This window comes from Cucumis sativus, chromosome 2 (assembly GCF_000004075.3).
Source record: "Cucumis sativus cultivar 9930 chromosome 2, Cucumber_9930_V3, whole genome shotgun sequence".
Classification (NCBI taxonomy): domain Eukaryota; kingdom Viridiplantae; phylum Streptophyta; class Magnoliopsida; order Cucurbitales; family Cucurbitaceae; genus Cucumis; species Cucumis sativus.
In genome coordinates, this window is record NC_026656.2 from 15,388,127 (window position 1) to 15,449,074 (window position 60,948).

Sequence of the window (60,948 nt, forward strand, 5' to 3'; positions counted from 1 at the left end):
ATTAGGGTTTGGGCTTTTAAGGCTTGTGCTTTGGGCTTTTGGGATTTTAGGGTTTAGGGCTTGTGCTTTGCGCTTTTAGGACTTTTAGGGCTTTTACAGCGCTAAGGGCGCTTAGGACTTAGGGCTTAGGGCTTAAGGCTTAGGGCTTTTAGGGCTTAGGGCTCATTGAGGAACTGGATTTATCTAATGAGTATAGGTAAAATGGTTTTTTATATTGGATTTGATCAATGCAATGAATTGTTTTATCATAAGACCGATCCCTAATTAAATTGATGATCCCCATCCTAACGAAATGAATTTGATTCATACATGTACACACACGAACTGAACATATATACATTCACCGAATCATTGATAAAGCAATTCTACTTGGCGAGGAAAAAATTTTCAATAACTTGTTGATCCCTATCCCCAAATTTTAAAATTTATCGCTCTTGAATTTTTTGGCTTAGTGTGAAATCGAAATATACCTAACATAATCTTAACAATGAGTTAATCAATGAGCGCCGAGATCCCCCTGTTTGAGAATTTTCGTGGGGATCCTCTCCGCTTTTCTTGCCTAAGCAAAACCCGACACGCCTAGTAGGTCCATAGAGTTTTTCACCGAGCATGGCAGCCGGTAGAGAGGGAGAGAGAAAAAAAAGAGGGAACCAAGCCAGCCGCTTAGGTCAAGTAAAATGCGCGCCGAGATCCCCCGGTTTCAGAATTTTCGTGGGGATCCTCTCCGCTTTTCTTGTCTAGGCAAAACCCGACCCGCCTAGTAGGTCCTTAGAGTTTTTCACCCAGCATGGCAGCCGGTAGAGAGGGAGAGAGAAAAAAAAAGAGGGAGCCAAGCCAGCCGCTTAGGTTAAGTAAAATGCGCGCCGAGATCCCCCTGTTTCAGAATTTTCGTGGGGATCCTCTCCGCTTTTCTTGCCCAAGCAAAACCCGACCCCGCCTAGTAGGTCCTTAGAGTTCTTCACCCATCATGGCAGCCGGTAGAGAGGGAGAGAAAAAAAATAGAGGGAGCCAAGCCAGCCGCTTAGGTCAAGTAAAATGCGCGCCGAGATCCCCCGGTTTCAGAATTTTCGTGGGGATCCTCTCCGCTTTTCTTGCCGAAGCAAAACCCGACCCGCCTAGTAGGTCCTTAGAGTTTTTCACCCAGCATGGCAGCCGGTAGAGAGGGAGAGAGAAAAAAAAGAGGGAACCAAGCCAGCCGCTTAGGTCAAGTAAAATGCGCGCCGAGATCCCCCGGTTTCAGAATTTTCGTGGGGATCCTCTCCGCTTTTCTTGCCTAAGCAAAACCCGACCCGCCTAGTAGGTCCTTAGAGTTTTTCACCCAGCATGGCAGCCGGTAGAGAGGGAGAGAGAAAAAAAAAGGGAGCCAAGCCAGCCGCTTAGGTCAAGTAAAATGCGCGCCGAGATCCCCCGGTTTCAGAATTTTCGTGGGGATCCTCTCCGCTTTTCTTGCCTAAGCAAAACCCGACCCCCCTAGTAGGTCCTTAGAGTTTTTCACCCAGCATGGCAGCCGGTAGAGAGGGAGAGAGAAAAAAAAGAGAGCCAAGCCAGCCGCTTAGGTCAAGTAAAATGCGCGCCGAGATCCCCCGGTTTCAGAATTTTCGTGGGGATCCTCCGCTTTTCTTGCCTAAGCAAAACCCGACCTGCCTAGTAGGTCCTTAGAGTTTTTCACCCAGCATGGCAGCCGGTAGAGAGGGAGAGAGAAAAAAAAAGGGAACCAAGCCAGCCGCTTAGGTCAAGTAAAATGCGCGCGAGATCCCCGGTTTCAGAATTTTCGTGGGGATCCTCTCCGCTTTTCTTGCCTAAGCAAAACCCGACCCGCCTAGTAGGTCCTTAGAGTTTTTCACCCAGCATGGCAGCCGGTAGAGAGGGAGAGAGAAAAAAAAAGGGAGCCAAGCCAGCCGCTTAGGTCAAGTAAAATGCGCGCCGAGATCCCCGGTTTCAGAATTTTCGTGGGGATCCTCTCCGCTTTTCTTGCCTAAGCAAAACCCGACCCCCCTAGTAGGTCCTTAGAGTTTTTCACCCAGCATGGCAGCCGGTAGAGAGGGAGAGAGAAAAAAAAGAGAACCAAGCCAGCCGCTTAGGTCAAGTAAAATGCGCGCCGAGATCCCCCGGTTTCAGAATTTTCGTGGGGATCCTCTCCGCTTTTCTTGCCTAAGCAAAACCCGACCTGCCTAGTAGGTCCTTAGAGTTTTCACCCAGCATGGCAGCCGGTAGAGAGGGAGAGAGAAAAAAAAGAGGGAGCCAAGCCAGCCGCTTAGGTCAAGTAAAATGCGCGCCGAGATCCCCCGATTTCAGAATTTTCGTGGGGATCCTCTCCGCTTTTCTTGCCTAAGCAAAACCCGACCCCGCCTAGTAGGTCCTTAGAGTTCTTCACCTATCATGGCAGCCGGTAGAGAGTGAGAGAAAAAAAAAAGAGGGACCAAGCCAGCCGCTTAGGTCAAGTTAAATGCGCGCCGAGATCCCCCGGTTTCAGAATTTTCGTGGGGATCCTCTCCGCTTTTCTTGCCTAAGCAAAACCCGACCCGCCTAGTAGGTCCTTAGAGTTTTTCACCCAGCATGGCAGCCGGTAGAGAGGGAGAGAGAAAAAAAAGAGGGAACCAAGCCAGCCGCTTAGGTCAAGTAAAATGCGCGCCGAGATCCCCCGGTTTCAGAATTTTCGTGGGGATCCTCTCCGCTTTTCTTGCCTAAGCAAAACCCGACCCGCCTAGTAGGTCCTTAGAGTTTTCACCCAGCATGGCAGCCGGTAGAGAGGGAGAGAGAAAAAAAAGAGGGAGCCAAGCCAGCCGCTTAGGTCAAGTAAAATGCGCGCCGAGATCCCCCGGTTTCAGAATTTTCGTGGGGATCCTCTCCGCTTTTGCCTAAGCAAAACCCGACCCGCCTAGTAGGTCCTTAGAGTTCTTCACCCATCATGGCAGCCGGTAGAGAGGGAGAGAAAAAAAAAGGAGCCAAGCCAGCCGCTTAGGTCAAGTAAAATGCGCGCCGAGATCCCCCGGTTTCAGAATTTTCGTGGGGATCCTCTCCGCTTTTCTTGCCTAAGCAAAACCCGACCCGCCTAGTAGGTCCTTAGAGTTTTCACCCAGCATGGCAGCCGGTAGAGAGGGAGAGAAAAAAAAAAGAGGGAGCCAAGCCAGCCGCTTAGGTCAAGTAAAATGCGCGCCGAGATCCCCCGGTTTCAGAATTTTCGTGGGGATCCTCTCCGCTTTTCTTGCCTAAGCAAAACCCGACCCGCCTAGTAGGTCCTTAGAGTTTTTCACCCAGCATGGCAGCCGGTAGAGAGAGAGAGAAAAAAAAGAGGGAGCCAAGCCAGCCGCTTAGGTCAAGTAAAATGCGCGCCGAGATCCCCCGGTTTCAGAATTTTCGTGGGGATCCTCTCCGCTTTTTTGCCTAAGCAAAACCCGACCCGCCTAGTAGGTCTTAGAGTTTTTCACCCAGCATGGCAGCCGGTAGAGAGGGAGAGAGAAAAAAAAGAGGGAGCCAAGCCAGCCTTAGGTCAAGTAAAATGCGCGCCGAGATCCCCCGGTTTCAGAATTTTCGTGGGGATCCTCTCCGCTTTTCTTGCCTAAGCAAAACCCGACCCGCCTAGTAGGTCCTTAGAGTTTTCACCCAGCATGGCAGCCGGTAGAGAGGAGAGAGAAAAAAAAGAGGGAGCCAAGCCAGCCGCTTAGGTCAAGTAAAATGCGCGCCGAGATCCCCCGGTTTCAGAATTTTCGTGGGATCCTCTCCGCTTTTCTTGCCTAAGCAAAACCCGACCCGCCTAGTAGGTCCTTAGAGTTTTTCACCCAGCATGGCAGCCGGTAGAGAGGGAGAGAGAAAAAAAAGAGGGAGCCAAGCCAGCCGCTTAGGTCAAGTAAAATGCGCGCCGAGATCCCCCGGTTTCAGAATTTTCGTGGGGATCCTCTCCGCTTTTCTTGCCTAAGCAAAACCCGACCCGCCTAGTAGGTCCTTAGAGTTTTCACCCAGCATGGCAGCCGGTAGAGAGGGAGAGAGAAAAAAAAAGAGGGAGCCAAGCCAGCCGCTTAGGTCAAGTAAAATGCGCGCCGAGATCCCCCGGTTTCAGAATTTTCGTGGGGATCCTCTCCGCTTTTCTTGCCTAAGCAAAACCCGACCCGCCTAGTAGGTCCTTAGAGTTCTTCACCCAGCATGGCAGCCGGTAGAGAGGAGAGAGAAAAAAAAGAGGGAGCCAAGCCAGCCGCTTAGGTCAAGTAAAATGCGCGCCGAGATCCCCCGTTTTCAGAATTTTCGTGGGATCCTCTCCGCTTTTCTTGCCTAAGCAAAACCCGACCCGCCTAGTAGGTCCTTAGAGTTTTTCACCCAGCATGGCAGCCGGTAGAGAGGGAGAGAGAAAAAAAAGAGGGAGCCAAGCCAGCCGCTTAGGTCAAGTAAAATGCGCGCCGAGATCCCCGTTTCAGAATTTTCGTGGGATCCTCTCCGCTTTTCTTGCCTAAGCAAAACCCGACCCGCCTAGTAGGTCCTTAGAGTTTTTCACCCAGCATGGCAGCCGGTAGAGAGGGAGAGAGAAAAAAAAGAGGGAGCCAAGCCAGCCGCTTAGGTCAAGTAAAATGCGCGCCGAGATCCCCCGGTTTCAGAATTTTCGTGGGGATCCTCTCCGCTTTTCTTGCCAAAGCAAAACCCGACCCGCCTAGTAGGTCCTTAGAGTTTTTTCACCCAGCATGGCAGCCGGTAGAGAGGGAGAGAGAAAAAAAAGAGGGAGCCAAGCCAGCGCTTAGGTCAAGTAAAATGCGCGCCGAGATCCCTCATTTCAGAATTTTCGTGGGGATCCTCTCCGCTTTTCTTGCCTAAGCAAAACCCGACCCGCCTAGTAGGTCCTTAGAGTTTTTACCCATGCATGGCAGCCGGTAGAGAGGGAGAGAGAAAAAAAAGAGGGAGCCAAGCCAGCCGCTTAGGTCAAGTAAAATGCGCGCCGAGATCCCCCGGTTTCAGAATTTTCGTGGGGATCCTCTCCGCTTTTCTTGCCTAAGCAAAACCCGACCGCCAGTAGGTCCTTAGAGTTCTTCACCCATCATGGCAGCCGGTAGAGAGGGAGAGAAAAAAAAAAGAGGGAGCCAAGCCAGCCGCTTACGTCAAGTAAAATGCGCGCCGAGATCCCCCGTTTTAGATTGGTTTCAAACTATGTTTTAAACACATTTCATTGACATGTTGGGTCTTGAAGTACTTTTTTCACACTTTTTGAAATTTTGGTAGGTTGTGAGTTACAAACTTACACTTAAGCATTGCTTGGTCGTTTTGAAAATTCAGGTGATACTTACACACGTTTTGAATACATTTTAGGTTAGATTGAGTTTGTTGCACTTGGTTGTCATTTTTGGTCGTGAAATGCCTTTTTCAACCTTTATGGTAGATTATGAGTTACGAACTTACACTTAGGATTTGCTAGATCGTTTTGAAAACTCAAGTACTACCTAGACACGTTTTGAGCATGTTTTAGGTCGGTTTGAACTAAGCTTGTTGCCCTTACACACTTAGTTGCCATTTTGGGTCTTGTAGTGCTTTTTTCACACTATTTGAACTTTTTTCGTAAGTTATCAGTTAGGAATCTACACGTAAGCTGTTTTAGGTCGTTTTGAAAGTTCAAGTGAAACTTAGACACGTTTTGAACTCGTTTTAGGTTTGTTTGAAACTAAATTTTAAACACATTTCATTGACATGTTGGGTCTTGAAGTACTACTTTTTCACACTTTTTGAAATTTTGGTAGGTTGTGAGTTACAAACTTACACTTAAGCATTACTTGGTCGTTTTGAAAATTCAAGTGATACTTACACACGTTTTGATTACATTTAGGTTAGATTGAGTTGTTGCACTTGATGGTCATTTTTGGTCTTGAAATGCTTTTTTCAACATTTTTGGTACATTATGAGTTACGAACTTACACTTAGGATCTGCTAGGTCGTTTTGAAAACTCAAGTAGTACCTAGCACGTTTTGAGCATGTTTTAGGTTGGTTTGAACTAAGTTTGTTGCACTTACACACTTAGTTGCCATTTTGGGTCTTGTAGTGCTTTTTTCACACTATTTGAACTTTTTTCGTAAGTTATGAGTTATGAATCTACACGTAAGCTGTTTTAGGTTGTTTTGAAAGTTGAAGTGAAACTTAGACACCTTTTGAACATGTTTTAGGTTAGTTTGAAACTAACTTTTAAACACATTTGATTGACATGTTGGGTCTTGAAGTACTTTTTTCACACTTTTTGAAATTTTGGTAGGTTGTGAGTTACAAACTTACACTTAAGCATTACTTGGTGGTTTTGAAAATTCAAGTGATACTTACACACGTTTTGATTAGATTTTAGGTTAGATTGATTTGTTGCACTTGATGGTCATTTTTGGTCTTGAAATGCTTTTTTCAACCTTTTTGGTAGATTATGAGTTACGAACTTACACTTGGGATTTGCTAGGTCATTTTTAAAACTCAAGTAATACCTAGCCCCGTTTTGATCATGTTTTAGGTTGGTTTGATCTAAGTTTGTTGCACTTGCACACTTGGTTGCCATTTTGGGTCTCGTAGTGCTTTTTTCACACTATTTGAACTTTTTTCGTAAGTTATGAGTTATGAATCTACACGTAAGCTGTTTTAGGTCGTTTTGAAAGTTCAAGTGAAACTTAGACACGTTTTGAACTCGTTTTAGATTGGTTTCAAACTATGTTTTAAACACATTTGATTGACATGTTGGGTCTTGAAGTACTTTTTTCACACATATTGAAATTTTGGTAGGTTGTGAGTTACAAACTTACACTTAAGCATTGCTTGGTTGTTTTGAATATTCAAGTGATACTTACACACGTTTTGAATACATTTTAGGTTAGATTGAGTTGGTTGCACTTGGTTGTCATTTTTTGTCTTGATATGCTTTTTCAACCTTTTTGGTAGATTATGAGTTACGAACTTACACTTAGGATTTGCTTGGTCGTTTGGAAAACTCAAGTAATACATAGACACGTTTTGAGCACGTTTTAGGTTGGTTTGCACTAAGTTTGTTGCACTTACACACTTGGTTGCCATTTTGGGTCTTGTAGTGCTTTTTTCACAATATTTGAAATTTTTTCGTAGGTTTTGAGTAATGAACCTACACCTAAGCTTTTTTAGGTCGTTTTGAAAGTTCAAGTGATACTTAGACACGTTTTGAACTCGTTTTAGGTTGGTTTGAAACTAAGTTTTAAACACATTTGATTGACATGTTGGTCTTGAAGTACTTTTTTCACACTTTTTGAAATTTTGGTAGGTTGTGAGTTACAAACTTACACTTAAGCATTGCTGGGTCGTTTTGAAAATTCAAGTGATAGTTACACACGTTTTGAATACATTTTAGGTTAGATTGAGTTTGTTGCACTTGGTTGTCATTTTTGCTCTTGAAATGCTTTTTTTTCAAACTTTTTGGTAGATTATGAGTTACGAACTTACACTTAGGATTTGCTAGGTCGTTTTAAAAACTCAAGTAATAGCTAGACACGTTTTGAGCACGTTTTAGGTTGGTTTGAACTAAGTTCGTTGCATTTACACACTTGGTTGCCATTTTGGGTCTTGTAGTGTTTTTTTCAAAAATTTTTGAACTTTTTGCTAGGTTATGACTTATGAACTTGTATTGAATATTTGTTAGGTCGTTTGATAATTCAAGTGATACTTAGAAAATGCAACCGAGCTTAAACAATTCCGCTCATTTTTCTAAAAAATTTTAGTTTAACCTATTTAATAAAATTCGATGGAAATTCTTGTTTTCTTTTTGTAGGAATAAAAGGAAATGAAATATAACCAAACTTGGGATCTTTGCAAGCAATCTTCCATGAAGAAACTTGGCTACAAGTGGTTTGGGGTTTGGGTTTTTAGGCTTAGGGCTTTTTGGGCTTATGACTTAGGCTTTTAGCGCTTTTAGGGCTTTTAGGGCTTATGGCTTTAGGGTTTAGGGTATAGGGTTTAGGGGTTTAGGGTTTAGGTTTAGGGCGCTTAGGCTTTTAGGGATTTTAGGGCGCTTAGGGCTTTTAGGTTTTAGGGCTTAGGCTTTTAGGGATTATGGCTTAGGGCTTTTAGGGCTTAGCGCTTTTAGGGCTTAGGGCTTAGAGCTTAGGGCTTTAAGGGCTTTAAGGGTATTTAGGGATAAGGGATTTTAGGGCTTTTAGGACATTTAGGGCTTTTGGAGCTTTTAGGGCTTTTAGGCTTAGGGCCTTTGGCTTAGGGCTTAGGGATTAGGGCTTGGGCTTTTAAGGCTCGGGCTTTGGGCTCTTGGGCTTTTAGGGCTTTTTAGTGCTCTTAGGGCTTTTTGGGCGGCTTAGGGCTTTTAGGGATTAGGGCTTATGGCTTAGGGCTTAGGGTTTTGGGCTTTTAGGGCTTGGGCTTTGGGCTTTTAGGGCTTAGGGCTTCGGGCTTAGGGCTTTTAGGCCTAGGGCTTTTAGGCCTAGGGCTTTTAGGGCTTGGGCTTTGGGCTTTTAGTGCGCCTAGAGTGTTTAAGGCGTTTAGGGCTTTTTGGGCACTTAGGGCTTATGCCTTTTAGGGCTTAGGGCTTAGGGCTTAGGGTTTGGGCTTTGGGCTTCTAGGGCTTTTAGGGAGCTTAGGGCTTAGGGCTTTTTGGGCTTTTTGGGCTTTTTGGGCTTTTTGGGCTTTTAGGCTTAGGGCTTAGGCTTTTTAGGGCTTTTAGGTTTTAGGATTTAAGGCTTTTAGCGCTTAGCGCTTTTAGGGCTTAGGGCTTAGGGATTTTAGGGCTTTTAGGCCTTTTAGGGCTTAGGCCTTTTAGGGCTTAGGGATTTTAGGGCTTTTTGGGCATTTAGGGCTTTTTGGGCTTTTAGGGCTTACGGTTTGGGCTTTGGGCTTTGGGCTTTTAGGGCTTGAGCTTTGGGCTTTTAGGGCTTGGGCTTTGAACAGCTTGTTGACTACCCAGTTTCAGTTTTAACTGAGAAATATGGAACACATTGTGGATACTGGCTTCCGGCGGTAACATCAATCTGTACGCAACTGCTCCTATTTCTTCAGTAATTTTGTAGGGTCCGTAATATTTAGGTGCTAACTTTTCACACTTCTTCCGAGCCAAGGAGTGTTGCCGGTAAGGTCTCAATTTCAAGTAGACTTCATCTCCTACCTTAAATGTTAACTCTCATCTATTTCGATCAGCCATTTTCTCATCCTGTTCTGGGCTACACACAGGTGTTCTTTTAAGGCATTGATGGCTAAGTCACGTTCCTTCAGCAGCGTGTCAACCTCATTATTAGGAGTTTTCTTGTAACCATAGGATAACAGGGGAGGAGGCGGTCTGCGGTATACCGTCTGGAAAGGGGTCATTTTGGTGGATGCATGGAAGGTGGTATTTGTTGATTTTATGGAATTAATCTATATTTCATTCATTACTTAATAGAGATACAAGCCTATATATAACCATAGAGAAATATACTTAAGGAAATAATATCAAATAATATCTCCAGAATAATATCTCCTAAGAATAATCTAATTATATTAATACCCTCCCTCAAACTCAAGGTTGAAATCACAAACTTGAGTTTGCTAAGAACTAAGAAAAGAAACAATATATCTAGAATAGAATAAAAAACCCGAAGAACAAACACACAAAGAACTTCTAGGTTAGAACAAACCACGAAAAACTTCTGGGATAGAAACATAGATCCTCGTATAGAGATCTATAACAGAACCTAGGAAGAACGAAACAAGAACTTCGAGGGGCAAAATGAAAGAGCAAAACTGAAGCAAAGTAGAATCAAAGCTGGACGAAAACAGGGTCGGAATTGGACAGAAGTGTTTTGTCGGATCAGATGGAACTGAACGAACTAAACTAGAGCAAGTCAGAATCAGATTAAACGGAAAATCTGGGGCGAACAGAACGGAAACTGAACTGAATGGAGCAGAGAGGCTTAGCGGATCTGAACAAAAACAGAATGGAGGCGTCGTTGGATCTGGGCTTCGATCTAAACTTCAAAGGCAGACATGAAGAATGGGTCTGAACGAAATCAGACAGGTCTGGAACAGATTGGAGGCGGACGCGAGGATCTGAGGACATGGGGTTTCATGGGTTTTGTCGAGACAACATAAGAAGATGGAGCAACGACAACGAAACACAGCGGCGAGCGGAGCTTCTTGGACGACGGACAAAACCGAAACTCTTCGGCTGGGCGTTTGGCTTCAACTGGCAGAGGTTCAATCGGCTGCTTGGCTAACAGAAAAACAAGAGGTCGGACGCGGACGCTAGTGAAAAACAAATGGGGTTTCTGGGGTTTGGATAGTGGCAGATTTGAACAGCAATGAGTGACAAAGGGAAGGTGCAACGACAACGGCAGATTTGCAGATCTAAGGGGTGGCTTCGGCTAATGGGAGATGATTTTCCTCCGTTGATGGCTAATGAGAGATGATTCTGCCTCCGTTGATGAATGATCAACGGAGGCAGAGATCAAACGGGATGTGGAGGCTAGAATTCAATAAGGCGAAAACCCTAGAGCTCTGATACCATGTTGATTTTATGGAATTAATCTATATTTCATTCATTACTTAATAGAGATACAAGCCTATATATAACCATAGAGAAATATACTTAAGGAAATAATATCAAATAATATCTCCAGAATAATATCTCCAGAATAATATCTCCTAAGAATAATCTAATTATATTAATAGTATTATACCACAATTCTGCCCATAGAATCAGTTTATCCCGTTTTTTTTTGTTGTTCATTACAAAAACATCGCAGATAGGTTTCGAGACATCTATTTACCCTTTTTGTCTGCCCATCAGTTTGTGACTGAAACGCGGTACTCCTCTTTAGAATAGTTCCCATAGTTGCAAACAGTTCCTTCCAAAAATTACTAAGAAAGATTTTATCCCGATCTGTGATAATCGACAAAATAGTAAGCAACTTGTAAGAGTTGTTGCACTTGATTGGTTTCAAACTATGTTTTAAACACATTTCATTGATGAAGTACTTTTTTCACACTTTTTGAAATTTTGGTAGGTTGTGAGTTACAAACTTACACTTAAGCATTGCTTGGTCGTTTTGAAAATTCAAGTGATACTTCCACACGTTTTGAATACATTTTAGGTTAGATTGAGTTTGTTGCACTTGGTTGTCATTTTTGGTCGTGAAATGCCTTTTTCACCTTTTTGGTAGATTATGAGTTACGAACTTACACTTAGGATTTGCTAGATCGTTTTGAAAACTCAAGTACTACCTAGACACGTTTTGAGCATGTTTTAGGTCGGTTTGAACTAAGCTTGTTGCCCTTAAACACTTGGTTGCCATTTTGGGTCTTGTAGTGCTTTTTTCACACTATTTGAACTTTTTTCGTAAGTTATCAGTTAGGAATCTACACGTAAGCTGTTTTAGGTCGTTTTGAAAGTTCAAGTGAAACTTAGACACGTTTTGAACTCGTTTTAGGTTTGTTTGAAACTAAATTTTAAACACATTTCATTGACATGTTGGGTCTTGAAGTACTTTTTTCACACTTTTTAAAATTTTGGTAGGTTGTGAGTTACAAACTTACACTTAAGCATTACTTGGTCGTTTTGAAAATTCAAGTGATACTTACACACGTTTTGATTACATTTTAGGTTAGATTGAGTTGTTGCACTTGATGGTCATTTTTGGTCTTGAAATGCTTTTTTCAACATTTTTGGTACATTATGAGTTACGAACTTACACTTAGGATCTGCTAGGTCGTTTTGAAAACTCAAGTAGTACCTAGACACGTTTTGAGCATGTTTTAGGTTGGTTTGAACTAAGTTTGTTGCACTTACACACTTAGTTGCCATTTTGGGTCTTGTAGTGCTTTTTTCACACTATTTGAACTTTTTTCGTAAGTTATGAGTAATGAATCTACACGTAAGCTGTTTTAGGTTGTTTTGAAATTTGAAGTGAAACGTAGACACCTTTTGAACATGTTTTAGGTTGGTTTGAAACTAACTTTTAAACACATTTGATTGACATGTTGGGTCTTGAAGTACTTTTTTCACACTTTTTGAAATTTTGGTAGGTTGTGAGTTACAAACTTACACTTAAGCATTACTTGGTGGTTTTGAAAATTCAAGTGATACTTACACACGTTTTGATTAGATTTTAGGTTAGATTGATTTGTTGCACTTGATGGTCATTTTTGGTCTTGAAATGCTTTTTTCAACCTTTTTGGTAGATTATGAGTTACGAACTTACACTTAGGATTTGCTAGGTCGTTTTTAAAACTCAAGTAATACCTAGCCACGTTTTGATCATGTTTTAGGTTGGGTTGATCTAAGTTTGTTGCACTTGCACACTTGGTTGCCCTTTTGGGTATTGTAGTGCTTTTTTCACACTATTTGAACTTTTTTCGTAAGTTATGAGTTATGAATCTACACGAAAGTTGTTTTAGGTCGTTTTGAAAGTTGAAGTGAAACTTAGACACGTTTTGAACTCGTTTTAGATTGGTTTCAAACTATGTTTTAAACACATTTGATTGACATGTTGGGTCTTGAAGTTCTTTTTTCACACTATTGAAATTTTGGTAGGTTGTGAGTTACAAACTTACACTTAAGCATTGCTTGGTCGTTTTGAATATTCAACTGATACTTACACACGTTTTGAATACATTTTAGGTTAGATTGAGTTTGTTGCACTTGGTTGTCATTTTTGGTCTTGAAATGCCGTTTTCAACCTTTTTGGTAGATTATGAGTTACGAACTTACACTTAGGATTTGCTAGGTCGTTTTGAAAACTCAAGTAGTACCTAGACACGTTTTGAGCATGTTTTAGGTTGGTTTGAACTAAGTTTGTTGCACTTACACACTTAGTTGCCATTTTGGGTCTTGTAGTGCTTTTTTCACACTATTTGAACTTTTTTCGTAAGTTATGAGTTATGAATCTACACGTAAGCTGTTTTAGGTTGTTTTGAAAGTTGAAGTGAACTTAGACACGTTTTGAACATGTTTTAGGTTGGTTTGAAACTAACTTTTAAACACATTTGATTGACATGTTGGGTGTTGAAGTACTTTTTTCACACTTTTTGAAATTTTGGTAGGTTGTGAGTTACAAACTTACACTTAAGCATTACTTGGTGTTTTGAAAATTCAAGTGATACTTACACACGTTTTGAATACATTTTAGGTTAGATTGATTTGTTGCACTTGATGGTCATTTTTGGTCTTGAAATGCTTTTTTCACCTTTTTGGTAGATTATGAGTTACGAACTTACACTTAGGATTTGCTAGGTCGTTTTTAAAACTCAAGTAATACCTAGCCACGTTTTGAGCATGTTTTAGGTTGGTTTGATCTAAGTTTGTTGCACTTGCACACTTGGTTGCCATTTGGGTCTTGTAGTGCTTTTTTCACACTATTTGAACTTTTTTCGTAAGTTATGAGTTACGAATCTACACGTAAGCTGTTTTAGGTCGTTTTGAAAGTTCAAGTGAAACTTAGACACGTTTTGAACTCGTTTTAGATTGGTTTCAAACTATATTTTAAACACATTTGATTGACATGTTGGGTCTTGAAGTACTTTTTTCACACATTTGAAATTTTGGTAGGTTGTGAGTACAAACTTACACTTAAGCATTGCTTGGTCATTTTGAAAATTCAAGTGATACTTACACACGTTTTGAATACATTTTAGGTTAGATTGAGTTTGTTGCACTTGGTTGTCATTTTTGGTCTGAAATGCTTTTTTCAACCTTTTTGGTAGATTATGAGTTACGAACTTACACTTAGGATTTGCTAGGTCGTTTTGAAAACTCAAGTATACCTAGACACGTTTTGAGCATGTTTTAGGTCGGTTTGAACTAAGTTTGTTGCCTTACACACTTGGTTGCCATTTTGGGTCTTTAGTGCTTTTTTCCACTATTTGAACTTTTTTCGTAAGTTATGAGTTAGAATCTACACGTAAGCTTTTTAGGTCGTTTTGAAAGTTCAAGTGAACTTAGACACGTTTTGAACTCGTTTTAGGTTTGTTTGAAACTAAGTTTTAAACACATTTCATTGACATGTTGGGTCTTGAAGTACTTTTTTCACACTTTTTGAAATTTTGGTAGGTTGTGAGTTACAAACTTACACTTAAGCATTACTTGTGTTTTGAAAATTCAAGTGATACTTACACACGTTTTGAATTACATTTTAGGTTAGATTGATTTGTTGCACTTGATGTCATTTTTGGTCTTGAAATGCTTTTTTCACCTTTTTGGTAGATTATGAGTTACGAACTTACACTTAGGATTTGCTAGGTCGTTTTTAAAACTCAAGTAATACCTAGCCACGTTTTGATCATGTTTTAGGTTGGTTGATCTAAGTTTGTTGCACTTGCACACATGGTTGCCCTTTTGGGTATTGTAGTGCTTTTTTCACACTATTTGAACTTTTTTCGTAGTTATGAGTTATGAATCTACACGAAAGTTGTTTTAGGTCGTTTTGAAAGTTGAAGTGAAACTTAGACACGTTTTGAACTCGTTTTAGATTGGTTTCAAACTATGTTTTAAACACATTTGATTGACATGTTGGGTCTTGAAGTTCTTTTTTCACACATATTGAAATTTTGGTAGGTTGTGAGTTACAAACTTACACTTAAGCATTGCTTGGTCGTTTTGAATATTCAACTGATACTTACACACGTTTTGAATACATTTTAGGTTAGATTGAGTTTGGTTGCACTTGGTTGTCATTTTTGGTCTTGAAATGCTTTTTCAACCTTTTTGGTAGATTATGAGTTACGAACTTACACTTAGGATTTGCTAGGTCGTTTTGAAAACTCAAGTAGTACCTAGACACGTTTTGAGCATGTTTTAGGTTGGTTTGAACTAAGTTTGTTGCACTTACACACTTGGTTGCCATTTTGGGTCTTGTAGTGCTTTTTTCACACTATTTGAACTTTTTTCGTAAGTTATGAGTTATGAATCTACACGTAAGCTGTTTTAGGTTGTTTTGAAAGTTCAAGTGATACTTAGACACCTTTTGAACTCGTTTTAGGTTGGTTTGAAACTAACTTTTAAACACATTTGATTGACATGTTGGGTGTTGAAGTACTTTTTTCACACTTTTTGAAATTTTGGTAGGTTGTGAGTTACAAACTTACACTTAAGCATTACTTGGTGGTTTTGAAAATTCAAGTGATACTTACACACGTTTTGATTACATTTTAGGTTAGATTGATTTGTTGCACTTGATGGTCATTTTTGGTCTTGAAATGCTTTTTTCAACCTTTTTGGTAGATTATGAGTTACGAACTTACACTTAGGATTTGCTAGGTCGTTTTTAAAACTCAAGTAATACCTAGCCACGTTTTGATCATGTTTTAGGTTGGTTTGATCTAAGTTTGTTGCACTTGCACACTTGGTTGCCATTTTGGGTCTTGTAGTGCTTTTTTCACACTATTTGAACTTTTTTCGTAAGTTATGAGTTATGAATCTACACGTAAGCTGTTTTAGGTCGTTTTGAAAGTTCAAGTGAAACTTAGACACGTTTTGAACTCGTTTTAGATTGGTTTCAAACTATATTTTAAACACATTTCATTGACATGTTGGGTCTTGAAGTACTTTTTTCACACATATTGAAATTTTGGTAGGTTGTGAGCTACAAACTTACACTTAAGCATTGCTTGGTCATTTTGAAAATTCAAGTGATACTTACACACGTTTTGAATACATTTTAGGTTAGATTGAGTTTGTTGCACTTGGTTGTCATTTTTGGTCGTGAAATGCCTTTTTCAACCTTTTTGGTAGATTATGAGTTACGAACTTACACTTAGGATTTGCTAGGTCGTTTTGAAAACTCAAGTAACTACTAGACACGTTTTGAGACATGTTTTAGGTCGGTTTGAACTAAGCTTGTTGCCTTACACACTTGGTTGCCATTTTGGGTCTTGTAGTGCTTTTTTCCCACTATTTGAACTTTTTTCGTAAGTTATCAGTTAGGAATCTACACGTAAGCTGTTTTAGGTCGTTTTGAAAGTTCAAGTGAAACTTAGACACGTTTTGAACTCGTTTTAGGTTTGTTTGAAACTAAATTTTAAACACATTTCATTGACATGTTGGATCTTGAAGTACTTTTTTCACACTTTTTGAAATTTTGGTAGGTTGTGAGTTACAAACTTACACTTAAGCATTACTTTGTGGTTTTGAAAATTCAAGTGATACTTACACACGTTTTGATTAGATTTTAGGTTAGATTGATTTGTTGCACTTGATGGTCATTTTTGGTCTTGAAATGCTTTTTTCAACCTTTTTGGTAGATTATGAGTTACGAACTTACACTTGGGATTTGCTAGGTCATTTTTAAAACTCAAGTAATACCTAGCCCCGTTTTGATCATGTTTTAGGTTGGTTTGATCTAAGTTTGTTGCACTTGCACACTTGGTTTCCATTTTGGGTCTTGTAGTGCTTTTTTCACACTATTTGAACTTTTTTCGTAAGTTATGAGTTATGAATCTACACGTAAGCTGTTTTAGGTCGTTTTGAAAGTTCAAGTGAAACTTAGACACGTTTTGAACTCGTTTTAGATTGGTTTCAAACTATGTTTTAAACACATTTGATTGACATGTTGGGTCTTGAAGTACTTTTTTCACACATATTGAAATTTTGGTAGGTTGTGAGTTACAAACTTACACTTAAGCATTGCTTGGTAGTTTTGAATATTCAAGTGATACTTACACAGTTTGAATCATTTTAGTTAGATTGAGTTGGTTGCACTTGGTTGTCATTTTTGTCTTGATATGCTTTTTTCAACCTTTTTGTGATTATGAGTTACGAACTTACACTTAGGATTGCTTGGTCGTTTTAAAACTCAAGTAATACATAACACGTTTTGAGCATTTTAGGTTGGTTTGCACTAAGTTTGTTGCACTTACACACTTGTTGCCATTTGGGTCTTGTAGTGCTTTTTCACAATATTTGAAATTTTTTCGTAGGTTTTGAGTAATGAACCTACACCTAAGCTTTTTTAGGTCGTTTTGAAAGTTCAAGTGATACTTAGACACGTTTTGAACTTGTTTTAGGTTGGTTTGAAACTAAGTTTTAAACACATTTGATTGACATGTTGGTCTTGAAGTACTTTTTTCACACTTTTTGAAATTTTGGTAGGTTGTGAGTTACAAACTTACACTTAAGCATTGCTGGGTCGTTTTGAAAATTCAAGTGATAGTTACACACGTTTTGAATACATTTTAGGTTAGATTGAGTTTGTTGCACTTGGTTGTCATTTTTGCTCTTGAAATGCTTTTTTTCAAACTTTTTGGTAGATTATGAGTTACGAACTTACACTTAGGATTTGCTAGGTCGTTTTGAAAACTCAAGTAATAGCTAGACACGTTTTGAGCACGTTTTAGGTTGGTTTGAACTAAGTTCGTTGCATTTACACACTTGGTTGCCATTTTGGGTCTTGTAGTGTCTTTTTCAAAAATTTTGAACTTTTTGCTAGGTTATGACTTATGAACTTGTATTGAATATTTGTTAGGTCGTTTTGATAATTCAAGTGATACTTAGAAAATGCAACCGAGCTTAAACAATTCCGCTCATTTTTCTAAAAATTTTAGTTTAACCTATTTAATAAAATTCGATGGAAATTCTTGTTTTCTTTTTGTAGGAATAAAAGGAAATGAAATATAACCAAACTTGGGATCTTTGCAAGCAATCTTCCATGAAGAAACTTGGCTACAAGTGGTTGGGGTTTGGTTTTTAGGCTTAGGGCTTTTTGGGCTTATGACTTAGGGCTTTTAGCGCTTTTAGGGCTTTTAGGGCTTATGGCTTTAGGGTTTAGGGTATAGGGTTTAGGGGTTTAGGGTTTAGGGTTTAGGGCGCTTAGGCTTTTAGGGATTTTAGGCGCTTAGGGCTTTAGGTTTTAGGGCTTAGGGCTTTTAGGGATTATGGCTTAGGGCTTTTAGGGCTTAGCGCTTTTAGGGCTTAGGGCTTAGAGCTTAGGGCTTTAAGGGCTTTAAGGGTATTTAGGGATAAGGGATTTTAGGGCTTTTAGGACATTTAGGGCTTTTGGAGCTTTTAGGGCTTTTAGGGCTTTTAGGGCTTTTAGTGCTCTTAGGGCTTTTTGGGCGCTTAGGGCTTTTAGGGATTAGGGCTTATGGCTTAGGGCTTAGGGTTTGGGCTTTTAGGGCTTGGGCTTTGGGCTTTTAGGGCTTAGGGCTTCGGGCTTAGGGCTTTTAGGGCTTGGGCTTTGGGCTTTTAGTGCGCCTAGAGTGTTTAAGGCGTTTAGGGCTTTTTGGCACTTAGGGCTTATGCCTTTTAGGGCTTAGGGCTTAGGGCTTAGGGTTTGGGCTTTGGGCTTCTAGGGCTTTTAGGGAGCTTAGGGCTTAGGGCTTTTTGGGCTTTTTGGGCTTTTTGGGCTTTTTGGGCTTTTAGGGCTTAGGGCTTAGGCTTTTAGGGCTTTTAGGTTTTAGGATTTAAGGCTTTTAGCGCTTAGCGCTTTTAGGGCTTAGGGCTTAGGGATTTTAGGGCTTTTAGGCCTTTTAGGGCTTAGGCCTTTTAGGGCTTAGGGATTTTAGGGCTTTTTGGGCATTTAGGGCTTTTTGGGCTTTTAGGGCTTACGGTTTGGGCTTTGGGCTTTGGGCTTTTAGGGCTTTTAGGGCTTGAGCTTTGGGCTTTTAGGGCTTGGGCTTTGAACAGCTTGTTGACTACCCAGTTTCAGTTTTAACTGAGAAATATGGAACACATTGTGGATACTGGCTTCCGGCGGTAACATCAATCTGTACGCAACTGCTCCTATTTCTTCAGTAATTTTGTAGGGTCCGTAATATTTAGGTGCTAACTTTTCACACTTCTTCCGAGCCAAGGAGTGTTGCCGGTAAGGTCTCAATTTCAAGTAGACTTCATCTCCTACCTTAAATGTTAACTCTCATCTATTTCGATCAGCCATTTTCTTCATCCTGTTCTGGGCTACACACAGGTGTTCTTTTAAGGCATTGATGGCTAAGTCACGTTCCTTCAGCAGCGTGTCAACCTCATTATTAGGAGTTTTCTTGTAACCATAGGATAACAGGGGAGGAGGCGGTCTGCGGTATACCGTCTGGAAAGGGGTCATTTTGGTGGATGCATGGAAGGTGGTATTATACCACAATTCTGCCCATAGAATCAGTTTATCCCGTTTTTTTTGGTTGTTCATTACAGAAACATCGCAGATAAGTTTCGAGACATCTATTTACCCTTTTTGTCTGCCCATCAGTTTGTGACTGAAACGCGGTACTCCTCTTTAGAATAGTTCCCATAGTTGCAAACAGTTCCTTCCAAAAATTACTAAGAAAGATTTTATCCCGATCTGTGATAATCGACAAAATTACTTAGGATAATCGCCTAGTAGGTCTTTAGAATAGTTCCCATCAGCCGTGCTTGCTTACTATTTTGTCGATGAATATGGAAGCAACTTGCTTGGCTGAAAACGGATGTCTCAATGATATAAAGTAAGAATACTTACTCAGCCGATCAACTACCACCATGATCACATTAACCCTCCAGCTAGTGGCAACCCCTCAATAAAGTCCATGGTCCAATCTTCTAAGATTCTGTCAGGAATTGGAATTGGTTGAAGTACCCCAGCTGGTTTGGTTGCTTCGTATTTGTTTCTCTGGCAGATCTCGCATTGTTCCACATATTTCTTTATTTCAGCCTTCATACCCCTCCAATATAGTTCTCCACTGACCCTCTTGTAAGTTCTTTAAAAATCCAGAATGTCCCCCGAGGATAGAATCGTGGAAAGTATGTAGGATCTTGGGTATAAGTGTAGAAGTTTGAGATACTACCATTCTCCCCTTATAGAGCAATCTTCCTTTTTCCACTTGAAACTTGCTTCCTTCTGCATTTTTCTTCAGATTTTCCATAATTTTCTTAAGTTCAGCATCATTCTCAACTTCCTGCTCGATTAGTTTCACATCAATGATTCCAGTAGTTGTCAAGCTGTGCAGCTCCACCGGTTGCTCCATTCTAGATAGGGCGTCCGCTGCCTTGTTCTGAAGTCTGGGTTGATATAAAATCTCGAAATCATATCCAAGGAGCTTTGTCAACCATTTCTGGAATTGGGGTTGTACCTCTCTCTGTTCAAGCAAGAATTTAAGAGCCTTTTGATCTGAAAGTATGGTGAACTTCCTGCCCAGCAAATAATATCCTGTCAGTCCTAAGAAGCCCCGCAGACCAGATATATTCGTTGGTGGTGGCCAATTAATCATCTTCTTGATCTTATCCTCATCTGCCTCAACTCCTCTTTTGGATATCATATGTCCCAAGTACTGTATTTGAGAATGGGCTATAACGCTTTTTTTTTTTTTGTTAGCAAACAGCTGCTTATCCTTAAAAACATTGAATACCATGCCCAAATCCTTTGCGTGTTCATCTATATCCGCACGATAAACCAGTATATCATCAAAGAACACCAAAACACAGCGCCGAAGGAAAGGTTTAAATACCGGGTTCATCAAAGATTAGAAGGTTGCCGGAGCATTCGTGAGACCAAACGGCATTACTAGAAACTCATAGTGCCCTTCATGTGTGCAGAACGCAGTTTTCTCCACATCTTCCTCTTTCATTCTAATCTGGTGATAACCAGATTTCAGATCTAATTTCGAGAAAATCGTTGCCCCATTCAGCTCATCTAATAATTCCTCTATCACAGGAATTGGGAAGTTATCCGATACTGTCGCCTGATTTAACTTGCGGTAATCGACACAAAATCGCAATCCACCATCTTTTTTCTTCACTAACAACACCGGGCTGGAGTAAGGGCTATGACTAGGGCGAATAACCCCGGCTTGAAGCATCTCGACCACCAGTTTTTCTATTTCTTCTTTCTGCACATGACCGTATTTGTAAGGTCTTACGTTGATAGGTTTATGGTCAGGTAGGGTTAATATTCGATGATCAATAGCTCTTTTTGGAGGTAATTTCTTAGGTGTCTCAAATATCTCCGCATAATACTTGAGCAGGGATCGGATCATAGGTATTTCCTCCTCATCTCCTTTTAATCTTGTCCCCATTTCATATTCATTCTCTACTTCCATCTCATAATTCTGGAATTCTAAGAGGAAGCCTTGATCTTCTATATCCCACGTTTTTTCCAATGTCTTCAAAGAACATTCAGGTTTCACTAAGGATGGATCTCCTCTTAACACGATTTGCTTGTCTTTTGCCCAAAAGGTCATGGTTAATGATGGCCAATGTACCTTCATTGTGCCGGTGGTATCTAGCCATTGCATCCCTAAAATCACGTCAATATTTCCTAGTTCCACCACTAGAAAATCAGTTATAACTGTCGTTTCTTTCAATCTCAGTTCCACCTTTCTGCAAATACCTTTCCCTTTACAGCGGGTCCCGTCTCCAATAGTCACTCCAAATTGTGTACCGGGTTCAATGTTCAACCCTCCTACCATTGCCACTGCTTCATGGATGAAGTTGTTCGTAGCTCCACTGTCGATGAGAATCACCACCTCCCTTCCTTTTACATGCCCCTTCAGTTTCATTGTCCCTTTGGATGTTAACCCCGTGAGTGTCTTCAATTCAATTTCGGTGGTTTCAGCAACAACTAACTGGTTCAGCTCCATTACTTCTTCGGTCTCTTCCATTTTGACTTCCTCTCCGCCACTCTCTTCTTCGTTAAGTATAAATAACATTAATTCCCTTTTCTCTCTCATCTTGCATCGGTGTCCCGGTGAGTACTTCTCATTGCATCTAAAACACAAACCCTTGTCCAATCTTGCTCTGAATTCCGTGTCCGAGAGTCTTTTAACTGGAGGTTCATTTTTCTGGTAGTTTCCTTTAATGGGAAAAGTGACTTGCTTCATGGGGAACTCAGTCTTCTTTGGTGAACTTTTATCTTGACTGCTTTGTCCCTTGCTTGAGCCTCCTCCTTCCCTAGTCACACTGTTTACTCATTCTGCCTTGGCTAATTTCAAGGCTAGGTTTCTGTCACTTACCAGTTGTGCGTCCTTCATACATTCCTCTAAGGTTTGAGGATGTCTACTAATAACTTCTGCTTGAAGAGCCGATTCTAAACCTGTCACGAATGCATCTAAGAGCACGCTTTCAGCCATGTGCGGTAGTGGTGCAGAATATTGTACAAATTTCTTGACATAATCATTATAGGATCCATCTTGTTCTATTCGAATCAGCCTTGCACCTAAGCTCTTCTGCCCAGAATCTCGAAAAAATTCAAACATCCTTACCTTCAAATCTTCCCATCCTTCCACCTTCTTTCTATGGTTACTCCAACGGTACCAATCGATTTCATCTTGTCCAAAACTAACCACTGCTACTTTCACTTTTTCTGCTTCCGGTAGGCTATTAATTTCGAAAAAATGCTCAGCTCTAAACACCCATGACTCAGGATTTTCCCGGTGAAAATCGGCATTTCCAGTTTCTTATATTTGCTTTGTCTCGGTCGACAGTTACTACATTGTTTTCCCCTGGATTGTCGGCTTCTTCCCATTTTCCTTTTAACTTCATGACTGATCCATCAGAAGTTCCGGATTCATCTCGCCTTTTGTAGCTGCTGTTTTCTTTCATTTCATCAGCCAGTCTATCCATGGATTTCTTCATTTCCAGAATCATTTCCTTCAATCCCAGTATTTCTTTCTCTGTTCCAGCTGTTCTTTCTTCTATTTGCCTTTGCGCCATCAGTCGCGTCACCACCCCCAACGTTTGGGCTCTGATACCAGTTGTAGAGACTCCACAAATAAAATACTAAATTACCCAAACAGTTGGCAAACAGAGACAGCACTCTGTAGATCTTTATTTATATATAAATGCCAAAAGATACAGTAGAAGGAAATATAAAAGAAAGCAATAAAGATGATAACATCATGTCAAACCTCCCCACGAAAAGATAGTAGTCCTTCCTAGACCTAGCAGCCTCTATAGACCAAATGAAGACAAGAAGTTAACCTAGCCCCCAATCCCGATAAGGCCTTATTTATAACTCTTTTCTCATTCTTCCCCGTGGGACCCACTCTCATGTTCTTTTCCTAATATTCTCCCCTTTTCTGCTGCCTGAGCTTTTACGTTTTTACCCCTCCTTTTGTATGTATGGATAATAGGGGCCTTACAAATTTCTTCCAACACTATGAAACATTTATGTTATAGTTTTATTATTGTTAAACATCATTGTAATTTCCAAACACAACTCTGCCAAAGTTCCCAAGATAGTTCTATAGCAATGTTCCACTGCTATCTTGCAAGTGATGTGGAACTCCTTTGCTTTTTTGAATAGTAAGCTGGCCTTCCTCTTTTGTTATGCTTTGTTTTATTCTTAATACTTGCTTTTATCTTCGCCTATTTCATTCCTAGTTGATATATTACATAGTCCTCTTAAATCTACATTCTTTTTCTGTTTTATGATTCACTTGAGTTTAATGACTAACTTTGGCGAAATAATGTTTAACTATATTAGATGTTTTGCATCTAAACCTCAATTGAAAAGGTTTGTTACCTGTATCATTATAAGGTTTCCATGATTTGTTACCTGTATCATTAAAAATATTGGGTCGGGTGCATTTGCTTACACACCATTCCATGGCCAGCAGCAGAGGTTGTACTCTACGATTCAATTCCTTTCCTAATCACAATTTTGATAGATTTGTTTCTGAAAAACAATATTTAACTTCCTATTTTTTTGTTTTTTGATAAATCTATTAGTATATTTGATGTAAACTATAGCTAGTTAGTTAGTAAAAATCCCTAACTAATTAGAAATACAGCTGTAACTAACTTCCTAAAACAGTCTTGTAACTAACTAAATAAAACAACCTTGTAACTAACTTGTAACTAACTTGTAACTAACCTTGAGATATCAATATATAACAGTCTCCTAGCCTGAAATATGGCAGAGAATTCTTTTGAAAAATCAATCCAACTTGAATTACATCAAATTGGTATCAGAGCAGCCCCGATTCTTGGACGGAATGGCTGGCCGAAGAGTTAACAACCCTGCCACGGGGGAAAACCGTGTGCAAGAAGCGGCGGAGGAAATCACCGTCCTCTCTCCAAAGACATCAACAGTTCGCTTGCTGGCTGTTGAAGAATCTTTGGGAGATCTCCACAACAAATTTGATAGGTTGATGGAAAGTGTCGAACTGTTAAACCGAAGAGGAGAATTCCCACAGCCACCACCACGGAATGAAATTAACTTCCAAAACGACCAACGTTTTGGTGAAGCAAGAGGCCGGCGAGCAAGGGGATACATTAGAAACATGAACAACCCACGAGGACTTCAAAGAAGGAGACCCGGTTACGCTATACAGCAACAACTTGACGAAGACTTTCAAGAAGATCAAGAAGCTTGGCAAGAAACCCAAGAAGATGATTCTTCAAGCGGGGATGAACAAGGAAACATGTGGAACTTCAATGATGAAGCACGAGCAGGAAGAAATAACCGAAGAATTGAGGCCAGAAGAGGAGAATACCACGATTATAAGATGAAGATTGACCTTCCCATGTATGATGGCAAACGAAACATAGAAGCATTCTCGGACTGGATAAAGAGTACTGAAAACTTCTTCAACTACATGGATACGCCTGAACGCAAGAAAGTCCACCTGGTAGCCTTAAAATTAAGGGCTGGTGCATCAGCTTGGTAGGATCAGTTAGAAATCAATAGACAAAGATGCGGGAAACAACCGGTTCGCTCATGGGAAAAGATGAAAAAATTGCTGAAGGCAAGATTCTTACCACCAAACTACGAACAAACTTTATACAATCAGTACCAAAACTGCCGCCAAGGTGTCCGGACAGTAGCTGAGTACATTGAAGAATTCCACCGCCTGAGTGCAAGAACAAACCTAAGCGAAAATGAACAGCACCAGGTTGCAAGATTTGTGGGAGGCCTTCGATTCGACATCAAGGAAAAGGTCAGACTACAACCATTCCGTTTCCTATCTGAAGCAATATCATTTGCAGAAACGGTAGAGGAGATGATTGCAATCCGATCCAAGAATCTAAATAGAAGATCAGCATGGGAAACAAATTCGACAAAAAGCAAAACAAACGACCAACCTTCAACCTCAACAAAAGCAAAAGGGAAAGAGATTGATAATCAAGAAGTAGCCGTTGAAAGAAAGAAAGAACAGACGTTCAAGCCTAGTGGTCAGAACAGCTACTCCCGCCCGTCATTAGGAAAATGCTTCCGATGTGGCCAAACTGGCCACCTGTCCAACAACTGTCCGCAAAGAAAAACCATTGCAATAGCCGAAGAAGGAGGACAGACAAGTGAAGACAGTATAGAAGCAGAGGAAGAAACTGAACTGATTGAAGCAGATGATGGGGAAAGGGTCTCTTGTGTTATCCAACGGTTACTAATTACGCCCAAGGAAGAAAAGAACCTGCAACGCCACTGTCTTTTCAAGACAAGATGCACCATAAACGGAAGAGTATGTGAGGTAATCATAGACAGCGGCAGCAGCGAAAACTTCGTAGCAAAGAAATTAGTAACAGTCTTGAATCTAAAGGCTGAAGCACATATGAGTTTCAATGGATGGGAAGAAAGGTAGTCTTACTCCCTATAACGAAAAAGATTAACGAAGGGTTAAGAGGTGAGAAACAGTTATTCATCACTGTTAGTGGGAAAAACATGCTTAAAGAAAGGGAAGAAGACATCCTAGGACTGGTTGTTATTGAAAAAACCAAAGAAAAACAGGTTGAAGACATAGAACCCAAATTACAGCAGCTCCTTCATGAGTTCCCTCATATAAAGGAAGAACCGAAGGGACTCCCACCCCTTCGAGATATACAGTACCACGTAGACTTGATTCCGGGAGCATCACTACCAAATTTGGCTCACTATAGGATGAGCCCCCAGGAGTACAAAATACTTCATGATCATATTGAGGAATTACTAAAGAAAGGGCACATCAAACCTAGCCTCAGCCCGTGTGCAGTACCAGCACTTCTCACGCCAAAGAAAGATGGAAGCTGGAGAATGTGCGTTGACAGCAGAGCCATCAACCGCATCACGGTAAAGTATAGATTTCCCATTCCAAGGATTAGTGACCTGCTAGATCAACTCGGTAAAGCCAGTATCTTTTCGAAAATTGACTTGAAAAGTGGCTATCATCAAATACGGGTAAGACCTGGCGACGAATGGAAGACAGCCCTCAAGACAAACGAAGGATTATTTGAATGGATGGTCATGCCATTCGGCCTTTCTAATGCACCCAGCACCTTCATGAGATTGATGAACCAGGTACTTCACCCATTTCTCAACAAATTCATAGTAGTTTACTTCGATGACATACTTGTTTACAGCACAAACAATGATGAGCATTTACTACACCTAAGGAAGCTGTTTCAAGTCTTAACAGAGGCGGAACTCTACATAAATACTAAGAAAAGCATGTTTATGAAAAAAGAAATTGCATTCCTCGGCTTTATAATCAAACAAGGAAGCATAAGCATGGAACCAAAGAAAATCGAAGCCATCCATACATGGCCGACTCCTGCCTCCATTAAAGAAATACAAGCCTTCCTCGGCCTGGCTTCGTTTTACAGGAAATTCATCAGAAATTTCAGCTCTTTAGCCGCACCACTAACTGACTGTCTAAAGAAAGGAAACTTCAAATGGACCCCATTACAACAAGAAAGCTTTGAAGATATCAAAAAGAAGCTCACATCCAGCCCTATCCTTAAATTACCAGATTTCTCTTCACCTTTTGAAGTAGCAGTTGATGCATGCTGTACAGGGATTGGAGCTGTCCTAGTACAACAAGGACATCCTATCGAATACTTCAGTGAAAAACTCAGCACCGCAAGACAGACCTGGAGCACATACGAACAAGAGCTGTATGCCCTCGTCCGAGCACTAGAACAATGGGAACACTACCTGATCTCTAAAGAATTTGTACTCCTAACTGACCATTTCTCACTAAAATACTTTCAAGCTCAAAAGAATATCAGTAGGATGCAGCACGCTGGATATCCTTCCTCCAAAGGTTTGACTTCGTGATCAAACACCAATCAGGCAAAGAGAACAAGGTGGCCGATGCTCTAAGCAGAAAAGGCTCCCTACTCACAATACTGTCCTCGGAAATCATAGCATTCAAACATTTACCCGACTTATACGAAGGTGATACTGACTTCAAGGATATCTGGTACAAATGCTCCAACTTCTTAGACGCTGATGACTACCACATTGTTGAAGGATATCTATTTAAAGGAGAACAATTATGCATCCCGCACACCTCACTACGTGAAGCCTTAATAAAGGAAGCACATTCTGGAGGGCTAGCTGGACATTTCGGACAGAACAAGACATTGGAGATCACTTCCAAACGATACTACTGGCCGCAAATAAGAAAAGACTCCAATAATTTCGTAAAAAGATGCCCCATCTGCCAAAGAACCAAAGGCTCCAGCACGAATCCAGGATTATACTCGCCACTACCCATCCCGACCTCAATTTGGGAAGATTTATCAATTGACTTCGTGATTGGATTACCAAAAACACAAAGACAATTTGACTCAATAATGGTCATAGTGGACAGATTCAGCAAAATGACACATTTCGTAGCATGCAAAAAGACAAATGATGCAATCTACATAGCCAACCTCTTCTTTAAAGAAGTAGTACGACTACATGGAGTACCTAAAAGCATAGTATCAGACAGAGATGTCAAGTTCCTGAGTCACTTTTGGCGAACACTGTGGAAGAAGTTTGACACAACACTGAAATTCAGCACCACAGCCCACCCACAGACAGATGGACAAACTGAAGTAACAAACAGGACCCTCGGTAATCTGCTACGCTGCCTTAGCGGGTCAAAACCAAAACAATGGGATCTAGCATTGGCTCAAGCTGAATTCGCCTTCAATAATATGAAGAACAGATCAACAGGAAAGTCCCCCTTCGAAGTAGTTTATACCAAACTACCACGATTAACCTTTGATCTCACTACACTCCCCACAACCGTGGATCTCAACAACGAAGCAGAATGCATGGCAGAAAATATCAAAAACTACCCAAGGAAGTCCATGATCATCTTATACAGACAACAGACTCCTACAAAAAGGCAGCAGATAAAAAAGAAGACAAGCCCACTTCAATAAAGGAGACCTAGTAATGGTACACCTGAAAAAGAGCAGATTTCCTACTGGCACCTACAACAAGCTGAAAGACAGACAAATTGGGTCATTCCCTATATTAGAGAAATACGGAGATAATGCCTTCAAGATCGATCTACCACAAGACATACACATACACCCAGTCTTCAATGTTGCTGATCTAAAGCCATACCATGCACCAGATCGTTTCAGGCTTGCTGACTGATGGACCCTGGGACAAGTCCATCCTTAGGGGGTGGAATGATGTAAACTATAGCTAGTTAGTTAGTAAAAATCCCTAACTAATTAGAAATACAGCTGTAACTAACTTTCTAAAACAGTCTTGTAACTAACTAAATAAAACAACCTTTTAACTAACTAAATAAAACAACCTTGTAACTAACCTTGAGATATCAATATATAACAGTCTCCTAGCCTGAAATATGGCAGAGAATTCTTTTGAAAAATCAATCCAACTTGAATTACATCAATATTGGTAAAATGGTCTATCGATAATGAAAATCTATAACTAATACACAAGTGATGGACTAACAATTTAAAATATCATCGTATTTATAAATCACGTGGTTTTGTGACATATTTGCTAATGCCATAGAAACCTAAATTATATATACATTTTAGGTTAGTCACGATTTTGAGTCTAGAGTTTAGACTTTAGAGAAGCGTCGTAAATGAACTCTTTAATCTTTCAGGCCTTTGCGTCTGGATCTATAATACAATTGTTAATTTCCTCTATTCGTGAACAAATTTAACTATATGTTAGTGAATAATCGCATAAATCTCATTGTCGTTTCTTACCGTTCACATTTTTACTTTTGAAAATACTTTTGTTATCAACTTATCTATGACAATTATCTTTAAACGAAAGATTCTTTTTAAGTCGTCATGTATGAAACGAAGTGATCTTTTCGTTCATATTCTTAACAGGTCGGTCTCTCTCCTGCTATTCAAAATCTTAGTACTGCCACATCGATGAAGATGACCAAGGTTTTCCAAGCGTTTCTCATGCTCCAACCCCAACTCGTAGACCTTATCCACGAGATGCAGCCAGATTGTATCGTTTCTGACGTCTTTTACCCATGGACGAGTGATGTGGCAGCCGAGCTCAGAATCCCACGGCTTGCCTTCAACGGTTCAAGCTTCTTCAGTTATTGTGCGGAACAATGTATAAAGGAGCATAAGCCACATCTTGAAGTTGAATCCAACAATGAAAAGTTCAAACTTCCGGGGTTGCCTGATGTTATTGAAATGGTGAGATCTGAGTTGCCAAGTTGGATCACTAGACATAAACCAGATGGTTTCTCACAATTGCTTGATGTCATTAGAGAATCAGAGAAACGATGCTATGGAATGTTGATGAATCGCTTTCATGAATTGGAAGCCTCATATGAAGAACACTTGAATAAGGTGAGGTTTACCTCAAACCATTGTATATAACTACACATTACTCGTTTCTTAACGTAATCTTTTGGTTTTGAAATTTGTACTTGATTTATGATCACGATTTCGTTAGAATTATATTATTCATATTTTTTTAAAAAAAGAGAATATTTGAGAACAAAAATTACATCTTGAAGTATATATTTGTTTAGAAGCTTGATTTTTAGAAGTTGTTAATTAAGCTTCACATATTTTTAAAACACACTTGAATTCTAAGTTAAAGTTTTTCAAGAAAACTACAAATTTTACTTTAAGAACGTGTTTTTAAAAGGGTTGTTGTCAAATAATACAACATGAGACAAATTATTTACTTATGTAGCATGAAATTTTATTGTCTAATAAACACTAATAATATATAGAAATAGACATGTGATAAAAAAAAATTATCATTACGTTGGCCTGTTGCACCCAGCCTTGTATATCTCCTTCGGTCGCAAAGAAGAAAAAAATATTCAAATTATCGTTTTTAAAAAAGAGAAGTTTGTCACGTGGTAACGTGTAATCTGGACATTGAATAAGCTATACAAAATAGATGGAGCTCAAGATGCACCCAAATATTTTTGAATTGATTCGAGACTTCGAGGATTTGTTTTTATTATTATTATTATTGTTTGATAGATTATAGGGATCAAAACATGGAGCATAGGGCCAGTATCATTGTTGGCAAACAATGAAATTGAAGATAAAGAATCAAGAGGTGGAAACCCCAACATTCAAACCACCAACTTACTCCAATGGCTCAATGAGAAAGAACCAAATTCAGTTCTCTACATCAACTTCGGAAGCTTGATTCAGATGAGTCGTAACCAAATAACCGAAATAGCACATGCGATTCAAGAATCCAGTCAAAGTTTCATTTGGGTCATAAAAAAGAACGACGAAGACAACGATGACGACATAGTAAACAAAGGGTTACAAAAAGGGTTTGAGGAGAGAATGAGTAGAACCAAAAAGGGTTTGATAATAAAGGGATGGGCTCCACAATTGATGATATTAGAGCACAAAAGTGTTGGAGGGTTTTTGACTCATTGTGGTTGGAACTCAATTCTTGAAGGAATAAGTTCAGGCTTACCAATGATCACATGGCCATTGTTTGCTGAACAGTTTTACAATGAGAAGTTGTTGATTGAAGTGGTGAAGATTGGAGTGGGAGTTGGGTCAAAGAAATGGTGGCATTTGGGAGAAGAACCAGAAATTATTAAGAGGGAAGAGATTGGTAAGGCCATAGCTTTTTTGATGGGTGAAAGTGTTGAAGCTTTGGAAATGAGAGAGCTAAAGAAATGGGAGAGGCTGCAAAAACAAGTGTGAATTGTGGTGGTTTCTCTCATACCAACTTGGTTTCATTGTTTGAGGAACTTCAAGAAATGAAGCTTAAGAGAGTGAGGAATGGTCAGAAGAATACTTAGATGTTTGTCAAAGGATAAAGTATTGTTTTTCTTTAGGTCAGTCTATTCAATCGAACGGCTATAGTTTGTTGTAAGGTAAAGTATTTTTGTTCTAAATATATTTTGAGTTACTTTTACTATGCGACTAAGTGAGTTGTACTATTGTAATCTTCTACATTTAGTTTATGAGATGCATGTTCATGTTTAAAAATATTTGTGATTCACCCGAGTGTCAAATTATAAATTATCCTCTAGTAAACTTTTTTAAAGATAAGAATTATTTTGTGATCAAGGAGATGTACAAAGTTTGTTGGACTAAAGTTGGATAATATAAATTTGTTTTCTTCTATTGGCTTAAGGCCTTGGTTCCAATTTAATTAAGAATCACTTCTAGAATCTTAGTTGAGATTTTCTTAAACATTTGACGAAGTCTACAAAATGTGTTAGAATAGAATTTGTAATCGTAACAAAAACTCTAAATTGATTCTCATGTTTTGCATGATATTTTTCAAACCAAGTCCAAGGACGTAAATTTATAAGCTTATGGAAGTTTATTGATTAGATTACTAAATCCTATATGATTTAAATTATACAACCTTCCAAGCGTAGGGGCATAAATTATTTAAAAGAAGTGAATTTGTTATCAAGCTGTCAATATTGATGTAGAAAAAAGCTTTTGGAGAATCTTTATTTCAAGAAGGAAGCTGCCCTTCCTAGAATCAATTTGAGCATTAACATGGCTTTTAGAATCAATTTGAGCATTAACATGGCTTTTAGTCGTTGGAAGCTGCAAAGAGAGCGTTCCTAGAAGATGAATGTTGATGTTGCATGGTTGGAGAACACTCATAGAGGTGGGACTGGTTGAATTATTCGTGATTGGGAACCCAGTTAGGGTTGGGTGCTTTCCAATGTCTTTCAATTGGTCAATCCATGCATGAGACGAGTATCATATGCTAATGTCATAGTCAATTACTTAAGTCACACCTTGGTTTTCCAACTTATGTTGGGGTTTAGTAGAACAAAGTTGTCCATAATCAAGTAGGTTTGTCTTCTTCATTTGGGAATTCCTCTTTCTAGGAGAGTTTTTCTCCTTTTATATTATCTCTCATTCTCGGGAGGGATTTATGATATATGTATGAAGAAAAAACAAGTGAATACTACTAACAGAAGTGAACCACGAGTTTTTAAGTACAACAATCGAGGTATGAAGGATCGAACCTCCCATCTCTAAGAATTTTCGTGGGGATCCTCTCCGCTTTTCTTGCCTAAGCAAAACCCGACCCGCCTAGTAGGTCCTTAGAGTTTTTCACCCGGCATGGCAGCCGGTAGAGAGGGAGAGAGAAAAAAAAAGAGGGAGCCAAGCCAGCCGCTTAGGTCAAGTAAAATGCGCGCCGAGATCCCCCGGTTTCAGAATTTTCGTGGGGATCCTCTCCGCTTTTCTTGCCTAAGCAAAACCCGACCCGCCTAGTAGGTCTTAGAGTTCTTCACCCATCATGGCAGCCGGTAGAGAGGGTGAGAGAAAAAAAGAGGGAGCCAAGCAGCCGCTTAGGTCAGTAAAATGCGCGCCGAGATCCCCCGGTTTCAGAATTTTCGTGGGGATCTTCTCCGCTTTTCTTGCCTAAGCAAAACCCGACCCGCCTAGTAGGTCCTTAGAGTTTTTCACCCAGCATGGCAGCCGGTAGAGAGGGAGAGAGAAAAAAAAGAGGGAGCCAAGCCAGCCGCTTAGGTCAAGTAAAATGCGCGCCGAGATCCCCCGGTTTCAGAATTTTCGTGGGGATCCTTTCCGCTCTTTTTGCCTATGCAAAACCCGACCCGCCTAGTAGGTCCTTAGAGTTTTTCACCCAGCATGGCAGTCGGTAGAGAGGGAGAGAGAAAAAAAAAGAGGGAACCAAGCCAGCCGCTTAGGTCAAGTAAAATGCGCGCCGAGATCCCCCGGTTTCAGAATTTTCGTGGGGATCCTCTCCGCTTTTCTTGCCTAAGCAAAACCCGACCCGCCTAGTAGGTCCTTAGAGTTTTTCACCCTGCATGGCAGCCGGTAGAGAGGGAGAGAGAAAAAAAAGAGGGAGCCAAGCCAGCCGCTTAGGTCAAGTAAAATGCGCGCCGAGATCCCCCGGTTTCAGAATTTTCGTGGGGATCCTCTCCGCTTTTCTTGCCTAAGCAAAACCCGACCCGCCTAGTAGGTTCTTAGAGTTTTCACCCATCATGCAGCCGGTAGAGAGGGGAGAGAAAAAAAGAGGGAGCCAAGCCAGCCGCTTAGGTCAAGTAAAATCGCGCCGAGATCCCCGGTTTCAGATTTTCGTGGGGATCCTCTCCGCTTTTCTTGCCTAAGCAAAACCCGACCCCGCCTAGTAGGTCCTTAGAGTTCTTCACTCAGCATGGCAGCCTGTAGAGAGGGAGAGAGAAAAAAAAAGAGGGAGCCAAGCCAGCCGCTTAGGTCAAGTAAAATACGTGCCGAGATCCCCCGGTTTCAGAGTTTTCGTGGGGATCCTCTCCGCTTTTCTTGCCTAAGCAAAACCCGACCCCGCCTAGTAGGTCCTTATAGTTCTTCACCTAGCACGGCAGCCGGTAGAGAGGGAGGGAGAAAAAAAAGAGGGAGTCAAGCCAGATGCTTAGGTCAAGTAAAATGCGCGTCGAGATTGCCTGGTATCAGAGCTTGCATGGGCAACCTCTCCGCTTTAGATGGAATTTGATGAAATGCTTATGTCGAAAGTAGGCATTTCTCTACAGAGTCCTAATGGTCATAGAAATTTATTATGCTTTGTATTTATTTTACTTTGTTGTCAAGAATCAACTTCTTTTCTGATTTGTATGTTTATGTATATGTTGCATCTCTGTCTTGTTATCATGTTGTATTTCATTGTACTCAATAGTCTGATTTGCATTTTTTATTTGTGTTAATAAGTGTTCGTGTAATTGCAATTTTGTTCTTGAAGATATTTTGCTTGAATCAAGTTAGTTCTTTCTATAAGGATCATTTTCTTGTAAGGTTATAACTTCTTGTCCAATTTTTCCAACAAACATTTCAACTTGTAGCAGGTGAATCCCTTCTAAATAAGAGCTTAAAAAGAAAAAACAATTGGAACCTTTAACCATAAAATCAAGGTACTGCATCTTATTTGCAATGAATTGCTATAATTTTGTAGAGACTCCACAAATAAAATACTAAATTACCCAAACAGTTGGCAAACAGAGACAGCACTCTGTAGATCTTTATTTATATATAAATGCCAAAAGATACAGTAGAAGGAAATATAAAAGAAAGCAATAAAGATGATAATATCATGTCAAACCTCCCCAGGAAAAGATAGTAGTCCTTCCTAGACCTAGCAGCCTCTACAGACCAAATGAAGACAAAAAGTTAACCTAGCCCCCAATCCCGATAAGGCCTTATTTATAGCTCTTTTCTCATTCTTCCCCGTGGGCCCCACTCTCATGTTCTTTTCCTAATATTCTCCCCTTTTCTGCTGCGTGAGCTTTTACGTTTTTACCCCTCCTTTTGTATGTATGGATAATAGGGGGCCTTACAATACCCCCGGTTCCAGGTTCACCTTGTCCTCAAGGTGAAAGTCAGGGAATTGTTGGTTCATTTGGAAAACAGATTCCCAAGTTGTTTCACTGTCCGCAGCCCTTTCCACTTAATTAACCATTCATTTCCTCCCAATTCCCGATTCCAACGGACTCCCAACACTGTTTCCGGCCATAATTGTAACTCAAACTCTTCCGTTAGCCTAGGTTGCTGGTGTTGAACAGCTTGTTGACTACCCAGTTTCAGTTTTAACTGAGAAATATGGAACACATTGTGGATACTGGCTTCCGGCGGTAACATCAATCTGTACGCAACTGCTCCTATTTCTTCAGTAATTTTGTAGGGTCCGTAATATTTAGGTGCTAACTTTTCACACTTCTTCCGAGCCAAGGAGCGTTGCCGGTAAGGTCTCAATTTCAAGTAGACTTCATCTCCTACCTTAAATTTTAACTCTCTTCTATTTCGATCAGCCATTTTCTTCATCCTGTTCTAGGCTACACACAGGTGTTCTTTTAAGGCATTGATGGCTAAGTCACGTTCCTTCAGCAGCGTGTCAACCTCATTATTAGGAGTTTTCTTGTAACCATAGGATAACAGGGGAGGAGGCGGTCTGCGGTATACCGTCTGGAAAGGGGTCATTTTGGTGGATGCATGGAAGGTGGTATTATACCACAATTCTGCCCATGGAATCAGTCTATCCCATTTTTTTGGTTGTTCATTACAGAAGCATCGCAGATAAGTTTCGAGACATCTATTTACCCTTTCTGTCTGCCCATCAGTTTGTGGGTGAAACGCGGTACTCCTCTTTAGAATAGTTCCCATGGTTGCAAACAGTTCCTTCCAAAAATTACTAAAGAAAGATTTTATCCCGATCTGTGATAATCGACTTAGGAATGCCGTGCTTGCTTACTATTCTGTCGATGAATATGGAAGCAACTTGCTTGGCTGAAAACGGATGTCTCAATGATATAAAGTAAGAATACTTACTCAGCCGATCAACTACCACCATGATCACATTAACCCCTCAATAAAGTCCATGGTCCAATCTTCTAAGATTCTGTCAGGAATTGGAATTGGTTGAAGTACCCCAGCTGGTTTGGTTGCTTCGTATTTGTTTCTCTGGCAGATCTCGCATTGTTCCACATATTTCTTTATTTCAGCCTTCATACCCCTCCAATATAGTTCTCCACTGATCCTCTTGTAAGTTCTTAAAAATCCAGAATGTCCCCGAGGATAGAATCGTGGAAAGTATGTAGGATCTTGGGTATAAGTGTAGAAGTTTGAGATACTACCATTCTCCCCTTATAGAGCAATCTTCCTTTTTCCACTTGAAACTTGCTTCCTTCTTCTGCATTTTTCTTCAGATTTTCCATAATTTTCTTAAGTTCAGCATCATTCTCAACTTCCTGCTCGATTAGTTTCACATCAATGATTCCAGTAGTTGTCAAGCTGTGCAGCTCCACCGGTTGCTCCATTCTAGATAGGGCGTCCGCTGCCTTGTTCTGATGTCCGGGTTGATATAAAATCTCGAAATCATATCCAAGGAGCTTTGTCAACCATTTCTGGAATTGGGGCTGTACCTCTCTCTGTTCAAGCAAGAATTTAAGAGCCTTTTGATCTGAAAGTATGGTGAACTTCCTGCCCAGCAAATAATGCCTCCATTTTTGAACTGATAGAACTACAGCCATCAACTCTCTTTCATAGATGGATTTGTTTTGAGCCCTTGTGGATAACTTCTGACTGAAAAAGGCAATCGGGTGGCCATTTTGAGAGATCACCGCTCCTAACCCTACGCCAGATGCATCAGTTTCGATAATAAAGGGAATGTTCCAATCTGGTAATGCCAACACTGGTAGAGTAGTCATTGCTAGCTTCAAATTTTCGAAGGCAGTATTTGCTTCTTCATTCCACTTAAAAGCATTCTTCTGTAATAACTTGGTTAGCGGTGCAGCGATCTCTCCATAACCCTTGACAAACCTCCTATAATATCCTGTCAGTCCTAAGAAGCCCCGCAGACCAGATATATTCGTTGGTGGTGGCCAATTAATCATCTTCTTGATCTTATCCTCATCTGCCTCAACTCCTCTTTTGGATATCATATGTCCCAAGTACTGTATTTGAGAATGGGCTATAACGCTTTTTTTTTTTTGTTAGCAAACAGCTGGTTATCCTTCAAAACATTGAATCTTGCAATAAAACTCTCAAAATTAAATATAGTAACAAACATTAGCTATTCTTTGGTTAACTCTTATCCGATGAAATTTAGTTTATTATCCCATTGTAAATACTAGCTCTGAGAATCTGTACATACTCTACTCTTAAGTTAAATCTATTACATTGAAAAATGTGAGACCGACCAAAGAAGAAGTTTCCTCCTCCCTAGCTTACTGCACTGTTGTCCATGGTAAGAAAGGTACTTCAAAAAGAAAATGTCTAAGGTATGCAAATTTCATCAATGAAAAGTTCACAATGTTTAAAGTAGAGCAAAATAACCATTTGTAGTCCTTAAAGTTGGGTCGTTCCTAGTCCTTACAACAAAAACGCTACGACAATACATGTATGACAATTTTTAGTCCTTAAAGTTGAACAGTTTGACATATCCTTGAGGGACCAAAGAAACGTAGTTAGAAAAACTTAATAAGAATGAGAATAAATACAAGTAAGGAGGGTGGTATTGTCCCAAATTTCCACAACTCTTCTCAAACCTTCAAAATTCTATGGAAACTCATCAATAAACAATAGAGCTTTAGGTAAACTTTTGAAATTGGAAACTTACCATGGCTCTATTCGGTGCAAGTCCACATACTTTACTCTTTTTTACCTTTGAGTTAAACAAACAATAGAGCTTTAGGTAGACTTTTGAAATTGGAAACTCATCAACCTAGCCATATAAAGATCAAATTTGCTTTAACAAAACGTACGTTGAAGTCCTTCCAACCCGATTAAAAAAAAAACAGATAAGTCTAACACTTTAACAAATTTCTAGTGCATATTATGCATCTCAATTGATCACAACAAAATAAGATTGAACATAAATACCCGTAAGTAATACCTTTTCAATATTGCATTTTCATAAAACTTACAAGGGTGTAAACAAAAGGACATGGTGTCTTCATGAGAATAAACTAGAGTAACAGTGCCTCATGTAAAATTATATCAAAACCTCACATACCAGACAAATATATCCTTGATAGAAATAGAAATTAGAAACTAAAAAATGTTGTTTAAATCCAAGTTATAAATGAAAACTAATGAAATCCACAACTAATAACAATATAAAAAGGCTTAACTAGATACAAATAAGTTCTGTCTGTAGTCTAACTCTAAAACAACAAATACTCATCATTACCTCTAAATATCCCTGCAGCTGGTACAACATTCAAAAATGTTTCAATAGCTCCCAACACATAACTGAACCACCAAATTGAGGAGAAGGCAGAAGTTAAGATACACAGAAGTAGTGCACATTTTGACTTAAAAAAATAAAACACAACAAAAACGCTGCTGGACAATGAAAGAATGATAAGACAAAAACTTGTCGTTAGAATTTATATGTTCGCCTTTGTAAAAACTTGTTAATTCAACCATTTCTTCTTGAAGGTGAAGACAATACTAAAGAAATGATGATGAACCTAACCTAAATTAAATGCCCCAAACTAAAAACGATATGGTTATAATGGGGCTAATTCTGAATCTTTTCAAATCCCTTCCCTTCACTCTCTTTACTAATACAATGTGGGATAAACAAACCATTGTGTGTTTTTTTTTTTTTTTTTTGGTGACTCTCATAAAATCCATAGATATTCACAACAAACCAATTTCAACAAACCCTAAAGAGAACTATGTACATAAAAGACATGTCTCTAGAAACAAAAGCTAACGAGAAACTACTGTTCAACTTACTTTTCATGGTTTATAAACTTTAAGAAAGATTAAAAAAATATAACAAGATATATATACACACCTTATATAGGACATTATGTAATGGGATAATGAAGAATAAGTTCAATAAACTTTAATGTACCCAATCTACCATAAACTTGAGTTCACTCAAAACCTTTAAGAAAATGGACAAATAGAAATATAATCAAGCAAACATAATCATTTTGTTAGGTACATGCAAGATAAACTATTTCACACCAACATATATAATCAGTATACAAATGAAATCTTTGAGTTTCACAAGCTAAACTCAATTTAAACTTTGAACTAACAAGTCCAAACAATTTTCATTGTAATTCAATAGTTAAAAACGTACCTTGGAGCCCTTCCAACCCTATCAAAAAAACATATAAGTCTAGCACTTTAACAAATTTCTAGTGCATATTATGCATCTCAATTGATCACAACAAAATAAGATTGAACATAAATACTCATAAGTAATACCTTTTCAATGTTGCATTTTCATAAAAATTCAACAAGCATTGTCACTCTCTCGAGGATTCTTCAAGCCCTAAGTATGAAAAAATGTTCAATGATTAAATCGTACTCCATTTACATGACAATTTGACAAAGTTGAGTTAACCCCCCCCCCCCCCCCAATTTCCAACACTATTGTTGGAAAGGAACAACAAGATCTTTCAAAGTAAGGAAAGAACTACTATGAAGATTTTAGATGATATTAATTCAAGCAAACGTTTATATACTACTAATATACCATACTAATTCGACTAAAACACTTTCAACGAGACTAGAATTATACAAAATATACTTTAAACCACAATAGTTGAATATGTATTTTTGGTAGGGAGGTAGACACTACTTACTTGAACAAATAACGACAACGTCCTTGAAGTAAGAGGACTTTCTGCTAATCCTCAATTCAATCAATTATTCAAAATGTCATAAGGTAGTCATAGGAAGAAAATATAGTTTAAAAACGTTGATAAAAAGTGGAGGTAAAAAAAGTGTATAGGCTTAAGTTTCAAAAACTTAAAGCCAAAAACCAAATAGATAACATACAGAAATTCTCTTGGAATGTGTATAGGCTTAAGTTTCAAACTTAAAGCCAAAAACCAAATAGATAACATACAGAAATTCTCTTGGAATGTGTATAGGCTTAAGTTTCAACATACACATTCATACCTTTCCAATGTGTATAACATACATCGCGGTTTATGTTTCAAGCAGAGGGTGTATTTCGACATTTTCAAATTTACTCCTCTTGGAAAGATCTAGCATGGTAAGTGGCAAATAAAATTCTACCATACAAAATAAATCTTAATTCACCATCATTTTTTTGTCTTTCCTTTCAATATAGAACATGTAGTAATTTTTGTTGCTACTATCCTTATTGTAAGAAAGGGAGAGAGAACATACCTATAATTATCAATAATCACTTCCCTCTATCCTTCAATCAAAGCAACTCAATAGCAACCATAAACAAAATATCAATAGAAAAATCAAAAGTACTAAAATTCACTTGGAATGCATAGACAAACAAAAAGACCCTACACACCATCAAAGTTTAAAATCTCACATTTCATTTTTCATTCTCTTTTTCTCAAAGCTTCAGCCCATAGCCATGACATCTCCTTGGCCTTGATTTCCTAATTCGAACGAAAAAAATCAATCAAAAATCAACCAAATGCTTCATTGAGGCATTTCATCAAACACATTGTAAGCTACCAAAATGTTTCATCACATAGCCAACCATAAAGAAAAAATGTAGATTCAAATTAGAAAAATGATTGTAAACAACAATATTGAATAGGATGGTAGACAAAACAAACACATATCTCATATAAAAGCAAAACTATGAGGGATGTTTTTCATAAAAAGAACCATCAATATATCACATTGTGGGTAAAATGAAAGCATTTGAAGTTAATATACTGTATAAATACAAACAATAGAAATAATGGTTGAGATTCACCAGTGAGTTCAGCGGTGCAAGGGGTGTTGGGTGGTTGCGTCGGCTGAAGGAGAGAAAGAGAGGGATTTCGCGCATTGTTGACAAAAGTCTAGTCTTTCCCGGCATGCGTGAGAGAGGGAGAGAGATGGTTAGCGGAAGGGGGAAAATCGAAGAGGGGGACGTGTGGATCTTCCACAGAGAAGAAAAGAAGAAGAGAAGAAGAAGAGAAGAAGAAGAAGAAGAGGAGGAGGTAGAGAAAGAGTTTTGGAGATGTTTTATTTTAATAAATAAATTATTTAATGTTTTTAGAATTAGGAAAAAATCTGATTTTAATAAATTTTTATTTAAAATAAATTTTATTTTAATAAATTAAATAAATATTTTTTGTATTTTATGACATCAAATAACTGTTGCGGAAAGTAAAATCCGAAAAATTCCGTCTTTTTCCGCCAAAAACGCGGTTTTTTAGCTTTTGTGACAGTTTTTTCTTTTCTCCTTTCAATTTGGGATGTATACAACTGTCATAGTAGACCACTTTTCTACTAGTGCCACCACCCAAAATTAGAATAGATCATAATTCTAGCCCAAATTTCAGGTCAATCAATTTCAAATTTATAAATTTTAAAATCCAAAACATATCATCAAGCAAAATTATTTTATTATTATTATTATTATACATATGAAATATCAATAAATAAATCATTCTTCGGGAAACAGTTAAAAATAGAAAAGCATTTACACTTGAAAATGACAAAATACTCTCCATTCTCTATTTGTCATCTTTTATTTATAACAGCCTTAACATTAATATCTAATTTTAATAAATACCTATTATTCTCTATGCTCTATGATTTCATTGTATTATTTGTCTTGTCTTGGACAAGTTTGCACGGTGCTTTCTCTATTATTTTCTGAGTTCCCAATCCTTCTTCTTGGGACGTGGCTCCGACCACATAGAAGTGCTCTAGGAGCTAGTTGTGGATTGAATCATGGGGTTTTTTTTTTCTCTTTGTAACCATTAAAATTTAGTAGATTCAAACCTTCAATCTCTAAAATATAATATTGAAAGAGCCTAAGCTTGCCATTTTGAAAAATGGACATTTAGCAAATCTAAAAATAAACTTAAAAATAATAAACAAACCTTGGTTAGAATTCTCGTCTAAGTGAAACGTTGAGGTATATTGTTTCCCCATTTTAACAAATACTTACTTAATTATTGAACCTTAAAATTTGGACTTAGAAAATGGATGGTTATAACTAAGCATCTTTAGTTTACGGATTTGACGAAAAAAGTGGAATTGGGATTGGATACGAAAATTATATATATGTATATATTGAGTTAATTAGTAGTCTTATCTGTTAGATTGCATATTATGGCAAATCAAGAGGTAGCAAACGTGGAAGTTGAGATGAGAACTTCGGGATTACGTATTGTGGAAGTGAAGGAAGCAAATATAGATTGTATATTCTGTCTTATTTGTTAGATTGCATTTTATATAGACTGCATGTTAGATTGCATTTTATATAGACTGCATGTTAGATTGCATTTTATATAGACTGCATATTGCATATATTAGGACAATTCTGTCTAATAGAGGCTGTTGGCACGTAAGAAATTTTTACACCTAGAATAATTTAAATGCATGCAGATTAGGTTTCGTGCTTGTGATGCCATTTTGGTATTGGATTGTTCACTTCTTTACAAGTTGGACGACTCTCCTACCACTCCCTTTAATTTATTCCCTTTATCCTACCACTCCCTTTATTCCCTTTATCTCACTACATGGAATGCAACGTTTTTCTTCTCTACACTTCGTGACATAATGGTTAATCTTTTCATTTATTTTTGTGTTAAATTCTTTCTAGTTTTATTTTAATTTAGTTTTGCAATATGTGTGTTGGAGGGAGGATGATCAAAACTACAACACTATACGCATGTATATGCCCATTTAAATTTATATATTTACTTGATTTAATTGTTTTTAAACTTACCATACAATACAGAATTGATACCATAGCAAATGGGACCTCACTTTCTTCTTATTTCCAAGTAAATAAATAAAAATAATGATCAAATGTTAAAATAATACAAATATCGTCCCTCACTTTGTACAATAGATCCTATTGTTGGGTCAGTTGCCAAAATGTTGATAATTGGTTTCATTTGAACATAAGAAACCAAGAAAGGCAACAACAAAAAAAATATGTGTGTGGTTTCTTAAATAAGACCAGACCCTTTTCTCTCTATAAAAAAACTTACACCGATCATCAGTATAACTCATGTCTGTCTAGGCTAGCAACGCTCTATCTAGGAATCACACAACTACTCCAAGCACGGCTTCATATCATTTAAAATGACGAGCACAACGACGAAAATGTGGTGTTCTGCAACTGAGGACATGGTGTAGGAAAGACTGAAGTGCTAAAACCCGAGACAAAAGCACAATGCCATTTTGCGGAGGGAGTGAGACCGAGAATGGTCACATTTTTCATACATACACCGTCATATGATGTGCCTGCAATCCCGTAAAGAACCGGAGCCTTTGTCGAATTTAAGCTCATGAGATTGGTAATGAAAATGCCCTTCACTTTAGGAACTGCCTTTGGATCAAATTGTTCATCAGGATGGTCATTTGAGCCCCTGCTAAACCTTATAGCCATTTTCACTCTGTTCATTACAAAGTTAGTTATACTAACATTTGCAATGTATCCTCCTCTACCTTGGTCGGATTTGATTCGAATGCCTGCTGCCGAATCCCAGACGTTTAAATCCTCAATTGTAATGTTTGATATTCCACCTGACATCTCACTTCCTATTCCAACACCAGAACAGGTAGGGGTGGTGCCAGAAACTCGCCTTATGACGATATTTGAGCTTGGGCGTGCAAGGTTGATTCCATATTGATCCCAACCACTCTTCACTGCTACTAGATCATCTCCGCTTTCGATATAACAGTCCTCGATACAAACATTGGTACTAGAATCTACACCATAATAAAGATGCATTTGGAATTTAGATAACTCCAGCATTGTTTTACATTTATTTCTCATACCTCCTAGCTCCAAGAAAGAAGCAAAATACCTGGATCGATACCATCTGTGTTCGGGGCATTGAGCGGAGCCAAGATCGTCATGTCTTTGATAACAACATTGCTGAAATCAAACAAAAGTTCAAGAACCAGTATATAATTGCAAAGAGTAGATAATTATTGAAAATGAAACCTGCAATAGACAGGATGAATTGTCCAAAAGGGGGAATTTTTGAAGGTGAGATTGGAAATGAGAATATTGTGAGAGTTGATGAGCTCTACAAGATGGCCCCTTGTGTGATTTAATGTTCTATTCCACCAAAGCTCCCACCACATCTTGCCTTGCCCATCAATGGTTCCATTCTCTCCTGAAAAAACAACATAAAAACTCAATAGATTTTCATGATTAAGAACATTCTCGAACCCGAGTGCCGTCAAAGCTAAATGAGAAGAAGAGTTCACACTAGTTCCAGTTTCGATGCACAAAGCTAATGTAGATCAAAAGATATGATCCCATTTGATACTTTTTTTAAGGTAGGTAGAACTTCTTATTCCTAGTTTTTATCACTGGACTCTACTCATATTCTTTTTAGTTCAACAATATGTAACGGTGAGTTTCAAACATATGACATTTTGGTCAAATTTATATATGTTTTAACTAAATGAGCTATACTGATCACATTGGTGACCTAGTGGTATTTGGCTAGGGTAAAAAACAAGAAAATCAAAGAAAGAAAATGGGTAAGTCAAGTTAGTCTTAGAAGGTAGATCTTAAGCTTAAAATTGAAATACCTAACTTTTCTCATCTCAAGTGACCCCTTAACATAAAATACTATAATGATCTTCTCCACAACCAAAATGTACTAAAAGGTCAAGTGCCCTTACAAAAAAAACTCCTTATTGCCAATTTCACTTTTAAAAACAGTTGAAATGGTATACCAAGATTCAGTTCTTTATCATTCCCACCCCAAACATAAAAACACACCATAGAAAATAAAGCATGATATCTTGAGAGAGAGAAATAATATTCTTAGATCCTAAATCCCTTTTTTTAATTTTTAACATTATCATGGTTCCCTAGCTAATTGCTTAGTCATGATCAAAGTTTGATTCCATTACTTTACAAAACCCAAGATAAGAATCCTCATGAATATAAAATCCTAGCAATGAAGATGAAGCCAAAAACAAAAACAAAAAAAAAACAAAAAAAGATAAAGAAAAGTGAAAGCACCTGTAATTACAACATTTGAAAGGGCATTGCCATGAATAAGGCTGATGTGTCTTCCTCCCAATCTCTCTCTTCCTCTTCCATAAGAAGGAAGTGGCTCTATAATGGGCCACTCATCTGGATCCTTTTTTTTTTTTTTTAATTTCAAACAAATATTTAATCAAGTGCACACTAAACTTTTGACAATAACATGCCACCATGATTTCTAAAAGCAAAGATTTATCAATTCATAATTAACAAATTTGATTTGATAATTTATTTTACTGATCAAACCAAAGCTTATTCAGTTTCAAATAATACCCAACAAAAAAAAAAAAGTCAACCAGTTATCATAAAAGCTCTGTTTCATTTACACACCTTGGGGGAAGGAATCACACTTTAATTTTATTTTATTTTTTCTAAGGAATTTTGTTAATGGGAAATCCCAAACACTAATATAAATTAGCTTCAAAAGCACTAATGAATGCATTAAATGATAATTCATAGTGCCAATAAATCATTAGCATATACAACCTTTTTTTCTCATAATTTCACTGCTTTATTATTATTTATTATCATTACTTTTTTGGTTACATACAACTTTACTTGTTTTATTGCTTTTTTTTTTCTTTAAAAAATAATATTATTATCAATTCACATTTTCACTATAAATAAGTTCAGATATTACATTTTTCTTGCATGCAAAAATATTTATTATCTTATTATTATTTAATCAATTTGGATGGAAATATTGGATATATATATATATAAATATGGTGGATCCCACTTGCTATGTTTTTAGGTTTAAAAATGCAATAAGAACTTAGGTGACACCGCCAGAGTCATCACTCTGATTTTACCTTTTCTGCTAAGTTATGAAATCCCATTTGTCATTTTCTTCTTCACCAAAATCACAAAGAATTTGTCCTTTCCAAACTCATTAAAACAATAAAAATAAAATTCCCCAACAGTTTAAAAGAAACACCACACAAAGTCTTAAACACATAAATATTTAAAACAAAAAAACAAATTACAAAAGACAAGCTTAAAATTACCATTTAATTTTCTAATAACTATTTAGTTTAACCGTAAGTAATTTTAGGGGTTTAGGGTAAAAAAGAAAAAAACTGACCTGGGAGGCTAAAATAAGAGCGCCACGTTGGAGAAAGAGGGTAAAATTACTGGTGAGATTAAAGCTGCCCGTGACCCAACTGCCCTTAGGGACGGTCAGTTTAGACCCGCCTTTGTCGCCGAACCGCCGCATGTACTGAATGGCCTTCCGAAACGCTTCCGTGTTGGAAGTCTTTCCGTCCCCTACTCCTCCGAAATCCGTGATCGACATGACAACCCCCGCCGTAGCATCTGGGCGGAAGAAGGCGGAGCAGGTGGGGAGTTGGAAATCAGAGGGTGGGAGCCAGAAGGGGAAAGGGGGAGTTCTGGTGGCGATTTGGAAGGTGAGGATAGCGAGGAAGATGAAGAGAAGGAGAAGGGAAGAACAGGAGGGATTGATCGGAGGGCCGAAATAGAATTTTGATTTATCACTGTCCATTAATGGAAAACCAAATTACAATAGAGAGAAGAAGAAGAAGAAGAAGAAAGAAGGGGTAGAGGTCTAGAAGGCAGGCTAGAACTGGAAGGGTGGACAATGGACATTGCGCTTCCGCATGCTAAATCTTTTCCCTTTTTTTTTTCTTTTTTGCTTTCTCTTCTACTTCTTTCTTTTTAATAGTTTTTTTTTAAATATAAAATTTTCAAATTTAGTTAATTACAATTTGATTTGATTATAATATTTATGGAAGGTATTTTCACATTTTTAAAAATAGATTAGATGATGCTTTAAATAGTTTGAAGTTTCAGCCCTACTAATTTCCTAGTTTTGTTTTCAAATTCCATAATTACCCTTACTTCAATGCACTTATTTTGTTTTTGCAAGAAGCATGACACCTTTTGTTTATTTTTTTTATTCTATACAAAATTTCTAACAACATTTATATATAACCAAATATTACAATATATTTAATATATTAAACTACTATTTATCTTTATTATAATATAAATAAACACATAATTTATTTTAGGCTATCATGGTTGTGTACTAAGAACCAACGTTCATTGGGTTTAAGTTCCTCACGTTCCAATTTGTATTAAAAAAATTAATGAAAATTTTTTATTACATCATTTTTTTAAAATATATTTTTCTTAATATTTTTGAAAACTATTTCATTTATTATTTGAAAGTAAGCTAAATTTGAAATGTATGCATATTAAATATGAGTGGAATTTTAGACAGGGAGAGAGAGGACATCATTTAAAAAGTACTAATTAATTTCTTTGATAGCCTTGTTATTATTATTTTCTAAAACAGTTTGATAGCGTTATTATTATTTTTATAGTCGGAATTCTGGTTGTAGTAAAAGAACAAAATTGTCATTAAAATTAAAAAAAAAAAGAGGGAGGGGGGCAAGATGGTAATTATGTAAAAAGAAGCCGTGGGCTTTTGTTTGCTTATTTGAAAAAGTGGGATTATGAGACGTGGCAAGTTTAGAGTGGTGTTAATATGGAGTGATAGCGTGATAGATGTTGTAGAAGAAACCTAATGGTGTAAAAATGGAAGCCGCTATTCACGGGCATCTTTCAACCTTTCTCATCATTTCTTTTTCATTCTATTTTCTTTATTTTATTATGTTTTCTCTTAAATTAATAAAAAAAATAAAATTTATTTATTTTAATTTGAGAATGTATGATGATAAATAATTTTAATTGGAAAAGGAACGAAACCTTTTGAATTTATTAAAAACGCAAACAAATACTAAATAAGAGAATATCATAGTTATATATATAAAAAAAAAAAATGCAACATCTCCATTATTATGAAACATTTTAAATGAAGCTAAAAGTAAAATTATGCAACATTAATGTAAATTATCTCAACTTCAAATGACATTTGAACCAATGTTTGATTTTAGAATTAATATTATATATATTTTTAAATAGAAAATTTAATTTGATTTATAGTTCCAAGAGATGCCTTCCTAAAATGATTGTTTATTTACTTGTACCAATTGAAGCCCTAGTTTTAATTTAAATTTACTATCAAACAAATAATTAGGATCAGAACACATTTCAAGTAAAAATAAAAATGTACTTTTCCATTATTTTTCTTTCAAATGTACAAAAGTCTACTTTTTTGGTGCCATATGTCTATAACTAGTAAAGGTAAATAAAATATAAAAAAAAAAGGAAAAAAATATTAAAATTTGTTTGAAAATTTTGTGTAATTTCATTTATGAATATGTTTACATACAAAATTAGTTATTTGCAAAAGAAATTGATTTCGTCTTCTAAAATGTTAAAAGTTTTTTTTTTCAATAACAAAAGATAGTCCATTAATAATTAACATAGGACTAAAAGAATGAACTATGGTAATATTTTGATATTTTTTATTCTCATGTATAAAAATTTGAAAAGTGAGGATATAAAGAGTTATGAAAAATGGTATTTTGATATAGTTTCTACCTAATACCTTCTCTCATTCTTTTAAATTTGAATCCATCTAATTGTACGTTGTTTTAAGCTTTTCAGTTGAAGTTACTATTTTTTATCAAACCTAGATTAACCCTTTGATTATATATTTTCTAATAGAATTAGATGAATTAGAGAGAAAAATGAAAAACAAAAAACCACAGCCAATGTTTTATTAGTTATGTTTTGCAATATTCATCATGAACTTATATAACCTTGCAATTTAGTACAATTTAATTGAAGCTTTTCTGTGGTTGTCTTACCAATCAATCCATTGGCTGAGTTGACACCCGAGTTAAGGGCGACATCGGTAGATGACTCGGAATTTTCATTCCCAATTCCCTTTTCAAATTCTATAACCTTCGTCACCACGAACAATTTGCAATAGATACGAAACCAAGATCAGGGTCTTCTTAATTTTCCTTCTATCTTTCTTTTTCCCCTTCATTGGACGCGCCATCAATTCTACATTGGATTGCAGCATTTGGGTATTAAATTTTGATCTGTTTTTACGGGATGTCATGTTCGATTTCATTGTGATTCATTCAATTCCATTTCTGTCGCATGTTTTCGTATCTCTTTGGTAATGGTGCATGCTGTTTTGCATTTGTTGAATCAGCTGACATTTGGGTTTTCTTTTTCTTTGATTAGGTACGTGAATCGGGTAGCGATCTTGTTTTTAAAAATTGTTGATTGGGTTGGAGCCATTGGAGGACGGATTTGATGGATTCGACGTCAAACCAAACCGAGTTTGATTACTTGTTCAAGTTGTTGATGATTGGGGACTCTGGGGTTGGAAAAAGTAGTCTGCTTTTAAGTTTCACTTCCGATAACTTTGAAGATCTCTCACCGACGATCGGTTAGTTTTGCTATACGGATCAGATTTGAAGTATTAGTTTGGAATTTCCTTTTTTGCTTTTGTGGGATCTTGCGCATTCTTTTTGAAAATGAGCTTAGACAAATCGGTTTTGTTGTTTGCTGCGGAATATTGGTTCATCATTTTAAAGAAACATGTGGAAAGACAATGATATACTTTTGCTGAATATTGGTTCATCATTTTCACTTTCACCTTCACCTTCTGCATGGGATTGAGATGAGATTGAGGGCAAAAAATTAAATGAAAGGGAAAGTTGAGAGGACCAAGATTGAGAGAGGCAATTAATCTTAACCGTATTTCATCAAGAGAAGAATGAAGCTCTTAGATAATCAGGTCAGGTGTCATTTTTTTAGGACAGTGTAAGGAACTTAGCTATAATCGTATCTGAGAAACTAAAATGAGAAGTCATGAAAGAGGTAATTTGTGCATTAATTTCTAATGGAAAATACTATATTTCAATGTAAATATGTATTGTATACTTTCAGGTATACAATGAAAAGTTCATTTTCTTTGTAATATTATATATATATACACACACTGTATACTTTCTACCCGCTCTATTATCACTGGTCATCTATACTTTTGCATTCTGTTCAGTACTTACTGACCCTGTGTAAATCTAGGCATATGCTCATCGTCCTACTGTGGGGCTATTAGTAGAATAGATTTCCTTTTACCTGTGTAAGTTTGGTTGAATTTCAAACCGCATAGCTGAAATTTTGGATGTTCTCTTTCTTATTAAAACATTATTAACAAAATTGAGAATTTAAAATGATTTTGATTATAAATCCTACGTCTGCATGTTTAATTGTGCTGGTTTGCTTGTTTAAAATGGAAAACGGCACAAGCCTTGCTAACTTCTTAATTTGCCTTGCAATGGCATGTAACCATCAATAGACTAGAAATGACTTTTAATTAATTGGTTGTTTTTGTGCGCAGGTGTGGATTTTAAGGTAAAGTATGTTACTGCTGGTGGTAAAAAGCTGAAGCTTGCAATTTGGGATACTGGTAATTAAGCTTCTCCACACACATAAATAGGCTTCTTCTTCCTCCATTTTTATTTTTGAGAGGGCGTCTATTCTATTTTCCACACATGCAAGATGTATGCTTTGGCAGAGAAGCACCAAACGGCTAAGTTAGATAATTAATTTACAAAAAGATATTGCTTAGCTAATTATATAAGCAGCTGGACGGTATACTAAATTATAAATACATTGAGGCTTGGCCATTTGCGTAGCTTGTCCTTTGTTCACCAGCTCAAAGTTGACTTTTCCTTCATGGTCCGGCAATCTATGCAGTAATCCTCGATTCGGCACAGTTTTCTCCTGTTTTGAATGTAGAAGCTAGAAAATTTTGTTACCAAATCTTTGAGGCATTAAATAAATGGATGAGAAGACAATAAATTTAACCAATTGACAAATAGATCTGGAAGGTGAAAACGGATGCTAACTGTTGACCATAAGTGTGCCTGGATGATGGTTCTGCTGTGCAGAAAAATGCAACATGAATGAACTTTTCACGTTCATGTATAGAACTTTGTTGAACCTGCAGCCGGCTAGAGCTTTTTCATCAAGATTAGAAACTTGTTCATATTTGTGTTTGAATTAAATTTGGATCTTGACCTAACAGACTAAGAAATTGCTCAAAGGATTGTACATGCTTATTCTAATTCTTAACTGTTATCCAGTGGTCCTAGTGCTGTGAATTATAAAGATAATATAGTTGTTCTTGTTGATTAGCCATGATGTATTTGATGGTACTAGGGTATTACTTCCTATATTTTCTTGTAATGAATCTGTATGAAAGAAATCTGGTTTACCACATCTCCAAACTATGCATCTTGTAGAATCTAACTCAATGTTCAATCGTACAGCTGGGCAGGAGAGATTCAGAACACTGACTAGTTCATACTACAGAGGTGCTCAAGGGATCATTATGGGTGCGTTCTACTCCCTTCTTTATTTGATTGTTTTAAAGAGAAGAAATTCTTTGCTTGGCATAAATGTTAAATTTCTCAGCTGTGTTTAGTTTAAACGCATTCATGATTTTATCAAATGATAAGTTGTTCATTTGTTTGGCCGTCCAATATTATTCTATTGCCTTTTGTATTATGTTATCTTGATTATGACATCAAATATTAACTGTCAGTTTATGATGTAACGAGGAGAGACACGTTTACAAACCTTTCTGAGGTATGGGCAAAGGAAATAGATCTATATTCAACCAATCAAGATTGCATCAAGATGCTTGTTGGAAACAAAGTTGATAAGGTAAGCGTCTTCAACTTCCATTTGAAATTTTCCATTCACCTGAATTTGGTTACTCTAACATTTGTATAGATGTCGATTAATTGTTCAAGTGTATGGTGAACTGAAATTCATATTCCAAAGAGTTTTCAGGTTAATTACCAATAACATATTGATAATTTAAGAACCGATTAAATGAGTTATGAATATCAAAGCTTTTTCCGTATGAGTTTGTTAGGTATTCAAGCTGTTATTTACTACTATTATTAGAAAGCTTAGAAGATGGCCTAATGGTAAAAACGGAGACATAGTCTGAATAACTAACTAAGAGGTCATGGGTTCAATACATGGTGGAATTAATTTCCTACATGTTATCTTGACACCCAGATGTTGTAGGGTCAGGCGGGTTGTTCCGTGAGAATAGTCGAGGTGCTCGTAAGCTTTCCCGGACACTCACGGTTATAAGAAAAAGAATTAGAAAGCTTAGAAGAGTGTTGAAACACTGTACAAATGAAATCTAACTTCTAGGTCTGGCTCATCTCCACGCACAAAGCCTATCCTAAATTATGACTCAAGAAACCAAACTTCCAATAGGAAGAACATAAAAACAAAAAGGCATGTGCGAAATACACTAAATGTGAAGTTCAGGTTTTTGAGATTCTTTTAAATTTCTTATGATAATGTTTTTCATTGTCTGCATCTAACTTACTTTTTATCTGGAATTTTATTCTTCAGGAAAGTTATAGGACAGTAACCAAGAAAGAGGGAATTGACATGGCTAGGGAATATGGTTGTCTTTTTACAGAATGCAGTGCCAAAACTCGGGTTAATGTACAGCAGTGCTTTGAAGAACTTGTTTTAAAGGTAGCAATTTCAGTTTAGTATTACTGTTGGTTCATTTATTGGTCAAGGGATTGATATTGATTGGTGAGTAGCAGGAACATGGTGTTTCCCTGTTGTAATTGTAACAGTCACATTTCTGATATTTTTTAAAAGATAAAAGCAATCACATTCCTGGTATATTCATAAATAGGTTAAGGCAGTGAAAAATTTTGAACCCTCTTGAATAGTCATATTTTAACGGCTAAAATTTTCCTCTTCCTTTTTCCCATTTTAAGATTTAGAAATATCCTGCAAACTCACTGAATGTTGCTTGGACGATTAAAACATGATGATAACGATTCTTATATACAGATTCTTGATACGCCCAGCCTTTTGTCTGAAGGCTCTAAAGGAGTGAGAAGGAACATCTTCAAGGAAAAACCTCCACAGTCTGATGCATCCACGAGCAGTTGTTGCTGAAATTGATTCATTGTCTCTAACTACATTTGCTGGTTGTTTCTACATTGTTGTAAAACTACAGTAGAGGAGCATGGTGTTATAGCTTTTATTTGTCTCACTCTCACAAATTACCTTACAAATTGAAAAGGGTGGTTTTGTCTTCTTGCTGGCTTTCTTGTACAGGGAAAAATTGAAATGGAAATATATGATACATGATTTCAGTCTTTCTTGCTTTAATTTAGTTGCTGTCCTCTGGACTTTTGTTTTGTTTCTATACACTGAGTCATAGATTCAGTACGATTAAAAGATGATTCTTGTTAATGTAAGAGCTGGGGGGAGGGGGGTTGGGAAGAAGTGTCCCACCTGCAAGTGTTTAATTGAAGGGCATATTTGGATGACTTTTAAGGGGTTATAAAAGGGTTCAAGGAAAATCCAAATAGGTCCTCATCCGACTCAAGTGGGGTTGATTTGAAGTCGAGTTGGGCTTTGTGACGGAAAGGAAGAACAACCCCGTTTGGTTGTATATGCATAAATTTAGCGATCTAATAAATAGGATCTTCTTTTACCGGTTACTCGTTTCTTTCACCGGTTCATGGAAGGTAACCGCTAGATTTGTTTTTTAGATGGAGAAATAAAAACCACTTGTTAGGGGCTTCTTTTTATTGAACTTATAAAGTTGGAGAATGGTGTGACTAAAGGTATCAGCTCGGTATGTGTTTGTTACAGTCGAGACGTTAATAAACTTAAATTCTTGAAACGTTGAAGAGGTTCTTTTGATTTCCTTTTATGGAAGGTATATCAAGAATGTAAATATTCTGATTGATTTGTGGAAACCTTTGAGTTCATTATGTATGGTAAACAAAGTGAATGTTGATGGTAGTAGTAAATGAGATCAAAGTTTATGATATGCTTTTCAAGAGAAGAATGATGGTAGTAGTGACCAAGAAAGATCAAAGTTTATTTCTCTCGTTGATGCCGTATAAAAAACATTGTAAAAGTAGTATGCTCCAAAATTGGAAAATATAAGAGTTCTATAAAATGTTCTTGGCCAAGAAAATGTGAATAAAAAATTCAATTAAATCGAAACAGTCCTTAAATCTATCAAAATGTGAAAAATTCTCAATCTCTCACAAGTATTGAAAACTCAAGGTTTTAATTGATGTTGGTTAGGTTCCTAATAGTAAATACTCTAGGACTCCGATGTACATCTTTATGATTATGTTGTGTTTAAGGAAGAGATTGAAAGACACATACAAAATGTATCACCAACAAGGATCATCTAATCCAATATGAGCCCTTACTTCAACCTAGTGTTGTTAGTCAAGAAAAAAAGACATGATTTGACGTTTTTGTGTTATTATAGAGCTTTGAAGGAAGCCATTGTTCCACGTAGATTTTCAATCCTTGTCATTGAGAATTGCTAGATGTTACATAAGTCTTTCATGTATTATATGTTAGACCACAAATTTGACTATTTACATCCATAGAGGTTACTATAAATTTCTTGTGATGCGTTTGAGTTAAAAAAGAACACTTCAACCACTTTTTAATCTACGATGAATCAAAGTATTTATACATGTTATGTTTTTGATAAAACGTCTTATAGTTTTGTTTGAAGATATATTGATGTATAGCCTCAACTTGAGACCCACGTAATATCCTCGGCCACAATTTTCTATTAGCAAACATGAAAGAAATGCAAGTGTGAGGAAAGTTGTGTGTGGATCTAACTATTCATAAATGGTTTGTGAAAGCATTGGACGTGGAAACCATTAAAAAAAGGTCAAAGAAGATGAATATCTGTGTAAGATTTGAGTGGAGTGGCACGATGATTCTCAATCCCAACTTTTTTTTACTTTTTTTTATTTGTCTTTGACACTTTTCTCCCTAATTCTTCCCAATTTTGGAGCAATCTAGCTTAATCTAGCTTAATCTTTTGAAGATATTTGAATCAAGAATGATGTTGCGAATTTCAAAAAATGATAAAATTTAGATAGTTGTAAACTCTAAGCTATGAGTATATAATGTGAGAAGTTGACAAGACATAAAATTGATATATTTTAGTCACGGACTCAATAACTCTTTAGACCAAACAAGGAGTGTAGCTCACAAGTCGAATCTTTCTAATTCTCTCCTCTTCATACCTTAACTTTTTGGCCTAAACACCTCGGTAAGTGCTTGCATATGTATCGCTTTATTTCTATGTCACATATTAGACTCTTTCGACCACTACCCATTAGTCCATAACTAATTTGAAATGATATCTTTTAAGGATTTCATTGACATGGGCTCCATAGACACATCACACAAATGGAAAGGCTAATTCTATGTCTAAGACAAGGTGGCTCTCACCACCCGGGTATTGTTAAGCTCTACTAGAAAATAAGATGTGATTTGAATTTAAATCAAAGTTGAAAGAGATTGTTACCTTCCCAAATTGGTAGAAATTTTGGTTGTATTTTGTTTGAAGGTGATCAAAATATCAAAAAAGAACCTTAGATGTTCATTCCTCAAGTGCTCATAAATTACATTGATTCATCTTACATATTACACTTAGAAACAGGTCATAATAGCATTTAAATCTAAATAAACATAGGGAAGTAAGAAGAATAAAAGTTCGAAAATGAGAAAAAAAGAAATACACAATTTGATTCCAAAATTATATCTAAAGTATAAGCAATTTAGTATGGAAAATATGAAAATAAGGCTGAAGTTTTGCCACCAAAACAAACCAACAGCCATGGGTTCTACAACTGCAAGACTGCTGATTCCTCATCTTCTTCTTCCCTCTTCTTCTTCTTCTTCTCACAATCCATCAACAAACACTCGCACCAAATCTTCAAAACCCCTTTCATTTCCCAACCATAATTCATTACCAACCAGGCGTTTGTTGCTTTTCTCCCTCCCCATAGCCACTGCCTTTCTTCTCCCAATTCCGGGCAATCCAATTCAACCCAGTTCTTCCTTTGCTGTGGAGAGCTTTGACCCTGTCAGCCGTTCCGAGAAAGATGCCAGTGCCGCCATTTCACGAAGAGTATCTGAAGCTGTGGAGCTTCTCGATAAAGGCAGGGAGTTGCAAGCTCTTGGTGATTTCAATCAAGCTCTTCTCTACTTCACTCAGGTTTGTACTAATTTTGCATCTTCGAATTCGTAGATTTAACGTCGAGTCCCCAATAATTTAAACAATGATAAGTTATAGAATTGTTGAGGATTGATGCTTAGCTGAATTTTTCCATTCTTTAGAGTCAACTAAGTTTTAGATGTAAAGTTCTTGTGATGGACATCGTGTTATCAGATAGCAATGGCTTTTTTCCAAAAACAAATTAACAGGAAAATTTTCAGAAAAATTAATATGCTCTGGAGTGTTGTTAGTTTATGTTATTGTATCTATAAATCTAAAATGTATGTTGGACAAAGCATATCAACAAAAAGAAACCTTTTAGGAAATCCTGCATGCAGGATCTGGTGCATAAAAGTAAGGCATATTATCCACAAATGATTTACTTATCTGACTTTATGGATAATTCCCCAATATATTTTGGCGACCCATTGGGATGTTATTAGTCTTTTCCACCCACATTTGGTGTGATTATGCGATTTACCTAGTTGGAATTTTCAAGTCTTAAGCATACTGATGGGTTTTCAGCTGAATGGATTAAACCATTTCTTACAAAATGTCAAAATCGTGAAGATTTGTGGAAAGGGTACTTGTCTTTTTTGTTTTCAGATAAGTTGTATGTAAGGAACTTTCTTGTAAGACATAAGATCCACGTATTTTTTAAGGCAGTTCTATGAATGGAATTTTGGAGGCCCATTTGGGTGTGGTTTGTTAGATCCATATGTTCTAATCACGAGTGACTTAACTTAACAACACAGTTCTGTCACTATCCAGATAGAAGAATGAGAAAACTATTATGTTTTTCGTTTTTAATCGTGTTTGAGACTAGGATCCGCGGTGGATCATTATATTACTGATCTTCAGAAATATTCACTACTTCAATTTGGATTTGCTGTAGGCTTCAAAACATGCAACATGAAATTACTTTCTGATTTCTAAACACCTGTCTCGCATAGACAAAAATTCTATAGCCTCTAAATACTGAGTGTTCCTGAGGTTCAGGTAGGGGGCGACAAAACTTTGATTATAAACTTTTTTTATTATTTATTTTGCTGAAGAAAACTCAAAACGAAAAGTGTTTAGCATGTGACGAGAAGACTTCAGATTCCTTTCCCTTTGAAGCTCATATTCAATCTGCACTCCTCATTTAATTGAGAGAAATTATTTAACTATTGATTTATTTGTCAAGTCAACGTATTTTGAGTGTTAGTTCTTATTAAAAATTTGATTTTAGTTCTTTTCTAATTTCAGGTAATTGATAAATATAAAGATTTTGCTTTCTCGGATTATGCCCGAGTAGGCAGAGCATTGGCCCTGTACGAGATTGGTGACCGAGAAGAAGCCATTGCAGAGATGGAGGATGTTTCCATATCATTGAAGGGATATCCAGGTACTTGAATAAATTTTGCACAAATTTTGGGTTCTAGACGTACAGATTGAAGAGGGTATCACGTAGATGCAGTGCAACAACAGTTTTAGCTAGAGAAAGAGACTTTAACATACAGTATACAAGTACTTGAGAATATATATATATATATTTAAATGATTCTTCAAACAATTTTCCTGAGGTAAAAGTTTAGTTAAATTATATGTTTAGTTCATAAATTTTGAGGTTTGTGTTCATTTTAGTTCTTTAGCTTTCAATAGTCGGTTAAATTTTAAAATAATTTATTCAAGTAAAGGTCAAAATTGCAACTTGAAAGTGAGAGTTTAAGATGAAAATGGATGCATATTGTTTAGAGTTAAAAGTAGATGGATGATTAAGGCTATGATGGCATAATTGAATCGTGCCAAGGAGCTTGGATGCAACGCAAATAACTATAGATATGGGTCATGGATGTGTTACCAACATAATTAATGCCATTTAAAAAAGAGTCAATAGTATGCACAGGATAATTTTATACATTCATGGGTTTGAGGTATGCAAAAGTTTATTTATTTTTATGTTATATATCTATTTAGGATGCTCAACCAGTGTTTGATACATATCTAACAAATGTGGACTAGTATTTATTTGTACAATTAGTGTCAAATGCATTTATTGTAGTTACAAGAGTTCTATGCTTGTATTCTTTCTCTATCATTTTCTGGTGTGGTTGGATTTTGTAAAACATCATTGAATGTGGATTGAAATTTTGACTGCTCTCTCGAAGCTATGTATAGCAAGCCACCTAGAATCTAAAAGATCATAATGTTTAACAGTAGTACTCGACAGTTGGTGTCTTTTCTCTTACATTATGTGGCCATAATGAATCATGTGTAGTACATAGTACTTACTGGCATTTATGTACCGGTATATTGTTTTGCAGAAGTGCATGCGGCATTGGCTGCAGCTTTATACGTGGATAAGCATGCTGCATTGCTGGCTGAAAATCAATTCACCATTGCAACCTTGCTTGATCCTCACTATGTGGATATCTCGTATGTGAAAGAAACAAAGCACTGGCCTCCTAGTTTGATCAGTTCTTTGCAACATTTCTTAACACTTTCTTAGACATTTGTAATAAAATATATACAGTTTCTGTCATAAAAAACTCAATTCCTTGTTTTGTAAGTGCACAAAATTTAATACACTTTAAACATCCATGTAATTATTAGTAGAAATATAGTTTATGTTTACTCTCTTATCCCCTTTGACTTGTAACATAAATTCATTTCTTCATTTAAACTTACCTGATGCTCATCCTCATTCATGTTCTGAGTCTATTCAATGCACCTTCTTTATTGACGGAGGATACAATGATGGTTTTGCTAGTTTTATACCATTGGATATAAGTAAGTGAAATTACAAAACATTTTTTGTATTGGAATCTTGAATCTATAATTGAGTCAACTTCATTCATATTTGTGTTATTGAACTAATCCTAGAAATTGGACAGAAACTTTGAACACTTGAGCTGGATAATGGATGTATCAGAATTGTCCTTAATTAACCAAGGTTGATTGACCTCTACAAGACAATGGAAGTCACCATTTAGGAAGGCTTTTCTTTCACGCTGAAAAGTCTTTGCTGTGACTCTGCACTCATTTTTGTACTTTTAGTGCTTTCATATTAACTTTTTAAATGGTGAGACCACAATACTTTGTCCTAGAGTAACTATAGGTCTTTAGTGGGTCCTCATATTAATAAAAAAAAAAAAAAATTGCTCTTTTAATGCCATTCTGGTGTTCATAAAATGCTTTCACACATGGAAATTTTCCCACTTCTTCAAGAAAGATCACAGAAAATATTTTGCCACAAGTAACTTCTGGTTTGTATAACCACATCTTTCAAATCAGCCTTCTCTTTCTGATTTTTCAATTATTTATAGTTTTGATGGTTTTTTTGGGCAAGGTAAAGTCCCATCAGAAGTACCTGCCAGTAATTGCAACTATTTTAGAAAGATGCTGGGGATTCAGAATTCTGATGTGCTCTCATTCATTCAAGCTAAATGCCATTGCTGACAGGCAAGCAGTGAAGTGCTTCCAGCAAATTGAGTGGGCCATCAAGCATGTGCTTTGCCCCTGCCTTTCTAAATCATATGCAAATCTCTGCAGTTACTCATACTATTATTAAGTTGTAAAGTATTGAACACTTGTCATGATTATTAATCAGTTGTATCATGACATTTACAGGCTTTCAATTCTGATGCTCATATTGGACATGGGAGGCTTATTTACACATCATCAATGGCTCTGATTGAGCCTCAGGTTCACTTAATCCAATCTGCTTTATTGATTTTCTTTTATCAAATCAAATCATACCAAAATTTGGATTGTGAACATTTGATTAATGAGAAAGCTAGGTATATTATAATTAAAGTTTTTCCAATCTGAATATAATGATACTGAAATGCATTTGCATGTGATTAAAAATCTCCAATGAGTGAATTTTTTCTATACTTGATTGTGTACACTACTAGATATTTCTTCCATAGCCAATCAATTTTGCTGGCTACAATGTAAAGATTCACATTTGAAAGGGAAAAAAAAAGGTCCCAAAAGGGTTGAGGGATAGAATATTATTATCACACATTACATATTCCTTTTGTCCTCAACCCACTTGGATCTAAGAAGCTTGAGTAGGATTCTTGCCTTTGTTTTGGTTTTTGCACAACACTGACTTTGCAGAAGCAGAAGTAATTGACTCAAAACTCCACCTCTAATGGCCTTTTCTCTTGCCTCTACTGAATCATAACATAAAATTATAAGTGAACTAACAGCACTTTCACTGCCTCCGTGATCTGATACTCTAAAAACCATCTTCACAATAACATTTACACCATCTGGAATATTTACCACTTCCTCTTTTGCACTTCTAAATACCAAAAGTTTCTCAATTGCTGCCATTGCTTCTCGTGCAGAGCTTCTTTCTCTTTGTTGAGCATTAGAAATGTATGAAATAAGTCCAGTAACTGCACCTTCCACAACCAAATTGTTGATGTTTTGTTCCAAGTTACTTAGTGAACATATGGCTTTGGTTGCTGCATCAGATGCCTCTGAGTTGTGGTGTAGAAGTTGCACGATTTCTCGTAAAAGCTCGGTTGTGTTTCCGAGTAAAACACTAAGATCTTTAGTCTCAACTGAAGATGAAATTGCCTGAACCAAATGACACAAACTGATCTTGATCATGGAAGTGCCATTACTGAACAAAACCATGAACCGTGATAGTTTTGACTCATCCATTAGCACATTTAGGGACTGTATCTGTTCAAGAGAAACCATAGCAACCATAAAACTAAGCGCTTGCTCTACAAATTCCTGATATTCTTGTGATAGTTTGGTTTCTTCTTGCCCAAAAATCAACTCCAAAAGCACTGACAAGAACCCAATTCGGATCAAACAAGAATTACGAGAAGGAAACTCTTCACATAAAATTCTAACTCTTTGAAGAACTTGTAGCTTGTATTCATAAGAAAACTCATCAGATTCAAGTTTGATTCTCAAAGCAGCCATAGAATCAATAGTAGAAACACATTGAGGGTTTATTTGGTCACTCATCTGAAGCCACTGACAAATCAAATGACGAAGAGTATTATTAGGAACAAAAGAAGGATCATGAAGCTTCTGCATTGTAACAGGACATGTAAGATTCCCTGATGCCAACCATTTCTCAATGCTTGATCTTTCATAAGTTTGTCCTGTGCAAAGAGTGACAGGATCCTTAAACAAATCAAGACTTATTGGACATCTAAACAAGTGAGGGATGGTCTCATGATCATCAGCTTCTTTCATGGAGAAGAAAAAGAATAAAACTAATTACAAAAACCAGAGAAAGAAGAGAGTGAGTACCCCCTATTAGAAATTTGGTAAAAAGAGAGATGGAAATGAAATCTTTGAGAGAGGTGGAATGATAAAAAAGGAAGATACGGTGGGAAAGTTTTCAAAAGAAAGAGAAAAAAGGGAGACCGATTGAGTTCTTAAAGGCTTTTCTTTTCAAGTCACAAAAGAAGAACACAACAGTGTGATATTTGAGGAAAGGAAAATGG

General features: G+C 37.3%; 5 protein-coding genes and 2 long non-coding RNA genes across 7 annotated transcripts; 3 read left to right on the plus strand and 4 right to left on the minus strand.

Annotated features, from left to right (window-relative positions):
- Positions 1-23,537: 23,537 nt before the first annotated feature.
- Positions 23,538-28,464, minus strand: LOC116402188. Its single transcript, XR_004214638.1, has 2 exons — positions 28,367-28,464; positions 23,538-23,701 (listed from the first exon to the last, which is right to left on the minus strand). It is a non-coding gene; the product is annotated as an uncharacterized LOC116402188 (long non-coding RNA).
- On the plus strand, positions 28,233-31,044 carry LOC116402183 (soyasapogenol B glucuronide galactosyltransferase-like). Its single transcript, XM_031881374.1, has 2 exons — positions 28,233-29,402; positions 30,054-31,044. Exons 1-2 carry the CDS (start codon positions 28,968-28,970, stop codon positions 30,741-30,743), a joined length of 1,125 nt encoding a protein of 374 aa, XP_031737234.1. The 5' UTR covers positions 28,233-28,967; the 3' UTR covers positions 30,744-31,044.
- A 5,749-nt stretch (positions 31,045-36,793) lies between these two features.
- LOC116402043 lies at positions 36,794-39,808 on the minus strand. Its single transcript, XR_004214396.1, has 3 exons — positions 39,666-39,808; positions 38,733-38,799; positions 36,794-37,227 (listed from the first exon to the last, which is right to left on the minus strand). It is a non-coding gene; the product is annotated as an uncharacterized LOC116402043 (long non-coding RNA).
- Positions 39,809-42,206: 2,398 nt separating this feature from the next.
- On the minus strand, positions 42,207-46,129 carry LOC101218321 (probable polygalacturonase). The gene is made up of 5 exons (XM_004147317.3): positions 45,569-46,129; positions 44,461-44,581; positions 43,423-43,597; positions 43,283-43,353; positions 42,207-43,184 (listed from the first exon to the last, which is right to left on the minus strand). The coding sequence occupies exons 1-5, from the start codon at positions 45,983-45,985 to the stop codon at positions 42,550-42,552; spliced, it is 1,419 nt and encodes a 472-aa protein (XP_004147365.1). The 5' UTR covers positions 45,986-46,129; the 3' UTR covers positions 42,207-42,549.
- A 2,049-nt stretch (positions 46,130-48,178) lies between these two features.
- Positions 48,179-52,599, plus strand: LOC101214506 (ras-related protein RABC1). The gene is made up of 7 exons (XM_004147302.3): positions 48,179-48,446; positions 48,610-48,817; positions 49,775-49,843; positions 50,709-50,774; positions 50,984-51,105; positions 51,817-51,945; positions 52,276-52,599. Exons 2-7 carry the CDS (start codon positions 48,682-48,684, stop codon positions 52,381-52,383), a joined length of 630 nt encoding a protein of 209 aa, XP_004147350.1. The 5' UTR covers positions 48,179-48,446; positions 48,610-48,681; the 3' UTR covers positions 52,384-52,599.
- Positions 52,600-54,874: 2,275 nt separating this feature from the next.
- LOC101214268 lies at positions 54,875-58,110 on the plus strand. The gene is made up of 3 exons (XM_004147301.3): positions 54,875-55,483; positions 56,732-56,870; positions 57,790-58,110. The coding sequence occupies exons 1-3, from the start codon at positions 54,986-54,988 to the stop codon at positions 57,972-57,974; spliced, it is 822 nt and encodes a 273-aa protein (XP_004147349.3). The 5' UTR covers positions 54,875-54,985; the 3' UTR covers positions 57,975-58,110.
- Positions 58,111-59,494: 1,384 nt separating this feature from the next.
- LOC101218081 (U-box domain-containing protein 26) lies at positions 59,495-60,694 on the minus strand. The gene has a single exon (XM_004147316.3). The coding sequence runs from the start codon at positions 60,692-60,694 to the stop codon at positions 59,495-59,497; it is 1,200 nt and encodes a 399-aa protein (XP_004147364.1).
- Between the last annotated feature and the right edge of the window lie 254 nt (positions 60,695-60,948).

Coding starts and splice junctions, on each gene's coding strand:
- LOC101214506 (XM_004147302.3), top strand. CDS start 48,682: ATGGATTCGACGTCAAACCAAACCGAGTTTGATTACTTGTTCAAGTTG. Junction 50,775..50,983: donor TGCTCAAGGGATCATTATGG/GTGCGTTCTACT, acceptor ATTAACTGTCAG/TTTATGATGTAACGAGGAGA. Junction 51,106..51,816: donor TTGGAAACAAAGTTGATAAG/GTAAGCGTCTTC, acceptor TTTATTCTTCAG/GAAAGTTATAGGACAGTAAC.
- LOC116402183 (XM_031881374.1), top strand. CDS start 28,968: ATGAAGATGACCAAGGTTTTCCAAGCGTTTCTCATGCTCCAACCCCAA. Junction 29,403..30,053: donor ATGAAGAACACTTGAATAAG/GTGAGGTTTACC, acceptor ATTGTTTGATAG/ATTATAGGGATCAAAACATG.
- LOC101218321 (XM_004147317.3), bottom strand. CDS start 45,985: ATGGACAGTGATAAATCAAAATTCTATTTCGGCCCTCCGATCAATCCC. Junction 43,598..44,460: donor TTCAAATGTTGTAATTACAG/GTGCTTTCACTT, acceptor TTGTTTTTTCAG/GAGAGAATGGAACCATTGAT. Junction 43,354..43,422: donor ATTCATCCTGTCTATTGCAG/GTTTCATTTTCA, acceptor GTTTGATTTCAG/CAATGTTGTTATCAAAGACA.
- LOC101218081 (XM_004147316.3), bottom strand. CDS start 60,694: ATGAAAGAAGCTGATGATCATGAGACCATCCCTCACTTGTTTAGATGT.
- LOC101214268 (XM_004147301.3), top strand. CDS start 54,986: ATGAGAAAAAAAGAAATACACAATTTGATTCCAAAATTATATCTAAAG. Junction 55,484..56,731: donor CTCTTCTCTACTTCACTCAG/GTTTGTACTAAT, acceptor TTCTAATTTCAG/GTAATTGATAAATATAAAGA. Junction 56,871..57,789: donor ATCATTGAAGGGATATCCAG/GTACTTGAATAA, acceptor ATTGTTTTGCAG/AAGTGCATGCGGCATTGGCT.